This window comes from Periplaneta americana, chromosome 6 (genome assembly GCF_040183065.1).
Source record: "Periplaneta americana isolate PAMFEO1 chromosome 6, P.americana_PAMFEO1_priV1, whole genome shotgun sequence".
Taxonomy (NCBI): Eukaryota; Metazoa; Arthropoda; class Insecta; order Blattodea; family Blattidae; genus Periplaneta; species Periplaneta americana.
In genome coordinates, this window is record NC_091122.1 from 17,085,044 (window position 1) to 17,157,132 (window position 72,089).

At 35.1% G+C, this 72,089-nt stretch overlaps 1 protein-coding gene across 1 annotated transcript; it reads left to right on the forward strand.

The window, feature by feature from the left end:
* The first annotated feature begins 3,665 nt into the window (after positions 1-3,665).
* Positions 3,666-31,095, forward strand: LOC138701062 (uncharacterized). The gene is made up of 11 exons (XM_069827614.1): positions 3,666-3,881; positions 7,032-7,190; positions 7,298-7,539; positions 9,186-9,412; positions 12,872-13,039; positions 15,568-15,763; positions 16,283-16,511; positions 19,356-19,495; positions 24,811-25,023; positions 27,735-27,847; positions 29,663-31,095. The coding sequence occupies exons 1-11, from the start codon at positions 3,779-3,781 to the stop codon at positions 30,846-30,848; spliced, it is 2,976 nt and encodes a 991-aa protein (XP_069683715.1). The 5' UTR covers positions 3,666-3,778; the 3' UTR covers positions 30,849-31,095.
* Positions 31,096-72,089: the final 40,994 nt, after the last annotated feature.

Below are 72,089 nucleotides of genomic sequence, written 5' to 3' on the forward strand. Positions count from 1 at the left end.
GAAAAGAAAACATAGAGGAGGCTCTTACTTGCTGGAGCTATCACAAATGGCTAATGATTAATTACATCTACTTCCGCTTACAAATAATATCTTTACTCATCTACTTTACGTTTTTTTTTTTATTATCCAATTTAATAAACCCTATTTCACCCTGAGGTATGTTAGGGTTATAGTTGGCATCAAAATACATATTTTATAACCAATAAACAATAATTATAATATAAAATTGTGGTCACAGTTACAATTCACATTAATTATGTAGAAGAATGCACCTTAATGAAAGAATGGATCCTGTTAAAGATTAATGAGATTGTTTGAGGAATAATCAATGCAAAAGATATAGGTACAAGAATGTCTAACCGTTTCAGAGTAAATACACGACTTAAAAAGATAATCAACACTGTAGTAGATTAATATAACAAAGTTTGACTTTCACTTTCAAATTAATACTTAATTCATGAACAGTGGAACAGTTAAGAGTAATAAAAGGATATTACAAGCAATGATTTACGGTTACAAGTTACATTCGTGATTCAGGAACAAGTACAATAATTAAAATACAGTAATAACACAAGTAATGACTTATAACTAACGAATAACGAAATTCTTGAAGGGCGATATATAACTGTAGGAGCAATACAAAATATTTAAAAACAAATGTAAACAGTACTGTAAAATAATAGTAGAAAAATTGACTTAAAATTACAAATTAAACACATTCTTTTTAAAGCAATAGGTAACAACAAAGAGATACTAACATCAATACACTGACTGTAGTTACAGATTAAACACATTATTTTAAAAACACTCACGCAAAGGATCAATAGCTATTTTCAGGCATTATATACATGGACCATGTCTTTAATTCACATCCTCTTGACGTTACTTCGTATATTATTTTGTGTTTCAATCTGTACTTTACGTTTTATACCAGCCACCATATGCATAATCTAAAAATTTTGTTTACTTCAAAGTTTCTTGTTTCACACACTCATTAATTTTGCAGTATGCTGTTATTGTTCTCAATAGTCGGCCAGTTAAGTGGATTTAGCCATTTGTAACAGTTTCTCAACAAGTGAGATACTGCCCCCCATTTCTTCACCTGAAGAGGAGAGTAGATACAACCTCTGATACTTGAGACAATATTGGATCATTAAACTGTATTTAGCCATTTCTAACGACCCCCAAAAAATACGATACCTCTTACCCCACACTTTTTCTTCACCTGAATATGAAGGTGGATCAAGCCTTTGATTGATCATGAACCCCAATATTTCACAAGTAATGCAAACCCTTCTTGAAGTATAGAGTACATTTAATAATGATATTGCCATTATATCTGAAACATAGGTGCCGACTTTGGTGGGGAGGGGGCAAAGGGCTTTTTATCCACTCAACTTATAAATGCAGGGACATTGCCTGTTCTATAAAAATTATAGAGGGATAATTCGAAGAGCTATTCCTCATTAAAAAAAAAAATTAATTTGTTTGAAAGATGATGGCATTTTCTTTTGTAAATGATAAGTATGACTCGACTGGAATCCAAGGATGTAAATACATTTGTACTGTACCTTAACGTGATAACACAATAGTACAGAAATATCTTTTCTTCATAAACAATTAAATGTGTTACGAAGTTTTAAAATAACCATGATCAGCATTCAGTTTTATCAATTGTTTCTTGTGATGATAGTTGTTTTGGTGTGTGCTTATTAAGTTATATCAGTAATTGCAATGTAACTATTCATAAATTGATAAATCCTTGGTAAAGAAAACTGTCCGAAATAAAACTGCAATGAATGGGAACAGAATGATAAATTGGATTGTAGTAGTGGTAGTGAAACTAATAGCTCGTGTTTAGGATCAACGGAGCATGAAAAAAGCAGAGAAAAAGAAAATGTAGTACATAAGGGCCGTAGTTTTCAACCATCATAACTTACATAACAAATTTGATTTGATTTTGGTGCATATTATCAATTTAATATTATACCTTTCTACATGCAACTATACAAACTGTTAACGGTATTGCATTTCTTAAGTTATGAAATTTCCGATACTGATTTTAAGAGCACTGCTCTAAACTCTGTATTTTAAGGGAGGCAGCTGATAACTGTGATACCCTTAAGATTCTTAAAATTGGTTTATCATAATTCTAAATTGAAGTAAAGTGATAATTATCATTTGTATTGTAGTACTAAGCTTCATTATTGTTCATCTGTTCTGGCAATCAGAAAGCAAGACTGAATTTATGACATTAATCTTAGTGACAAATTAATAAAGCTTCCTAGCATAATTCTATTGAAATTTGATGCTTGTTTTTTATAATACTGACTTCATTATATCCTTAGCTAAAATCTCATTATCTGGTGCTGAAGGATATTTTGAAAATGAATTCCTCTTGCAACAATGCAGCATTTAGATTTGTATTCTACTAGTTCAACAGTGCAAGAAACCTTTCTGATAGTAATAAGAAAACCTGAAATAATGTCTATTTTGTATTCTGCCTTTTCCAATATTTAATCCTCATAAGCCTGTTGTACATATTTTAAGCATGGTATAATATTTATATCTTCCTTTTGTTACAAGTCTTCATTAATAAATACATCACCGAAAACGGATCTCAAATGTTTCATTTTTATGCACTCATTACAACCTCCTGTTTCTCCTTTGCCAGTGAAGTCCATTTGATACTAGGTAAGTAAAAAAATAGGAGAACATTTCTTACAGCTTTTCTATACGTATACAGAAATTAATTGTAAGGGGTAGCCTAAAAAGGTTTTCAAAAACTATGTTTTTCATTTACAAAAGATGAATCAAGGAGGAGGAGATTGAGAATGAAGGCACTGACATGGACCACCCCTGATTGAAACCCATTGTAAACCCTCATTAAAATCTGTAGTTTTCCCTTAAAACATTCATTTTGTTGCTAGTTCTTTTCCTTTTCTTTTTAACCAAATTCCAGGAAGTTGCCTCCTCGCTCCGAGATTTGCAGGGCAGTCATTGAAACAAGGTGACTAATTTTTAAGAAGTTGTGATGCGAGTACGGTAAATAATATTTAAATGTCATTTTCTTTTAATTTCATGTCATTTTTCCATTAGTTTAAGGGCATTTTAATGATCATTTTAAGTAGATTTTTAGGTCATCAACATCCGCCCCCTAATTATCAGCAAAAATCAAGTTTGAAATTACCGCTAATAGAACAGTAAAGTCAATGTGCGCATGCTCTTGGTAGAAACGGATACCAAAGAGCACAAAGAGTAAAAACAAACACATAGCTGTCGCGGCAACCCTGTTGGAAGTGAAACGTTCCGCGGCAAAACTTCCGCAAATTCCTACTATTTCTTTTATATATCGCATTTTACAAACATTGACGTTATCTGAAGAAAAATTGTTTGAACATGAATTGTTATAATAATTTAAATATGATTTTCTTTCGAGCAATGTCTAAAGAAGTATATTAAGAAGGCTGTGGAATAATTGTACTCAGTTTAGCCAACGTTATAAATCTTTGCCTTGTATTTATTTTAACTTTAATACGTGATATTATTTCACTAATATTTATAAAATATAATTTAAATAATATGAATATGTTCTTACTTACGTAATGAAATATTGAAATTCAAGCAATGGGGGGATATATATCAAGACATAAGATTTCATGTGTTGTTAGACCTGATTATTGTATCCGCATGGAAGTTACTTATAATGTGTTACACGTGTTTGATTTAGCGTAACAAATATTTTTATACATTATTTTGAATTTAGTATTTCTAAACGATGGGAAGAAAAGCTAAGTTTACAGAAGGTATTGTAGTAAAGAAAGGTCCCGGGAGAAAGGCGAAGAAACAAGGCGACCCAAATATTCCCAAACACCTAACCGGTAAGGACACATAAAAATACTGATAATTACATATTTCACTTTTATAAAGTAAACTATTTAGAGTATCTAACAGTTCTCAGGTGAATTAATTATACTTCTAAATCCATGAACGTCATTCAACATTTTCAGTGTACGTATCTATGTTCGTTATGTATTATTTTGGTTTTTGACGGTTTAGACTATGGCGAAGGTATAAGAGGGATTAGCAATTGCCCACCGCTGTAAGCCCCTGACTGTATTGTATATGCGATGGATATTGTCTTTACAGTACTCCAGTATCTATTGTTTTGCGTTATAACATGGCCATGTAAGTAAAATCATGCTTCATCTGTGAAAATAATTACTATAGGATCCACAACGCCATTGGCAACACTTTGTAAAACCTAGTTACAAAAATTCGCATGACTCACGTTGTCTCTATGCTGTAATTCATGCACTATGTATTTTCACTCTGTAAGGCTTAAATTTAAGAATTTTAGTGGCTCTAAATGCAGTGGTTTTCGAAACACCCTTTCTTGTGAGAGACGGGCAGAGAGATTTTCGAGGAGAATGTTCTAACCTTTCTGCAATCTCATCGAGTTTTTCCTCAGTTAGTACACTTGGGTTTCTCTTTCCACGTTTATTCATAACTGACCCCGTTTCTCTAAACTTTTTTTACGATGTTTAATATAGTCCTATGTGGAACGGGAACACCGGAAATTGCGTTGCAAAAGTTGTTGCACTGTTCCACAATTCTTTGTTATCAAGTAACACTCGACAAGATAAATCCTTTGTTGTAATGTAAACTTTTGTCGTGCCATATTAAGCCACAATCTTCAGTTAACACGTACGTACTTTAATGCAAAAGTTAACAGAGCTCACAGACAACTGAACAGCAGCTATCAGTTGCAATGTGACCATGTGCTGTGTCCTTGAAGGCAGAGGGCAGAGAGAGGAAGACTGTACCATGTGACTGTAGCGGACTCTGTTCACCGGGAATGACAAGTGTTGACACTGTACCCTCTTGCCGCCGAGTGCCATAGAGAATGTCATAGACTGCTGTGTACTTTCAAAAATTGAAACATGAGAATAAGTAGTTGTCACTACATCTCGCCAAAGTATTGTAAAAAATTGTAGAAAACTGCAAAATTGTAAAAATTGTAATTGTAATTGTAATCTTGTAAAATTTTGACTTGTCCCACATCTTAAAGTGGGATTCTTTTATTGTAGGATATCGCTTAATTTTCGTCAAGTTTGACAAACGATTCTGACGTCACAACATGGCCGACGTAAACCAACACGACGAGTGAATAAAACTTACTGAGATATCACCTCAACTAACCCACTAACCTTTTCACATACGTCGACCTCATATCACTGAGATATCACCTCAACTAACCCACTAGCCTTCTCACATAAGTTGACCTCATGTCACTGAGATATCACCTCAACTAACCCACTAACCTTCTCACATACGTCGACCTCATGTCACTGAGATATCACCTCAACCCACTAACCTTCTCACATACGTCGACCTCATGTCACTGAGATATCACCTCAACTAACCCTCTAACCTTCTCACATACGTCGACCTCATGTCACTGAGATATCACCTCAACTAACCCACTAACCATCTCACATAAGTTGACCTCACATCACTGAGATATCACCTCAACTAACCCTCTAACCTTCTCACATACGTCGACCTCATGTCACTGAGATATCACCTCAACTAACCCACTAACCTTCTCACATAAGTTGACCTCACATCACTGAGATATCACCTCAACTAACCCTCTAACCTTCTCACATACGTCGACCTCATGTCACTGTGAGATCACCTCAACTAACCCTCTAACCTTCTCACATACGTCGACCTCATGTCACTGAGATATCACCTCAACTAACCCACTAACCTTCTCACATACGTCGACCTCATGTCACTGAGATATCACCTCAACTAACCCACTAACCGTCTCACATACGTCGACCTCATGTCACTGAGATATCACCTCAACTAACCCACTAACCTTCTCACATAAGTTGACCTCACATCACTGAGATATCACCTCAACTAACCCCCTAACTTTCTCACATATGTCGACCACATGACATCACCCCATTCTCCAATTTAGCCAACATGTATTCTCATAAACACACTACCGATATCCTATAGTCATATAGACCCTTAAAGCTTCATTGCTAATGTAAGATCTATGGAATATAATAAATGAAATGAAAAAAAAAAAAAACTCTTGTTGTTGTTAACGACAATAATAATTATGGTTATGTTATTGAATATCAGTTTATATTGTATCATTATATACTGTACACAAATGTGAATTAATTTGCACTGTATTACATACCTCTCATGGGAATGAAATTAAGTTTGTATCTCTGTGTATATAAATATGATAGTGGGTAATGCTACTAAGATTTCAAATCATCCGTCCTCAAGTGAGGTTGACCACTGGGATCCGGAATTAACAAAATATAAAAGATAAAGGGAAATGAAACGAGCAAAATACTGATTCGATTTGTACATTAAAACGAAAATTTACGTGTTAACATATAGATGATAGTGTAAAATTTGAAGAGAGGCCTTCAGAATTTCCATTACAATATTCTGAACCTCATAAAAGGGAATTTAAAAGGATTTAAGGATATTACATGTAAATTTTGGTAAACAACCCCTCGCTCCAAATAGTAAGCCTGCAACATCCCAGTTGTAAAGCGAAATGCCATATTTTTGACTGAGGTATGGAAGACAAGGTACATATTTAGCTCGCTTGTCATCATTTATCTGCAATGCTTGATTTGTGTCTCGTTCAAAGAAAATTGTAGGGTCTAAGACCATCGCTTTCTGGGTTCTTCTATTGATGGCAATTATATCGACTCTTCTGTGGGAATCATCTTCAGACACACAATGAATCTCCTCATGTACTTCCCATCCTCTGTTTCTTAGCAGGTTGGCAATTGCTGTAGGGCACGATGGTGTCTGTTGTTACGCAGTAGCTCTCCCTTCTTACAGAACCCCAGTACGTGGCCAAGAGTTTCAGTCTCGCTGCAGCTGGGATGGCGACATTACTGTCTAGGCTTCTACTGCATTATTAGGAAAGATACTCGTCCAATTTTGTACATTTCTCTAAATTATATATTCCATATTTCTAGGAAAGGTATCGAAGCCACTAACACATAGACAGAAACAGCGTGCAATCAAGAGAGCAAAGAAACGTGAAGAATTAATACAGAAGAGGAAACAGGCAAAGAAAACTGTTAAACAACCGCCATCTCCTGCCACAAAAGAGCAGCCTTCAAGTGAAGATGCAGGTAAGAATTATGTTAAAACTGCATTCCATCTTTCTGATTATAAAAGATATAGTGGATCCCTTGTGCTCAAGATTGATCTAATCTGCCTCATATTCTTTTGCATTTAGTTTCAGAAGATTCTGGGGAGGAGTCTGATGGTGAGGTTCCTGGGTTCACGGATGATAACCAAGCCTGGTTGAAGCCAGTCTCCAAGAAGAAAAGCAAGCAACAGTTACTGGGTTCGGATGGAGAAGATGAGACTGATGAAGAAGAGGGTGGGGGAGCTTCGTCTGAAGAAGAGGAGCAGTCTGGAGAAGAAGCAGAGGAGATGAGTGACAACGAAGATAACAAAGAAGACGAGGAATACAAGGTCAGATTTAAGAACGACTTTTTTTTCGTCAGGCTTTTTATTTATTACGGTTTTTCCATAAAATGACTGGATCGCTGGTCACACGAGTCTTTCCTTAATGCCATCTTGAAAACAAAATTCTTATCTCCGTGTAATAAACAAAATTAGAAAAAAGAATATTATTGTCATGTTACATTTCGATTTCATGATCATTTTATGGTATTGTTTTCAAATAAAGAACCACTGACATTGTAGCCCAGATCACATACAGATTGCTCATTCCTATGTTAAAATCGGTTGCATTTTGAAGAGAACAACTGCCAGGATCGCCACCCGTCTGCCGTAAACGAACACGAGATGGCAGTACAGTCGTTAATGTAATTCAAATGGGAGTTATGACGTGACTCCTTATGTAACAGCTACTGCGTGTTCAATTCAAAGTGTCTCATGGCTTGCTGGATGTCGTCATGTGGCTAGTCGATGAGCCTAGAGAATTCAATCTTCCTACACTTCTGCAAAGGCGTATTACCTATGTACCAGAGAAGTTTCCTAGCAAGTACGGCGTTTATTCTGAAGAGTACTTACCAATATGTACGGTAACGCCTGTAGTGGCAGGATTGTGAACTGTTTGAAAACACGTGCTGAGGTGAGTTTTTTTCTTACTGTCGGGATATGGGGAGAGGGTCAAGACGATTACTTACGTAGCCTATTTGTTGACATTAACTTCGACAGTCAACATGGACACGGAGCATTTGATTTGTGCTGTGGAATGTTGCCATATGCAACCGATGATAACAAATGAAGAGTCCACTGCAAGAATGATGGATGTCATTTGGAATACATTTTTCAGGAGAAGCAATTGAAAGTTTGAAATGCTTAGCGCTCAAAGCTTAACTGTGATTTTCCGATCATTACTGGACAATGACTATCAGTGTTAATGCCATGTAACTCTCTATGTACATTCTATATGTCTTAAGCTATACATTGACAGTCTTGGTTCATTTTCGACAAGAAAGTGACATCCATCATTCTTGCAGTGGGCTCTTCAAATACCCTGCGTACGATTTGCCCACGCAAAACACAGTTCGAAAGAGGTTATGGTAGCACACAGACTTTACAGACAGCCATCTGTTGCTACGACGTTCAAGTTATACCATGCACGTTCTCAAGTTCAGATTGAATGCCTTGATTAATAGGCAACTTCTCTGACATAAAATCTGAAACTCGCTTCAAATCGCTGACTCACAACAGTGATGTCATGACACACTTTGAAATGAACACCCAGTAGATGGCAGCATAGTAAACCTGACAAAAGTTGTTACCGTCAAAGCCTATAATGCTGAGGAATCTGGGTATATATGATCTAGGATTGTAGTAACGTTACTATATTTCACTTGCATAATTCCCGGAGTAAGTTACTTGTAGATCTTAAATATGAACAAAATGCATGCCACTAGTTCAGGAAAACTCGATGTAGCTATATGGATAGACATACAGATAGACTGCATTCAGAAAATGAATTTTTCAACCTTAGGAATGCGGAAAACATGTAGTATTGCAGCGAAAATCTCGAAATAATTTTTTTCTTTATCATCATAGTCTTTTCTATGGAGAGAAAGTAAAAATCATCACACAGATAATTAGGTGAAATGTGTTGATGTGTGCAGGTTGGGACACTGGATGATCTGGAAGGCAGTGACGAAGCTGGAAGCAGTGATGATGAGTTTGGCGCTGCAGACAGTGATGAAGGAAGTGACAAGCAGGATAGTGATGTTGATGATGATGATGATGATGATGATGGTAGTGATAACAGTGAGAAAGATGAAGATGATGATGACCTGTTGCCTGTTGAGAAGGCAGCAAAGAAGCTTAAAAAGAAGCAGGAGCAGGACGAGTAAGTATAAGACATTTTATCACCTAGAGTTTATTTTAAATTGTATCGTTACTGCCTTATACAGAGTGATTAAGAACAGTAAAAAGTCAGGGATTCTATTGTGCTTTTGCTGTAATGTTTATAACACTGTTGGTTGGGATTGTCAGTTCTAACAGCTACTCTAATAGGGATATCTTATGCGAAGTTTTACCACTAGATGGCAGGAGCGTTCCATGCGGCGCAATATGTTGTAGGGCTATGTTATGTCATATGCTACAGTTGATTACGTTTTCCCGCTTTTTGGTTTTCTGTGCGTGTCAAAATTATATTTACAATTATTTTGTATAACCTAATATAATTTAATATAATTCAGTATTTTCTTACCTCATAATTTAATTTAACTTACAATAAATAATAACGTAAACCTGTATAATATTGAGCAATTCCCCTTAAGAGATGGATGAGGAAATCTGCAGTATGCAGGTTATAGATACGAGTAAATTGAATGTTCATGAACCTAAACGAGAATTTTTAGAATGAGGTGCACGAATAAAAAAATAAGAACTATGTCGAAGGTGAATATCATCTTTAATCATTAGTATTTATGAACCGTACGCTAAAAACAGGATATGCACCCACTAATGTGGTTTTTTTATATAGGGAAGGGACTATCGAGATTGAATTCCTTGTATTTTTTTCTGTAGTTGCAGAAAGATCAAATGCAATTTTGAATAGGATGATATAATATGATCGCAGTAGTATCACGATTAGTCGTGTGTTTTGTAGTTTAAGGGTATGCAGTTTTGAATACTATGTAGGATGATTTTGAAAATTTGAAGTTAAAACATGATTTTAATAATAATGGATTTCACTACGGATCGTCCTGGATAATAAACATCCCAGTTTATCGAGAGTTTACTGCAGGCGGAGACTCCTACAACTACTGCATATAATCTAAGCTGACATAGCTCGCTATCGAGGTTGCATATGTCTTTATTAATTTTTCTTTTTATTCTTCCAAAATGAAACTGTAGTGAACAATTCCTTACTTGAAGTAGTTACTTTTATTTAATAGCTAGCACTTTCGAGGCGCAATTTAATTACTTATATTTTTAAGGTTTAAAGCATATATTCAGAATATTTCGGGACCTGATTGAAGACAAAAAGCTTTCCCTGGTTTTTACATAACAAAATTTGCCATTTTTAGTTGTTTTTAAGAGTATTTAATATACTAATACACTACGTATATCCTCAGTGTTTATATACCGAAAGACAAATGCACATGCAAAGCGCATCCCTCAAAGTACACGTGCGCTATCTGTTGGTGCTAGTTCAGGATATCCCTATTGTCTTCATGCTGTGATGAAGACATAAAACATATTGATGGGCCAGTCTAAAAGGGGATAGTACATTATGCTATGAGCCTATAATGGTAGTAATTAAGACGCGAGTATGTTTGTTTATGAAACGAGCGCAAGCGAGTTTCATAATTTTCATACGAGCGTCTTAATTACCATTATAGGCAAGTTTCATACGACTTTTTATGCTCGACCATATTTCTAACTTGAAATTATTGATAAGTATTCATGTTATGGTTATGTAAGTGAGGAGTGGAACTGACCTGAATTGTGAGATGTGCGCAGACGCGAAAGTATTGATTTTTTCCGAGGAACAATAATGTCATTGACCTTGATATAATTTAGAGAATAACATGAACTAATTTTGATATAACCTGGAAATTGATTTAGAATTGAAAAACGAGATGACAAATTGAATTTATTTGAATATTATTTACAATTAACGCTAATTATTATAGTAACAGAACATAACCTTCTGCGATAGTATTGGATTTCCAGCCTCCATGACTTTTCGCTAATTGTCTTTCGATTGCATATCTGAGAATAATTGATACTTGAGGTTTTATAATGGTGATTTCTCATTGGCTGAACAACTGAATTATAATGAATAGGTGTACTTTAATGAGGTGCATTAAAGGGCTACTACCAGGTGTATAATTACTACATTTCGGCATGGTCGAGCATAAACAAAATTAAAAGTTTTGAGATACCTGCCTTTTAAAGTTTCATGGTTCTGTGGAAAATCCAAGGATCACTGAAATTACTCGAAATTCTATTAATGATGTTTTATGTTTACTATAAGTTTCAAATTAGAGTATGTTAATTCATTTTTTCACTGTAACTTGATGGTTTAAAAAGTAGTTTCCTCAAAATTTTAAATTTTAAGTTGTTTCCATTTTGAACTGGCCTGTCAATAAGTTTTAATGTTAAAATCTGCTGACAAGTTTGGTCTTCCTGTTTACATATTATTACATTAAAAATTAGCTACAAAATACTATCACTACCTGGCTTCCTAACAGTATAAATACAATTAATCAAAATGAATGTTAAAGCATACAACGTGTTGCATGTATCTTCCAGATGTAGGCCTATTTATTTATTTTTATGTAAAACAATTATGTTAGAGGTAGAAAGAGAAATGTTGTAATATTGTGACATAAAAAGTTTACCCTAATGCTACTCATGGTAGGTACCATGGAAACAGAAGTGTAAGTGGTTTTCCAAATGGTCTATCTGACTCCATTCTCTGTTTAATGTGCCTCGAGGTTTTCCACGCAATAGTCGTGGAAATATTGAGTATATGGGTTACGTATATACACGAAGATCAAATAAAACACACTACAATAGTGTTAAAAAAGTACATAATCTTGTATTTTATTATCTTCGAGTATAGATGTCCCAAACAATAACGAGATTTCTTCAAATCCCGTGTCAATTTTATTTTTTATTTTTCGACAAAACAGAGTACATGTTAGTTTTGTTTGTACATGGCAGTGTAATTTTTAGATAGCTTCAAATTATAACACTTTGTGCTACTGTTGATTTTTTTTCTGTAGACAGGTCTTCATGCTATTAAAAAAATCTCCAGAATTTTTAATTTCGGGAAAAAATTAAATCTAAAGTGGCAAGAGAAAAAATTGTAAATTAACATTGCTACTGCTGTACAACTTCTTTTTTTCCCCCCAATTGTTTCTAGGAACAATGAAAGAGTAATGGAACGGAGAAAAATTCTCTCCGGCGCCGGGATTTGAACCCGGGTTTTCAGCTCTACATGCTGACGCTTTATCCACTAAGCCACATCGAATTCCACCCCGGTGTCGGATAGAATCGTCTCAGTTTTAAGTTCCAACTTTTGGGTTCCCTCTAGTGGTCACCCTCTGCACTACACTGGAACTTAAAACTGAGACGATTCTGTCCGACGCCGGGGTGGACTTCGGTGTGGCTTAGTGTTTAAAGTGTCAGCACGTAGAGCTGAAAACCCGGGTTCAAATCCCGGCGCCGGAGAGAATTTTTCTCCATTCCATTACTCTTTCATCGTATGATGACGCAGAATATCTGCATGGAAATATCATATATACTTCGGTACATTAAAATAATAATAATAATATATATATGTTTCTAGGAAGCTAGCAGAGGAGGAACTGAAGATGAATATAGCTGATCGAGATATGTTTACATTTCCATCAGAGAGTGAATTGAAAGAACCACTTGGACTCCAAGATGTTCAGAGAAGAATCAAGGATGTGATAGCAGTGCTGTCAGACTTCAACAATCTTCGAGGGGAGGGCAGGTACTCACTGATGTTATATTCTCTTTGTGCCTAGATTTAAAACATTTCTAATTTGTAAAAATGAGAAAATGCTTTGTAACACATCACTGTGTAACTGAACAAACTATGAAACAGTTATGACAGTTTGAAGAAATGAAGCAAGCAGTCTAAAATAACAGACTTTTTGTAAGAATAATCACACAGTAAAAACAATGTAAGTCAGTTTCTTAAAATTTTCTGGATTGGAGTTTGAAATATATATCAGCCAAAGCCCAAAGCAGCTAAGATTTCCTACAAATAATCTTATACAGTTCAAGAAAAACTTTACATTTCACATTTTAACATTCTATTTTTTAACTCTCTGTTAGGACCAGAGATTCTAGAGTTTAACCATAACCTATAACCAAGTATAGGCTGAATTCTGTTTTCTGAACTCTGACAATTGCGAGTCTCGCTTGTTTCCGTTGTTTGATTCAGAGAGGATAGAAGTCTTTCTATTCTCTCAGGGTTGATTTATGCTTCTTTCATCGTCTGTACCACAGAAGCGTAGAGCGGTGTATTGGTGTTGCTGTTGTGAAATGAGAAACACTGGAACAAAACAAAATCGTGGGACTAATTTCTCTTTGTTTGAGAGAAGCCTTCTGCTGGAAATTATTTTGCAGTATAAACCAAACAAACGGATCTACATTCAAACCGAAAAGTTAGGCTTGGCAGAAAATTGCCTATACCTTTGTATGAACTTCTGGTCTGTCAAATCACAGAAATCATCCCCTCTGTTTATGTATTCATGGATATCATTTTCTAAATAATCAAGATATAAAAGTTCAGCATCTAATGCACAGCCATATTGGTTACTTCTATGCTAACTGAGAATTAAATGATTTAAATGCATGAAATTGGGCAGTTAAATTAACTTCGGTTTTAACAGCCTGTTAGTACTAACAGTAGTTGAAGAAATGCTTCAACTGTTAAATTTACAGTTAAAATGGAATAACACAATGTTATAATTTAACAAAGGTTGTAGAAACCGGGCCTATGTGTTATAAACTTGATTATTGTATTATAGACTCAAAGCTGGCGTAATTATGAAGTTCTTAATTTCTCTTTGAAAATTTTACTAAATTGATTTAATTCGTTCTTCCCTTACAGTCTTCAAATGCTATTTCAGATGTTATTAAATGTCATTTCAGTTGTTGTTTAGTCAACTTTCTGAAGACATGTCTGAACCTCATAAGTGATACCAACTTGGCACCAGGAGATATGTGGTAGGGTGGCCTGTTTCTCTCCCCCCTCCATTCCATACATCACCAATCAGCTACATATTACACTAATCAGACTTCAGATCTATACACACAATTGTTCTTCCTCTGACACATATCGTCAAGTGAGATGTACTGCCTGATAATAGATGTACATATCAGCCAGAACCTCAATCAGAGGTATCATTTCAGTTCTTATGTGTTTTTTTCCTTCAGATCCCCGTAAAAAACGTATAAAATGAAATTTACTGTACATGTGCAAAAATAGTCGAGTTTTCAATTATCACAACCTCAGAAGAATAAAAAGAAAAATCCAGGAGCGATTTCTCAGGGCATGCTATGCTTGCTGCGCAAGCCCAATATTTTCGTAGAATGCGTATTTCTCAAAATGAGATTACGTACATTAAAATTTATTTTGATTTTTGGAATATTGTATAGGCGTAATACTATCTGCAGGTTGCACACCGCAAGTATCGCAACGCTTGCTCGTTTCTCAGAGCTACAGGAAAGACGTAGAAATAGCGAGAATATGATGCGCGCGCAAGTGCCTTCCTCCTTACTCCGTCCTAGGAGCACATGCTTCTGTTATGTATTGTATGAAGCTCTGGTCCGAGAGCTACACCAACGACTATTTAATGTTACATAGAGCAGTATTGGCAGCAGCTTTTACCAGTGAATGTACTGTGATCTGCGAGTGCAATGTAATTGTATGAGCGGAATGCATATGTTAGCTGCTGTATGTATTATTAATTCTTAAACATTACATAATTTGAAGTGTTGCAATGAGTTCGGAATTGTGTATTATTGAAACCTTATTATTAAATCCATTTTCCCGAAGGACTATTCAAGAGAAGACAGACATTATAGAGAATATGTGTGCTCGTTCAGTGCAGCTCAATACAACAATGTGCATTGGTTGGCAGGGTCGAAAAAACTAAATAAGCTGTTTTGTTGGCCATGTTTGTTATATTATATCGAACTTCTACATCTGATAAGCGAATATGATACATGACTCATAATGATTTCATAATTATAAAATAAATTATATATGTCGGTATGATTATTTTTATTAATTATGAATTATTATATCCTCCCATTTTCCCCTATGAATAAAAGAGCAAGCCTAACTTTCGTGACTAGCATTCGCCCCTGGAAAAATCTAATCACAAAATTCTGTAAGAGTATTTATTGTGAAACTAGCTGTCATGATTGAAGAACTTGCAGTGTAATACATTACATTTTGAGTTTGCGTCTTGTACTGCAGGTAGCAGATATGTCTGTGCATTGCAGGTCCCGCCCTGAGTACATGGAGCTGCTGCAGAAAGATTTGTGCACATATTACAGCTACAACGAGTTCCTCATAGAGCGGCTGATGCAGCTGTTCCCACTGTCAGAGCTCTTGGAGTTCCTAGAAGCAAGTGAAGTGCAGCGTCCCCTCACCATTCGAGCAAACAGTCTCAAGACTCGAAGAAGAGACCTTGCACAGGTGTGATATACTTTGCTTATACTGGATTACAAGAATGTATTTATTGTTTGTATAACTTTTTTTTTTTTTAACGGGGAAGGGACCCAAAGGTTTGCACTGAGCCTGAGGCTTATTGTGGCTGGTGCCAAGATCCATGGATCATATGCAGGGTTATGAACTTGAGTACCAGGGGCCTATTTCACGAAACTACAAATTTACAGGGAAGCAGATCCTATAACTACAAACTACAATAAAATGTGTTTTGCACAACATTGGAAAATATTTCTGTAATTGTAACAGTGATATGTAAAATGTGGGCCATGAATGATTTGTGTAATAGACTTTGATTAACATAAAACATACTGTGACAGCGACGTGAGATTCGAACTCACGACCAGCGTCCCGCAAGAGAGCAGGTCGCTCGTGAGTCGACACGGGCTCCACGGAGCACTGGGGGTTTAAAAAAGTATTCTATTCAGCAAAATTTTGAATTGTTTACAATGCATTACAGCGTTAGTTAATAATGAAATTATTTTGCAGGCTCTTATAAACAGAGGAGTCAATTTGGATCCTGTTGGTAAGTGGACGAAAGTGGGCTTGGTTGTCTACTCGTCAACTGTCCCTATTGGAGCCACTCCTGAGTACCTTGCAGGTCACTATATCATCCAAGGTGCTTCAAGTTTACTCCCAGTGATGGCTCTCGCACCACAAGAGAACGAGAGGATCCTGGACATGTGTGCAGCCCCTGGAGGGAAGTCATCACACATTGGTTAGTGCTGAGCTAGACATTTGTAAAATTTAGATGTTAAGAGTGTCATTATTTTTTTTTTATGCTCTCTGACTTCTACTAGTGCTTGAGTAGTTGGGCTCAAAGAAAGGGTACCTGTTAGGCAACTGTGTTGATCAGAGAGTGCAAGATGTTAGAGAACACTTCGTGTACAACATTATTTTATAAACAGAGTAGGAACCAAAAGAAGATTAACAGCAGTTTTTGTCTGAGCTGAACATTAACTTTTGTGAAGGATTAAAAGCATTTAACTAATAACTCAAGGTAGCCTGTACATAAGAAAGTGAGGCAAAGAAAGTCAGTTTTAGGTAGGCTACCTAAAATACGCTTCAGAGGCATTAAAGCCTGGTTCAGACTGTGCTAGTTTCTGTGATGGATTCCAAGGTGACTGCGCTGATGGGTGCCCTGCGTGCTCACTTGCTGGCTCCCGTGTTGCCTACGGTGATGGTAGTTGTTCACGCGGAGCTGGCTCTTTTCACAGTTCAAATTGGAAAATCATCTGTTGTTTCATCTGTTGCCAACACTCATGGTCAAAAAGAAACTAAACCGTGAGTGGAAAACAACTAAAGTCCTACATTAACAGTAGTAAATGTCGTAATAAAGTAATTAAGCCATAAGTGCAAAACAACTAAAGTCCGATATTTAATTGTTGTTTCTTAGAAACTAAAGAATATAGAAAAAACAGGTTTAGTTGGAAAACAACGAACATGGCGACATGGTTTCAGTGGTGATATTATATGATCATCTTTGGTTTCCAACCTGCAAACCATCACGAAAAATAGCAAGGAACCTACCCTCGAAATCCAGCAAGCTAGCCATCCAAGGAGCCACCAGAGTGCATTACTTCCGGCAAGTGAGCACGCAGGCTACCCATCCGCACAGCCACCTTGGAATCCATCAGAGAAACACACACCATCTGAACCGGGCTTAAGTTAGGCACTAAAAATAACAATAAATCTCAAAGTAAACTTGTTAAGAACTTGAAGTATGCTATTTTGGTACTTTTGTGTATTCCAATATTGGTTCCATTTCAAGTTGATGTAAAATGTTTTCTTTTCTTTCATGATTCCACATACAGGGTGATTCAGAAAGAATAGTAAATGTTGAAGGGGATGATAGTATGGAAAGTTCAAATAAACATACGTGCAATTTTCAGTGGTTGTGGAAATACAGCTGTTTGAATGTTATGCATAACAAACCTTACAAATATGAAGGAATGACAAATGACTACATACAAGGAAATAGTGTGTGTCACTTTTCTCAGATCATAATGTTTATAGTTACAGTAGTCTGTAGAGATTTGATACACGCACAAGTATGGAACAGATGACAAGCACGCAACACTCTGAATTACATGGTGAAATTTACTTATATCTTGTAAATAAGTATTAAATGTAATCATTAAGTACTATACAATAAACCTAAAGCTGCAGTGCTTGTCTTTGGGCTCACCTGGGGGGGGGGAGATCTTTAAGGGGTTAGGTACAGCTTACAGCAGTAAAATTTTTGGAAATTTCAACATTTTTTTTCCTCCATTACTATATCTTGTACAATAATGAAAATTGGTATGTGTAAAACACTGTCCTTCTGCTATATGAAAAAAAAAAAATATTTTTACGATTTAAAATATATATATATATATATATATATATATTTCTTTTTTCAAAATTCGAAATGGTGACAGTTCACTATGCAGTGATGAAGTGTTTCCCCTCATAACTCATGAACTTGTTAACTTGTTCATGTTCTCTCTCTTTTATTTTATTGCTGAAACTGTTTACAATATCAAGCTCTTTCAACTACATTCTTTAATAAACAATATTTTTTTTTTTATTTTGTGTTAAAAGAAAATACTGATATTTGACCCTTTTTTAAATGAATTTATTTTTTATCAGACAATCTATCAAAGATAGAGAAGTGATCTTGCATCATATTTTAGATATGATAGGCATAAATACACACAAAAAATTTCATCACAGATAGTTTTTGAGTTATGTGGAAAATGCTTCATCACTGCACAGTGAAAAGAATTAAAAAAAAAAAAAGTAAACAATTTTTTTTAAATCGTAGAAATATTTTTTTTATATAGCAGAAGGACAGTGTTTTACATATACTAATTTTCATTATTGTACAAGATACAGTAATGGAGGAAAAAAATGTTGAATATTTCCAAAAATTTTACTGCTGTAAACTGTACCTAACCCTTAAGTAATTTGGCTTTCCTTCTTACTACTAGTAATGCTAGTTATGCGTAAAATTCAGACAGCAATATTCCCGCACCCATTAAAAATTGGACACATATTTATATGAACTTTTTTACTCAGAATAGTCATACTACCACCTTCTAAAATATTTACTGTTTCTCTTGAATCATCCTGTATTTACACAGCTGTTCAGCACAATCTTAAGTTTTAAGACAGAAAAGCAAGAGTGCATGAAAGTGTTGGAAAATAATAAGCGATTAAATTCGGCAGTGTGAAATTTCCATGTCTGTCTATGACCTGTGTATGGTTTACATTCATATGTTCAACAAACATTGAGCTAACTGTCGACATGGGTGGCACAGTCGGTACAGTGCTGACCTCTGTCCGAGGTCGTGGGTTCGATCCCGGCCCAGGTCGATAGCGTTTAAGTGTGCTTAAATGCGACAGGGTCATGTCAGTAGATATACTGGCATGTAAAAGAAGTTCTGCAGGACAAAATTCTGGCACATCAGTGACACTCGTATAATCTCGGCAATTGCAAGTGTTGTTAAATAAAACATGATTTAAAATAAAAATGTTTGAGCTAGCCACACTTTAATAGATGGCTTTTTTGTATTTTCAGCTGCTGTGATGAAGAATACCGGTGTTCTTTTTGCCAATGATGCAAATGAAGAGCGGATAAAAGCAATTGTTGGCAATTTTCATCGTATGGGTGTTATCAATTCAGTAATATGCTCAGTTGATGGTCGTAAATTCACAAAGGTGAGATTTTAAAAATATGTCTTGGTCTTGAGCAACTTCTTAGTTGTAAATGGGCTTCTATTTCTATTTCTTGCAAGTCATTAGGTTTTCCACTTGCTTTCTTTTTTAGCTTTTACTGCGTACATATTTAATCAGTCATTTGTTCTCTGACAAAGTCATTATGCTCTTGGTTTTCCATCAGTTAAATTGCCTGCAGTCAGTTTTTCTTCCTGTGTTTTGAATTTTTTGCATTCATATTACAGCATGCCTTCATTATTGCCGTATCATTATGTCCCCTTCTCTGAATGTCATTTACAATGATTAGTAAATTAACTTAATCACTAGATCTCCATATGTGGTAAGTCATGGTAATGTACTGGTTGACACCTTCTTTCAAGAACATCCTCTATAAAGGTCACTGATCTAAACATTCACCACTCGACCACAAAGATTACCGCCCACATACATCTCATTTTAATCTCATCCCAACAGTCACTCCAACTCATCCTAACTTACTCCACCCTACCTCACCTCACTTAACCTAACCTTACTTATCGCCAAAGTTCGGGTTTTGATGACATAAGAATACTTTACAGATGGCCATGGAACCACTGCTATAATGTTTACCATACTTATCTACTGATGATTTGTTTTCTACCTGTTATAACATGCAATACCTCTCTAGACCAGCGTTTTTCAACCTCCTTTTTCAACATATGGCACACTAAAGGTGTAATTTAAAATCCTGCAACACACTTATATAATCTAAACTAGTGTTTAATTTGTAATCGTAAGTCATTTTTTCTACTATTCCTTTACTGTACTGTTTACATTTGTTTTTAAATCTTTTGTATTGCCCCTACCATTATATATTGCCCTTCAAGAATTTCGGTATTCGTTGTAAGTCATTACTTGTGTTATACTTTAATTATTGTAATTGTTCCTGAATCATGTATGTAACTTCTAACCGTAAATCATTGCTTGTAATATCTCTTTATTACTCTTAACTGTTTCATTGTTCATGAATTAAGTATTAATTTGAAAGTGAAAGTGAAACTTTGTTTTATTAATACTATTGATTATTTTTTAAGATCGTGATTTACTCTGAAACGGTAGACATTCTTGTATACCTTTTACATTGATTATTCCTCAAACATCTCATTAATCTTTAACAGGAGCCATTCTTTCACTAATGTGCATGCTTCTACATAATTCATGTGAATTGTAACTGTGACCACTATTTTATGTCATCACTTTACTATTGGTTATAAAATATGTATTTTGATGCCAACTATAACCCTAATATACCTCAGGGTGAAATAGGGTTAAATTGGATAATAAAAAAAAACAGTGATTTCAAACCATGGGTGAATTCATTGATTAAAGTTCTCGTTAACACTTTGTTAAAAACATAAAATTTACTTTGTCATACGTTAAAAGTGTTAAAATTGTTAAAAAAAGGTATATACCTTCGACGGTATGTGTCGTCGTCTTCAGTGTCTCTTGAGCCACTCAAGAGAGAGTTGCAGACGACACATAGCGTCGAAACGGACCGTCTGTCGAAGGTATATATCTTTTTTTAACAATTTTAACACTTTTAACGTATGGCAAAGTAAATTTTATGGGTGAATTTTCCCTAGGGGGATTTTTTAGGAGGAAATGAGGACGAAAAGATACAAATAAGTATCACCTATCATCACAGAAAATCGGTATATTTAGATTCTTCAGACAAAACCAAAAATTAAAAGTTCTTTCAGTTCATAAAACCTTGACAATACGCGATCATGAGATAACCACCTAACTTCTCTGTAAATAAGCAGCTGAGTGTATTTAGAATTCATTGCAGAGAGAAGATATGAAAATAATGTTGTTTTAGTGGCCTTTTTTTTATTATAATTAACCATTTTCATCACTTGCTACAATACTGCAAACTCAGAAACTAGTGACTTTGAAACAACTGCTTGTCTATGGAGAAAACAAGTGCAAATATTATTTCAGAGTTAATTTGCTTTGCTAGGGCCAAAAATTCTTTCACTTTTACTTTTCAAATTTTTGTTACGACAACCGATAGTCTATTATTTTCACTTTCTCACGGAACACCAGTGGATCATTCTTGGGGTTGAAAATGGCTACTCTAGACAGTATATCTTCTATGATATAGGAAAAAAAAAGACATTCTTTTGGAAAGTTTCGTTTTAGACATGGTCACTTAAGTCAAAATTAGTTAAATGAGATAAAAGTCTGATCTTTAAATTCAAGCCAAAATGAATGTCTTTTATTGAAAATATGTCGGTGTTTGATCATTGTTGATGTTGTTAACCTTAGATAAATACAAATCTGGTGCCAACAATGGTATGCAAGCTAGGAGGTAAATCATAAACCCGTCCACACCTGTGGAGTAACGGTCAGCGCGTCTGGCCGTGAAACCAGGTGGCCCGGGTTCGAATCCCGGTCGGGGCAGGTTACCTGGTTGAGGTTTTTTCCGGGTTTTCCCTCAACCCAATATGAGCAAATGCTGGGTAACTTTCGATGCTGGACCCCGGACTCATTTCACCGGCATTATCACTTTCATTTCATTCAGACACTAAATAACCTAGATGTTGATACAGCGTCGTAAAATAACCCAAAAAAAAATCATAAACCCTAATGACTTTATTTCATTGATAACATGAAATCACATTTGTTTATGTTTGTGTACTTACTGATCAGAACATTATTCATTTTAATATAAGACACAAATCAGATCTTCTCCGTTAGCCTCAGCTGTTATAAGAAAGGAGTTCACTATTCATGTATTGCAGTCTTCATTGTACTGCCTAATTATCCTAAATCTTTGAAGTGTCAAGAGAAAAGATTCAAAACAGACTTGACAACATTTCTCCATCTCATACCTTCTACTCAACTGAAAAATTGTGTATACTCGACCATGCCGAAATGTAGTAATTATACACCTGGTAGTAGCCCTTTAATGCACCTCATTAAAGTACACCTATTCATTATAGTTCAGTTGTTCAGCCAATGAGAAATGACATTGTAGCATTATAAAAGCGCAAGTATCGATTATTCTCGCATATGCAATCGAAAGACAACTAGCAAAAAGTCATGGAGGCTGGAAATCCAATACTGTCGCAGAAAGTTATGTTCTGTTACTATAATAATTAGCGTTAATTGTAAATAATATTCAAATAAATTCAATTTGTCATCTCGTTTTTCAATTCTAAATCAATTTCCAGGTTATATCAAGACTAATGTTCATGTTATTCTCTAGATTATATCAAGGTCAATGACATTCGTCCCTCGGAAAAAAATCAATACTTTCGCGTCTGCGCACATCTCACAATTTAGAAGGTCAGTTCCGCTCCTCAGTCAGATAAGAATAACATGAATACATATGAATAATTTCAAGTTAGAAATATGGTCGAGCATAAATGTCGTATGAAACTTGCGCTCGTTTCATAAACAAACATACTCGCGTCTTAATTACTACCATTATAGGCTCGTTGCATAATGTAGTATTATGCTTGTAAATTGAATAAATCTGCTTGCTATTTATTGTAATATTTTTGTATAACTTTTGACTTGTTCCACATCTCAAAACTACATTGATGAACTGAATGTGTTAATAGATGCAGAATATGACTGAATAAACATAAACTAAATATATACACTGAAACCTCTCATTTACGAACATCAAAGGGACGTAACAATCTGTCCGCATCTGGGAGGTGTCCTTTATTGGGAGGGAGGCTCCCCAATCTAACAGTAAATTTATAATATGCATTATGTATCCCTTCACGCTTTAAATGAAATGTATTACTGTAGTTTAATTCTAAATATAGTCTACTGTACTACAGTAAATTCTTTGCAACTTTGAACTACAGTAGATAAGACCGAAAAAAGGAAAATACAGTATTGTGCCATGCAATTTTATTCTAGGTCTACAGTTATGCAGTACTGTAATTTACAGTTTTCAACTTAACCTTAATGTTCAGATGCCATGTCTCTCGAAACATAACAATTGATTGAAGTGAAGAGAATAATCCTACTAACCCTATCATGTGTCGAATACAATTTCACGATCGCGGAAACCTTGGACCCATCAGACAGGTTAAATTTAATGACTTTATACATCTTGATTACACAACTTTTAACACTGTATCACTTCGGAATATGTATGATAAGAACTTTCTTGTGTTAAATTTTAACGTACCTTGTTAACATGTTTCGACCTATTTTGGGTCATCTTCAGAACTGGTCGTTGTTGGTCTTGACACCTCTTGTTTCCTGTGAGGGTGCGTTCGAAGTATAGAGTCAAAGAGTGTATGTGTTTTGAAATTGAGTTGTGTATTGAGAATATCGTTGGGGTGTGTTTTCGTGTGTCTGTATATTTTATATTGTTCTAGTGTGTTTAGTTTCTGGCTTTTTGGTTGGATGTGCAGTATTTCCATGTCTGTGTTGATATCTCAGTAGGTGTGGTTGGCATTTGTGATGTGTTCTGCATATGTGGAGGTGTTTTGTAATTTTGTTATGGCTGTGATGTGTTCTTTGTAACATGTTTGAAATGATCTGCCTGTCTGTCCTATGTAGAAGTTGTTGCAGGTGTTACATTTGAGTTTGCATACGCCTGTGTGGTTGTGTGGTTTGTGTGTTGAGATGTTTTTGTAGAGTGTTATTTGTTCTGTATGCGATGTTGTAATTTAATTTCTTGAATGAGGTTGCAATTTTGTGTGTGTTTTTTTTTTTCGTATGTTAGTGTGATGTATTTTTTGTGTTCTTGTGTTTGTGTTGTATTCTTCTGTTTTTTGTGGTTTTGTTTTGTCTTACGTATTATGTTGTCTATGTTATGTTAATGACTTTGTTTATCCACCCGCTTCCAGCTAACAAGTGGTAGCCTACGAGACCCTTATTGTCTTCTTTCATGTTAAAGAATTTCTGTACAGTTTTCAAAACTAAATTTTCCATTTTTGTAACTCATTAAGTCTTGAAATCCAAGTTCTGTCCATAGTCAGGAGGTAAAGCAAGCTCTAGGACTGTGAAACAGCTGTCCGTGTCTGAGAGTGTCCGTAAACGAAAGTTAAATTTATCATTATTTCCATATTATTTCAGTTGCGACATAAAAATCTGTCTGTATATGAGGAGTGTCTGTAAGGAGAGGTTTCATTGTACCCAATTGTAGAAAAATAACATATAAATGATACATTTTTAGAATGTGAGAACCTTGAATAGAATTTTAAGTACAGAACAATGTCTTTGGCTGAAGAAAAGACAAGTGACATGTCCTCAAAATGCTGAGAATGTTATCACTGCGTTAGCTTTAAATTCTGTGTGATGTGCAGGTGATGAAGGGGTTTGACCGTGTGCTGCTGGATGCCCCCTGCACAGGCACTGGAGTGGTGGCCAAGGACCCCAGTGTGAAGACCAGCAAGGATGAGACCGACATCACACGCTGCTTCACTTTGCAGCGACAGCTGCTGCTGGAGGCCATAGACTGCCTGAAGCCAAACTCTCCGACTGGTGGCTATCTCGTCTACTCCACTTGCTCTGTGCTGGTGAGTCTTCTGCTACTTCTTATTCCTTCCTTGGCTTCCTTTTTATATTTATTTTCTTCTAGCTGTTGGGTCTAAGGGTCGTGGATAAGGTGATGGTTTGTGAAAGGCAGTGAAACCCTTAGCATACCTTTGTATGGGAGAAAAGCACATCTGGGAGGATCAAATATGTGTAGGTTTATTACAGTCAAATTACTTATCAATAGTACACACGTTGAACCATTACAATATTAAGGTGCGTACACACTTAGCGAACGAACAACGAACGAATGATGAAGCGAAATTTCGTTGTTCGTTCGCTGTTTGGAGCAATGTACAAATCATCAGCAAATGGTCAGAAAACATTCACGTTCGCTGATTATCTGCAATAATGGCAGACGAAAATATAATTATAGCAAATGCAGTCGTTGTTATTATAGGCAGTTTAATAAAAAGAAAGAAAAAACAAAAGGTGATGGTAGCAGACGCCACTCTATGAAAGCCGCAATCAATATAGAGGCACTGACTTGCTTCATGATTTACATCGAATGGAATCGGGACAGTTTCACAAATTCTGTCGCATTTGAGAAACAGACTTCGAAATATTACTGTGCAAAATAGGGCCCAAAATTTCCAAGAAAGACACAGGCTGACAAGAAGCAATACCTATTCAGGAAAAGCTAGCATTAACACTTCGATATCTCGCTACAGGGGATTCGTATACAAGTTTAATGTATTTATTCAAAGTGTCGAAACAGCTGATTACCAGGATTGTTCCAGAAGTATGTACAGCTATAATTGAGGAACTGGAAGATTTTATTAAGGTACGACTGCAAGACAGGGAAAGTTTCAATATACGGATACCTCATTGACAATAATTATCTTAAAATACTAAAAAGAGAGATTTGTCTGTGTTTGTCGAATGTGCATCATGTTTACGAAAAGGCACTTTTCAGTGCCAAGTGCCAATAATTTATTTTGTGTGCACAAGGTTGGAGCTTTGTTTTTTTCTGGGCATCAATTTGTCCAAAATGAACGACATACGTTTATACGCAAACCAAGTTGACTCATACACTTCATCACTCCCCATTCCAGATCTTTTTGTGAACTTTTGTCTTTCCCTCTGGAATGATGTCAGTAGGGACTCAGTTTTCTTTTTGACTTCTGCTCCCTACAATAAACAAAAAATATTTATCCACTGAAAATAAATAAACAACAATTTTTTTCAAATTTTGAATGTGTTTGACTCGCCTACTTTACAGCTGAACATCTTTCCAATAGCTTCCAAAACATCATGTTTTCTTACTTTATTGTGGTAAGTAGGATGCTTGGGATTCCATAAAGTTTCCTGCTCCCTATATGCATTAATAAGATTTATAACAGCGTCTTCCGTCCACTCCAGTTTCGACATCCTGTTGGTGAAATTGAACTAAGTGCTGCGTTCTGCTACGAACTACAAGCTAGTGGCAAATCCCGTCCACAACGAATACCAACTTCCTTTGATGTACCGACAAGCGACGGATCACTTCCGAAGGCAAACCAAACGATTGGTTTGCCTTTGCTGCGACGTACACACGTCCCGATTTCAATCAGCAAATGCATTCGTTTGTCGTTTGTTCGTTGTTCGTTTGCTAAGTGTGTACGCACCTTTACATGAAATGGTATATAAAAGTTTTTTACAAACGTTTTCGCCATAACCATGGCATCTTCAGGTCATATTAAAACAGAATACAGTAACACATGATGAACACTAAAAAAATATTCAGATTGAAACAATCGTTAAAAGTTTAAAAACTGGTGTGGTAGTCATACGCCCATAAAACAGCAGCACGAGCGACCTACATTCTGTAGCATGTTTCGTTATTTTGGGAACTGCATCTGCATGTATTTGAAGATTGTTATGCTTTTACTCTACTTCTTTGTACACTTATCAATTAGTACAGTGTTAATTGCCTGTGCTATGTTCTTGGTGATAATTTCATGCTACATGTAAATTTTTAATGGCATATGTTCTAACTGCCTACCACACCAGTTTTTAAACTTTTAACGATTGTTTTAATCTGAATATTTTTTAAGTGTTCATCATGTGTTATTGTGTTCTCTTTTAATATGACCTGAAGATGCCATGGTTATGGCGAAAACGTTTGTCAAAAACCTTTATATACCATTTTATGTAATATCATAATGGTTCAATGTGTGTACTATTGATAAGTAATTTGACTGTAATAAACCTACACATATTTGATACTTATATTATACTTATCGGACCAAACATGCCTTTAAAATTACATCTGGAAGGCCTAAGTTGTAGGCCCAATACTTGAACATAAGATTCACAAAAGTCTGAATAGATTCGCAATTTGCCAGGTTCTATGTCCATAACAAGCATATATGAGAAGTTAGTATATTTTATGAAGGTGTTTACTGAGGCAGTTGTGACCAGTAACCAATCTGAACATGAACATAGTGGATTTTCGAGATAGATCAATTTTAAATCTTTCATTGAATTTTTTTCCATTTTTAATTTTGGTGTCTTGCTATTAAATTGTGATGGTTAGATTTAGTTTTCCTTTTTATAACCTGGTCTTTTATAGCACGTGGTCTTATCCCATCTCCTACACCACCTATTCTTCTGTGTTATCAACCATTCCTTTGCTCTGATATGCCTTACTTGGTTGTGACTGAATGGTTTTGTAATACTACATTCTAATGTAAAATGTTTTTAATTTTTACAGCCAGAAGAAAATGAATGGGTAATTGATTTTGCTTTGAAGAAAAGAGACGTAAAGCTGGTACCAACTGGACTAGATTTTGGAACCGAGGGCTTCACAAATTATAGACATCACAGGCAAGTGTTTCTGCTTGAAGTGTGTAGTCGTCATGTGACATATATGACAATTTATAAATGTCAGCTATTTTTATTTTACTCTCTGATTATTGTATAAAATGTAGGGAGACTATACAGAGGTCCTCGAAATGAGTGCAGATTTTTTTTTGGTAGATGTAGTGGGGTGTTCATATGAGTATTTTGATATGATGAACATTGGGTCTCATACTCATTGTTATGGCCCTCAGCACCCCATCATCTTCCATGTTTAGCATTAAATATCAAATTGCTTTGAACTAATTTTGTAACAGTTAATATAAAAACTTGCTTTGAATGATTTGAATTTGGATTTTTATTGTCTAGTACTGTAAGACCTACAGTACATGTGTATGATTGTATTTTTAAATTACAACTCTAATTAAAGAGGTTCCATAACTAGATAATTTTTTTATTATGAAGGGAGAGGATGGTTAAATAAGGTGCAAAAGCAGTAAAAAAATCCTTTTAAAATAATCTTTGATATGTGAAAAATGCATTACATAAAATTTAATGCACATTTATGGTCTTGTCAGCTGCTGTAACTCCATTTTCAAAGCTCTGTTGCACAGAGTTTTTAAATTACACTAAATTTTGATTGCAATTTCCCGTAACTTTAATATTTTCCTTTATTTCGTACAAAAGTTATGTCTTCGGAACTACTAATCCTACATGCATGATATTTGATACATTTTTTAGACTATTAGGAAACATTTCTGGAATAGAAACTAGTTATTTTGTTGCATTTAAGAAATATGCCTTCATGTTTCTATAAAAGCATATATAATGAACACCAATCAAAATACCCCTCATTTCTCGTGAAAAACCACAACTGAATAGACTACAGTGGACTATAATGGACTTTATGTTGTCAGCAAATAGCTGGATACATTAAGAAGATTGATCTTTAAAATTCATTCTTAAAATGTAATTTATATTAATAATTTTGAATATCAAAATTGTGCTCCAGACATTTTAAATAACGTGCTTTTAGAAGTAAATTCTCATGCATATTTTGAATTTATCTTTAAAAATGGCCGAGATACATCCATTTTAGAGAATTACTGTTTCCTGATTTTTTTTTTTTTTTTTTAAATTTGGTCCCTACAATTTTTTTTCTAAAACTAATCTCGTGTAGCAATGATACACTATCTACCAAAAAGTAATTGGGCACTGTTTTTGCCCCTTTAGAACCTCGTGCTACCACCTCTTGTTGCTATAACAGCAGCCACTCTGTCAGGCATGCTCTCCACTAGTTTGTGTAAAATATCCACTGGAATGCGTTGCCATTACTCTTGCAACATGGCACTCAGTTGGACAATAGAAGTTGGCTGCATCTCCCGAGACTTCAATCGCCGGTCCAATTCGTCCCAAAGGTGCTCAGTGGGATTGAGATCAGGACTCCGTGCAGACCAGTCCAACCGATGAACATTATTGTCTGCATACCACTGCATAGTAGCCGCCGAAACATGGGGCCAACTTCCATTGTCCAACTGAGTGCCATTTTGGAAGATGAATGGCGACGCATTCCAGTGGATATCCTACACAAACTAGTGGAGAGCATGCCTGACAGGGTGGCTGCTGTTATAGCAACAAGAGGTGGTACCACGAGGTTCTAAAGGGGCAAAACAGTGCCCAATTACTTTTTGGTAGATAGTGTATTTCTACATTCTAAAAATAAAAATTGTGAATCAAATTAGGGAAATAATTCAAATTTTACCATCCTATTCAATTGAGTAAAATAAGATTAGATTATGTTTTTGTCTGATGTCATTTAGTAATAATCATTATCTATTTCAGATTTCACCCGTCACTGAAACTCACTCGAAGGTTCTACCCACACACCCACAACATGGATGGGTTCTTTGTTGCAAAGCTCAAGAAATTCTCGAATAACATTCCAAAATCCAATGTTGAGTCAGAAGAAGAGTTGGAGGAGAAGAATGAAACAAGGAAAAACAGTAAGAAACGCGAATTGGAAACAAGCAAAAAAACTAACGAAGTCTCTCCCAAGAAGCAGAAGACCAACGTTGACCATTCTGCAGTGTTATCTAACGGCGTTATTTCACCAGAAGGGTTCAATAAAAATACGTCACCACAAAATAAGATTGCCAGGAAGAGAGTATTCAGTGAAACGCAATCACAATCTGCCATTGAGACAGAAAAAAGTACAAAGAGATCAGAAGAAAAGAAAAAGATAGGAAAAAATAAACAAAATGAAAGTAATTTAAAGTTAGGGGAATCTGCTGCAAAGAAGCAGGAACAGAAAGTAGAGCAAGATTTACCTGCGGAGACAAATGCAGAGATGGTACCAAAAAAGAAGAAGAAGAGAAACAGGAGAAAGAAGAAGAGTAACGCAGAGGCAGGTCAAGGAGATGGTCAAGCGGAAGTTGCATCTGTAAGTAATGCAGAGACAATTCCCAAAAAGAAGAGACGTAAGAAGAAGAAAAAGAATCAGGTTAATAGAGGGGGCCAGGAGCAATCTGATATGCAGACCGGAAACAAACCTGGCTCCTCAGATGGGAAAACCATGTCTGTTTCAATGAAAAGACGTAAGAAGAGAGGGAAGAAAGGTAAGAAGAATGTGGGCAGGGAAGAAGAACCTAATTCAAATAAATTTATAAACATTAACTCGAGTGATGGGAAAGGTGAAGCAAAACTGAAGGGAGGAGACGGAGGTCAGGTGAAGAAAGTAAAGAAGGAAGTGAAACAGGGCATCAAAGAGGGGGGACTGATAAAGAAGATGAAGAACAAAGCGGAAAAGAAAGGTAGCAGTGAGGAAGTAAATAACAATGTGAAGAGACAGATGATGAAAGTAAAGACTGAGGAGCAACAAGTGAGACAAGGAGGAGGAAAAAGTAAGAAGAAAAATAAAAGTCCGTCATTCAAACCTGTTGAAGAAAAGAAGTTAAAGAAAAACAAGCTTATGAAAAAGAATAAAAAGAAGCTAAAGTCGTTAGAAAAGAGTGGTAGTGAAATTGCGTAAGATAGGAGGATTTAGTGAGTGAATAAAAAAATCTGTTATTTGTTTAAAAATGCTGTCATGCTTTTAGTCTGCGACTATGCTGGTGACTTGAGTAATCAATTCTTCATTAACTTCCATGTCCTATCTTTACATTATAAAACTATTCTCATTCACCTAATATAAATACAGAGTGGAAAAAAAGAAACAAGTCAGACATTTGAAAGCTGTAAATATTTTAGGACTGTACGGAGATTATAATGTGATGATGTTGAATTATCAACTGTGTTTTGATGTCTGAATTCCCCACTGTTTCGAAACTACGTTAAGATTCTGTCCTCATACATTTCAATCCAAAGTACAGTTTCTTCAGGGAGGGGAGGGGAGGGGGGGAAGTAAGTCTGTGTTTGCCCAACACAAGTTATAAATCGGGAGTATGCCAATAAAATCCTTCTTCCTTGTAAAAAGAAAATGTTCTTATTGTACTATTTAAAACTGCTTAAGGACGCTAATGTTACATTTGTTCAATGAGGACCAAATGCACCAAGTTATATTTAAATAATTTCAAGGGAAAAATTGTTCTGTGGCCGGGTATCAGTCCCAGGACCTCTGGTTGAACGTACCAGCGCTCTACCAACTGAGCTACCCAGTAACTCCACCCGACATCGTCTCAACTTTTCCCTTTATATCCACACAACTCGCGTGGGCTAACGAAATGCCAGAGACCCACATCGAGTGCACACAATCTCTGTGTGACTTGGAATTGTGGTTTTCTGTTAACGTACACAGTGACGTATATATTATGCAAATCTAGTCTTTCAAGTAAAGCTCCCTGTAAAGCAGATTTGAATAATTTCAAAGGAAAAATTGTTCCGGGGCCGGGTATCTATCCCAGGACCTCTGGTTGAACGTACCAGCGCTCTACCAACTGAGCTACCCGGGAACCCCACCCGACACCGTCTCAACTTTTCTCTTTATATCCACACAACACGCGTGGGCTGACGAAATGCCAGAGACCCACATCAAGTGCACACAATCTCTGTGTGACTTGGAATTGTGGTTTTCTGTTAACGTACACAGTGACGTATATATTATGCAAATCTAGTCTTTCAGGTAAAGCAGATTTGAATAATTTCAAGGGAAAAATTGTTCCGGGGTCGGGTATCGATCCCAGGACCTCTGGTTGAACGTACAAGCGCTCTACCAACTCAGCTACCCGGGAACCCCACCCGACACAGTCTCAACTTTTCCCTTTATATCCACACAACCCGCGTGGGCTGACGAAATGCCAGAGACCCACATCGAGTGCACACAATCTCTGTGTGACTTGAAATTGTGGTTTTCTGTTAACGTACACAGTGACGTATATATTATGCAAATCTAGTCTTTCAGGTAAAGTTCCCTGTAAAGCAGATTTGAATAATTTCTATTGAATATTTGTTACACTTAGCTTGGTCTCAAAGAAAAAAATCTCGGTATGATTATACCAAAAGAATAATTAATGCAAATTTTTTTATTGAGGAGAATGTGCACATTTTGGTACTGAAACTGCTGTCTCGTTTCAGGGTCTATTTGTCATGCAACTCTTATCACATGTAATGATGCTCTTGAGAAATTGTGGATGAATTTGCTTGAAAATTATAGATTTTGACCCGTCCTCTTTTCTCAGCTTTCACAAATACATCTCATTTTTAAATATTTTGTTAGAATATTATGACTACCTTTCTGTCCTGCTGCTCTTAAGGACACAAGCAATTCGTGCACTGACAATCTTGCGCTCTTCCATAGTTCTGTTTGTAACTACTGAAATAGGCCTTTTGGTATGAGACTAATTTTTCACATTCATTTTGTCATCATTATGATGTTTACACCGTTTTAAGAACTGCATATATTTTCAGTCATTTTTCACCATAAGAGCTTCTGAACAACAGAACACAAAATTCATTTATGCAGCATTGGTACTTCATTTTTTAAATATCTTATTGTTCTGCCATTTTGAAATGATTGTATTGCAATGACAATAGCTCAACCGCGGCCATTGTTAAGGGGACACGCTACTGAGATTTCGAATCTCCACAATTTTGATTGCAAGTTTTTTAAATGTTAAAATCGAATAGATGTTGATGAGTTACATGTGCACAATTATTTTCAAAATTTTATGTTGAAAAATGTACTCGAAAAAAAAATAAAATAAAAAATGTGTTTATAATTTTAGTAAACAAATATCTGGGTCTCATATAAAGATAATTTGTTTCTTAAACTTTTAAAACGATGCTAAGACTACCTACAATGAAATGGTGCATGGGTTTGTTCCTAGTCAATACAGTTCATCAGTAAAAAAAAATTAACTTTTAACATTGATGAAAACTCAGTAGCGTGTCCCCTTAAGTTATACAGGCTTCACACCAGCACCTGTGATGTCACAACAGACGTGCTATCCCTCACACTCGAATCCTATAACAATATGATTGTTTCTTTTAAATAATATGACAATGAAACAACAAAGCTCTAGTTACTAAAACTTTAAATACTTTCAAAACTAATTTTAATACAACATAATATGTACCTACTTCAAATTTAATAAAAAACTGAAATGAATTAGGTCTACACACCTGGGTTTTTTGGCAGCCGTGGAAGAATCATTGTGCTGTATATGTCGTTATTTTGCGTTCGAGTACACAGTGTTGTTATTAATTATGTTTGAACAATTATTTCCCAAAATGGGTGGTCCCCAAAATGTTTCCCATAATATAAAACACCATTCTAACAACAGTTACTAACTGAATACCACTACAGTCTAGTTACATTTGTCATATGATATGATATAATATGATACAATATGATATTTATTCCACCAGCTTACATCGGTCGTGATGGCCCTTCACATTTCTCCATACAGTACCATCACTCCCTTGGATTCATAATATTCTGCTTACGCTTTTTTAAACATCCGGCTATTAATATAAATGACTCTGATCATTTTTATATCACGTCAGTCACCTCTGTTTCCCTCCCTCCTTTTTCTACTTATCCCTTCCTTTCCTAGTTATCTATCTCATTCTTACTAATCTGATTTAACCAAACAATCGCTTCTCTCAGTCTCTTATTAATTGTTCCCAACATTGTTTACATTAGTTGGAATTTGACGTATAAATCAATGTCCATTTCTTCGACTTTCATTTCAGAAAGATTTATAAAATATAGACATAAGTATATTTACCAGGTCTCAAAATCTGTGCTTCAGTGGCTGGCCATGATAATATCTTTGAAAAATATTGGAGTGCAAGAAGTCAAATGACTTTATTGTCAAACGCCTGGCATTAGAAAACAACAACAACATATTTACCAGGTTCAAAATCTGCATGGTGTGCAGTACAAATCTACTTTTGTGCGAGATCGTGCGTATTTGCTTGGTTTCCACACAAAACCAATCAGCGGAAAGTCTTAAATTCCACATTCAGTATTCCCAACCTAACACACACAACAATTTCCCTCTTCTTACCGCTTAAGTGACATATTGATTTTACTGCTTTAGGCTTTTAACATATTATTTCTAGAGACGTTCAATATAGTAATAATTATAAATTGGAAACTTACCACTGAAATTTCACCTAAATTGCACTGTTAATTATTGTTTTTAAATATTTGCAAAAATTAAGTAAACCCTACAACTCCACTAAAGTTACTGCATTCTTGATGCAAGTAACATTAAGGAAGCCGTGAAAAAATCAACAAGATTTATAGACTGGGGGGAAAAAAAAGACATGTATATCACGGCCTGCTGGAGGATAGTAAACACAGAAAACATTTTAAAGCAACAATGTTGAAGATAGATATTTTTGTTTTGCAAATTTGCCGTCATTGAATGGAAACCAAGATGGAGATTTCATTGCAACTAATTAGATCTTCGATCTTCGCACAAAATAATGTACGATACACGAGCAGTATGTTTTTTTTTCAATTCTCGGAAATTAAAAAAGTTCAACTACGTTTCGCTTTTTCAAATTTTCCTCAAACGTGAAAACTTCAACATACTGCTCTTGTAACGCATATTACTATTCTCGCATTTGTGAAGTAGGAAAATAGTGGACATTTATCTTCAGCTCGATTTCCCCCCCCCCTCTCTAAATTTTGCCACTCTGTGTCTGGGCCCATGTGACCCATGCATAAATGTGGGTTGGATATATCTGTGCAGACTGTCATTTCTGGAACCAACCCATCACTCTGAATGACAGCATTTGGTCGTCATAGAAACACTGTTGGCATCCTCCTCAGAAAAGTGTGGTCTTCTATCAAATGACTTCCCACAGTACTACCAGAGTCAAAATTTTTCCAAACAGCCCACCTAATTCTGAAATGAAAAAATAAATTTTCAGTACATAATTGAGAATCTCAACTCCAGAAAACAGAGAAGAAAAAGTCTCTCTTTTTATTTGTAGATGTTTGATTTTCATGTCATTTCTCATCTTGCCTCCCAGTACAAACTTAAGAATTAGAATCTTTACATAACAGTTACTAGTGTTCAGGAGTTTTATACAGTATGAAATTGTACTAGATAATCATGTTCTATATAAATTCTGAATTGACAAATTTACTTATTTCATTTGTATAGTTGAAAACAGTTTTAATATTTATATAAATCTACTGTTTGTTACTGTTTTTGTTCAGTAAGAACTTTTGGTCAAAACTGTACTGTTTCGTAATAATTATTGGTGCCATAGATGTTCTTAATTACGTAACATTTTGTGGTTTTATACTTATATTTATTTGAAATATGATAAAAAAAAAACTTTGAAACTTCATAGTGTTAAATTGTATTAAAAAAAGGTAATGTACGGCCATTTTGCCTTCATCATCATCAGCAGTCTTACTATTGCTTCATGCTTGCATGGTCGAAATTGTTGTCTTCTAATGGTGGGGGGTATACAAGTGTGGTGGTGAGAGGTGATGAGGATGCCTTGGTGTTTCTTTTGATATCGAAGAATAGGTGAGAGTTGAAATTTAGTTGTGTATTGAATATATGTTGTTTGTTAAGTTTTGAGTGTTTGTATATTTCATTTTGTTGTAGTATATTTAATTACCTGCTTTTGGGTGCAATATGAAATATACTAACACATAAAACTACACAAGCAATATGTACTCAGTATATAACTAAATTTCACATACTCCTAGATATCCTAATAAACACAAGAGGCATCCCCACTACCTCCTATCACCACACTTATATACCTTCATCCTTAGAAGACAGCAATCCAGAAGCCATAAGCATGAAATAATAGACTGCTCATGATGAAGACAAAACTCTTCAAAACGACCGTATGGCATATTTAAAGTAAAGCATCTTCTTTAATATATTTTAATACTGTGAAGTTTCAGAGTTTTTAAGTTTCAAACTTTCTATCATATTTTAAATATTAAATTTTATAAAGTGAATTGAAATCAAGAAAAATTAATTCCTTCTAATCTTCACAAAAAAAATACAATTGAAATACAGTACAGAGAACAACATGTCTGATGCAGGTTCATAGTCTAAAAATTGCAGTGTTTAACTGGTAAGTGAAAACAAGGGATAGCAGGAAGGTCACAGTTGCAAAAGGCTGAAATTTTTCCTTAAATGTGTTAAAACTTATTCCAAAGTTTGGTCTGCTTTTTTTCTTCCACTTTGTATGTGTTGCTGTTTGATTTTCTTTTCTTTTCCAATCTTTCCATAAGTCTCCATCCTTGTTCCCAATTACACAATGCAGTAGGCATTATTTTCTTTTGCAATCTTTCCATAAGTCTCCATCCTTGTTCCCAATTATACATTGCAGTAGGCATTATTTTCTTTTGCAATCTTTCCATAAGTCTCCATCCTTGTTCCCAATTATACATTGCAGTAGGCATTATTTTCTTTTGCAATCTTTCCATAAGCCTCCATCCTTGTTCCCAATTATAAGGTGCAGTAGGCATTATTTTCTTTTGCAATCTTTCCATAAGTCTCCATCCTTGTTCCCAATTATAAGGTGCAGTAGGCATTATTTTCTTTTGCAATCTTTCCATAAGTCTCCATCCTTGTTCCCAATTATACAATGCAGTAGGCATTATTTTCTGAAGCATCATTTAAGATTTTCTTATTGTTTAATGTGGTTCTAGATGTTTAGGTTTTTGCACCATTTCATAGCTGCAGAGAGAGATTATGTTGTCAGCAAACAGCTGGATACATTAAGAAGATTGATTGATAGCTGCAGAGACATCAAATACTTCGGAGCTGTAGTACATCCAGTAGCAGCCGGTGACCAAAATCCTCAGTGAGGCCAGATGCAACTAGTTTAAATGCCTCCAATAGGAAATGTTTATTCATGATATTAATTAGTATTGTTATTATATTATTAATATCATTATTATTGTATTATTATGCCTATTATTGTTATTATTAATGAAAAATAATGTCACTCACCAAATAAGTTGTTATGCTGTGAGTTTGTTTCAGTGATTATTTGAGTGTGATGAAGCAACCCATATTATGCTCAGCTGAAGAAGTGTATATTGAAAATATTTTTCAGATCGCTGAAGCTCTCAGTAGACATACTGTTCTTCCTTTCTTTTTTTCCTTTTTATTTTTTTCCTTTGACAGCAATAAACAAGGTTTATTTTTATTTAAGATTGTTTTGCACCACATTACTTCTTAACCATTTATGTTGCCTATATCAGGATGCAATAGAACTTGCGTTTAAAGATCATTTGCCAGAAAAATTGTCAGCGATGTCGTAGGTATCTCAGTAGGCTATATCTTTATTTAAAACTTCCTTTCTTTCAATATCATTTCTTCTCGAAAAAGGACACTCTAACAATGGATTAACTACATCATCATTATTTCTCGCGTCTATTTCTGTTTATATTTTACCGAAACACACAAAATTGAATCACACTCACTACTGTACTACGAAGTACAATAGTACAACACCCTCGCTTAAGCCATAAGGGGAGGGAACAGTGTGGGTCTCTGCCTGTTAAACAGCGGGAATTTTTATGTTATTTATGGCCTATTTTTTTTAGTTGGTTATTTAACGACGCTGTATCAACTACAAAGTTATTTAGCGTCGATGAGATTGGTAATAGCGAGATGGTATTTGGCGAGATGAGTCCAAGGATTCGCCGTAGATTACCTGGCATTCACCTTACGATTGGGAAAAACCTCGGAAAAAACCCAACCAGGTAATCAGCCCAAGCAGGGATCGAACCCGCGCCCGAGTGCAACTTCAGACCGGTAGGCAAGCGCCTTAACCGACTGAGCCACACCGGTGTGGCCTATTTAGGAAGACAAGTTACCACTACTATACCCACCCCAATCCACCCTTGAGGCCGGCCCATGGATGGGAGGAGTGAAAGCTGACCAGGCCATGAGACCAGATGAATTGTGCCTCAGTTACACCGTTTCAAGTGCAACCTCAAAGCCCGTGAAAACATGAAATGCAGAAGCCAGACCCTGCACGAGCAATTCTGGCCTCAGGTACAAATTTTACTGCAAAACAGGCCTATATACATCACAAAGTTTTCAAATACTCTACAGCGATATATGCTTCATTCAGTTTTCTAATATACTATATAAAAACAAAATTTGATTTCAGTTAAGCCAAGTGACTGAGATCTGGTCTCACTTGCCTCATTTAATCAGCCACCACTGAGTACATCTCAGTTCTATCTCAGGGAAGATAGAGAAAGCGGAAACATAGAAAGTAGCTCTTGGTAATGAATCCAACAGATAATGTACATTTGAAATGTTGGCTATGTCTATATTTGTGATTGTGCAAATACCCAAAAAATCTCCTTTTTCCTTATGTCCTCGTATGTTTTAAGTGAAGGATGTGTATACCGTATTTACTCGCGTAATTCACGCCATCGCATTTAATATTCGTGAAATCCTGTAACAAGTACATACTGAAACTTGAAGTAACGAGGTGTGTTATGTCGAGGAGCCCTGAATGTACGGTATCTTAAATGCCGTAACGAGAGAGTGCATAGCGGTATTTGGGACCGGACAGCTACCTGTTACAGGCGCACCCTTCTCGTCTATGAAAGTCCTTTAAAAATACCGGTATAGGGTATTGACCTCCCCCTACCATTTGAATGGTGGTTTGAAAGCTTTGTGTTGGATCGCATCAGTTGAGTTTGAGACTCGAAAAGGGAAACCTGTCAAAAGGCGTCTGTTAAAAGTTTTAACAATGAATGGTAAATCCCGATATTCGAGTCATACTGCGTCCTTCAAATTAAAAGTCATTGCGTATGCAGAAACATATGGCAACAGAGCAGCTGGGCGTGAATTCACAGTTCCAGAATTTAATATTCGCTACTGGAGGAAACAAAAACAAGCTCTTCAAGAAACAAATGCATCAAGGAAAGCATTTCGTGGGCCAAAAAGTGGAAAATTCCCTGATCTTGAAGACAAGTTACTGGGATATGTAAGGGAACTGCGTAGTTTTGTCATTTTTACCCTTAAAAATACCAGCTTGTGAAATTCCTCGACTAATTCACGCACCCTTAATTTATAGATCGAAATTGCGGGAAAAAAGTGCGTGAAATATTCGAGTAAATACGGTAATATAGTAACCTAGATGTTGATACAACATCGTAAAATAACCAAATAAAATTTAAAAAAAAATCTATAATATAGTCACTTAGGTTAGTTAGGTTATGTTTTAATAACTTGTATTTGTATAGAGATTTTTTTTATATAATATATACTAATTGTGAGTGAAAGGTAAATATAAAGCTTTATTTAGATGTTAATTAAAGTGATTGCTCTTTGAAGTAATCACCAGCGAGATGAATCTTTTATTCCAGACTCATAGAAAGTGGTAAGTGCAGTTAGCAGATTTGCTTCCTTTCACATTTGAAATGAAAGTATAGTGTGAGGTACTGAAGTCGCGACGCTGTTATTCCCGGCGTGACTCCTCCTCTTTGCTTAGGTCTTAGGAAGTGAAGGCTCTATAAAGTCTAGGTAGGTAGTATCGTGCGCCATTTTTGTTCTTTCGTTGCGAGCTACCATACGAGGAATCTATTTGCCACACAGTTAAACATTATCATGTTGTAGCTCCTATGATAATAAATCAAACTCACTGTAATTCAGCAAATAATTTAGGTTTTTTTTTTTTTTTTTCAATTCATTTTGCGTAATTTTCAGAAAAGTCTATAAGTATGTTGAAGGTTTATTTTCAGTCGTTGACTTTACTATTTTATATAATGTTACTAGGTGTTAACCTTTACATAATAAATTATATGACGTATGAACGTTTTCGTTGAGCCCACCATCTAATTAACTATAAACAATCAAACCCAATATATTGGCGTAAAGAACAACACCAAGATCTGCACAGCATAGGCAGTTACGACAGACTAGGAATCATATACTATAATATGGAAATATGAATAACTTGTAACAAAACATTGTAATTTGCAAATCCTCACATGCATAGCATAACATGGAAGGGAGTTAGCTCATCTTTTATTTTATATTTTAATCTCACGTTAAGCCTTATATCACTATATCGTTTATAATATTGTCTTCATGTGATGACTTGCAAAAATACTATAAGTATATTTTAAATGTTGACATTTGGGGTATCCACAATTGAACATTAGAAAGCTAATTCATATAATTTTAATTAGATTTCATCCCCATATGATAATAAACATGTATTGTATGTAGATTGTGTAGATAATACTGAGAATATTGATATTGTAAAATGACAGTTTGTATCTGATGATGTTGACAGGCTCAACGAAAACGTTCATACGTCATTTAATTTATTATGTAAAGGTTAACAACTAGTAACATTATATAAAATAGTAAAGTCAACGACTGAAAATAAACCTTCAACAAAATAACTGAGGGGCAAATAACGTCTTCGTGTGCTTTCTGCGAATGCCAACGAAAGAGCGAAAAGCGGGCGATTATAATAAGTATTTATCGAGCCTTAAGAAATGAATAACGTCTTCATAAGCGAATCACAAGACTCACATGTTTAAATGTAGCCAAACTGCAACGCGATTGGCTGCCGTAAATTAGAGCGACGGGACTATAAAGTAAACTAAACAAGAGTTGGCAAGCTAATTTACTCAGTACGGGTTTTTATGTAAATGACATGATTTACTACGTAAAAAACAGTATTTTGTGCAGACTTGTAAATTAGGAAGAATTCTTGGAATTACATGTAATATCCATGTTACTTGCATTTTTATTAATGTATTCAGAAGGGACAAAATTGTTATAACTTCCAATATCGAGTGTGAATGAATAAAAATACTTTCAAATAAAGTCATAATGTTTTGTATTTAAGTCTATTACACCATTTATCCTAGTATTGCCTGGCTACTGTTTGCCATTACACCACAAGTTTACATGTTCGAATGTGATCAAGCACGATGGACTTTTAAGAGTGATACAAATTTTCAAACATGGTTTTCTTCATATGGGAAATAAAACTAGGGGTCTTGTGTCCTAAGTGTACTACATGTTAAGGAACCCAGTTCCAGAATGATCAGGTTCCAGGACAAATCTACCAACTGTTTCTCGCCTACACCTAAATTAAATTCTGCTGGTCATTTTTTTTTATCTTAGGTTTTATTTATAGCCTCTTTTTAAGAGTCCCATAGATATTGATTGTCCAGGGACATTTCGTTCATAGTATTTACATCCACCATAAATTTTCGTCCAGTTGAGATCTTAGGTCACAGTAATTTTATGTCCATAACAATTTTGTCCACCTATTTATGTTAACTTATAAAAATCGTCTACTGTATGACTTCGCCCACCATACTGAAATGTCGGACATTTTTGTCCATTTTATATATTTTAGTTCATATTTCTTAATCCACAATATTTCTGGTCCATTGTAGGACCACTATTCCACCGAAATTCTAGCCGCCATAACTCCGCAGTACGTGTACTGAGAACAAAGCCGATGAGTGCGTTGAATAGAGCTCCTCGAACTCTCTCTTTAGTGTAAAGGACAACTCTCTATCCCCGTGCGTTTGAACGGGAGAGGCCGGCAAAATATAAAAAAAATAGTAATTTTGACCGTCCAAAACTGAAGTTTCTCTACACAAGGAGAACGGAGTGGCTCAGAGGCCCGTCCTTTTAACTGTAGCATCCCCGCATGTTCCCTAATAATCACCGCTAAAATACAGTAAATCCGTAGCACTTTTTTCTAGCCTTATTTTTTTGGGTACCTAAAATATTTCGGTCTCTAATTCCGGAAATAATGGCCATACCGAGAAACGGGATGCGGCCCTGTATTCCCCTTTGACTTACTTCTTACACGATAGCATCAAAATTGGAATCGCGAGCACAAACTGATTTTCGAGAAAACAAGGGGAACACTATTACGCCAAAATTCTAGCCCCATAACTCCGCAGTACGTGTACTGAGAACAAAGCCGATGAGTGCGTTGAATAGAGCTCCTCGAACTCTATCTTTACTGTAAAGGACAACTCTCTATCCCCGTGCGTTTGGACGGGAGAGGTCGGCAAATTAAAAAAAAAAACGGTCATTTTCACCTTCCAAAACAGAATTTTCTCTACACAAGGAGAATGGAGCGGCTCAGAGGCCCGCCCTTTTAACTGTAGCATCCCCGCATGTTCACTAATAATCGCCGCTAAAATCCAGCGAATCCTTCGCACTTTTTTCTAGCCTTATTTTTTTGGGTAGCCTACCTAAAATATTTCGGTCTCTAATTCCGGAAGTAATGGCCATACAGAGGAACGGGATGCGGCCCTGTATTCCCCCCTTGACTTACTTCTTACACTATAGCAACAAAATGGGAATTGCGAGCACAAATTGATTTTCGAGAAAAAAAGGGGAACACTATTGCGCCAACATTCTAGCCGCCATAACTCCGCAGTACGTGTACTGAGAACAAAGCAGATGAGTGCGTTGAATAGAGCTCCTCGAAGCCTACCTTTAGTGTAAAGGATAACTTTCTATCCCCGTGAGTTTGGACGGGAGAGGCCGGAAAAAAAAATGGTCATTTTGACTTTCCAAAACAGAATTTTCTCTACACAAGGAGAACGGAGCGGATCAGAGGCACGCCCTTATAACTGTAGCATCCCCGCATATTCACTAATAATCACCGATAAAATCTAGCAAATCCGTCGCACTTTTTCTAGCCCTATTTTTTTGGGTACCTAAAATATTTCGGTCTCTAAGTCCGGAAATAATGGCCATACCGAGGAATGGGATGCGGCCCTGTATTCCCCTTTGACTTACTTCTTACAGATAGCATAAAAATTGGAATCACGAGCACAAACTGATTTTCGAGAAAAATAGGGGACATTCTAGCCGCCATAACTCCGCAGTGCGTGTACTGAGAACGAAGTCGATGAGTGCGTTGAATAGAGCTCCTCGAACTCTATCCTTAGTGTAAAGGACAACTCTCTATCCCTGTGCGTATGGACGGGAGAGACCGGCAAAATTAAAAAAAAAATTGTCATTTTGACTTTCCAAAACAGAATTTTCTCTACACAAGGAGAACGGAGCGGCTCAGAGGCCCGCCCTTTTAACTGTAGCATCCCCGGATGTTCACTAATAATCACCGCTAAAATCCAGCAAATCCGTCGCACTTTTTTCTAGCATTATTTTTTTTGGGGGGTACCGAAAATATTTCGGTCTCTAATTCCGGAAATAATGGCCATACCGAGAAACGGGATGCGGTCCTTTATTCCCCCTTCACTTACTTCTCACGCGATAGCATAAAAATTGGAATTGCGAGCACAAACTGATTTTCGAGAAAAAAAAAAAAAGGGGGGAACACTATTCCGCCAACATTCTGGCCGCCATAACTCCGCAGTATGTGTACTGAGAACAAAGCCGATGAGTGCGTTGAATAGAGCTCCTCGAACCCTATCTTTAGTGTAAAGGACAACTCTCTATCCCCGTGCGTTTGGACGGGAGAGGCCGGAAAATTGTTCAAAAACGGTCATTTTGACGTTCCAAAACAGAATTTTCTCCTCAGAAGGGGAACGGAGCTGGTCAGAGGCCCGCCCTTTTAACTGTAGCATCCCCGCATGTTCACTAATAATCACCGCTAAAATCCAGCAAATCAGTCGCACTTTTTCTAGCCCTATTTGTGTACCTAAAATATTTCGGTGTTTAATTCCGGAAATAATGGCCATACCGAGGAACGGGATGCGGCCCTGTATTCCCCCTTGTCTTCTTACACGATAGCATCAAAATGGGAATCGCGAGCACAAACTGATTATCGAGATAAATAGGGGAAGGGTTTAAACCAACGAGTTAGAAAGAGAAGATTATAGAGTGGCCTTGTTGTCCTGTGCAGCGCTCTTTGTGGTGCCACCGCGAAACACGGCAGATATAAACTTGGCAACATGTGGGTCAGGCATTAGCGGGTTCGTAGGAAACTCGAAGGAACGGGGTGTATGAGTTGTAAGTCCTGCTTTCTCAGATTTAAAATTTATCATGAGTTCTTCTTTTATAAGTTTAGGGAAGAAAACAACCAAATATGGAATTATATAATATAAGTTATCAGAAAAAATTACAGTAGAATCAGTAGATTATATAGAATGAAAAAGGAACGAAATAGTAGATGTAGCCTACTGATAGCTCCATTTGTTAGGGAAATTCTATACGCTGGTAATTTTTGGTTTGAAACTGATACGTCCAACATTCTGAACATATCAATTTATGCCTCTTTCAAGGTATTTTAAAGGATATAGGCCTATAGCTCACTATGTATTGATTACTTGGTACGGGAAAAAACCAACAATCAATATATTTATTTTGACATTTTGATTCAAGAAAGGATTACATCGTTTGCCAAGTTAAGATCACTACACAAGATTAACCTTAATAAATTTTTATGTTTTCCACATTTAACAAAGTTCACTTCATTAACATTGTTTGAAATCAATGCATTTACAATGCAGTAGACATTTTCTTGCAATGAAAAGTACAAAATCTAACAATTTCATACGAAATATATAAAATTTTTAACTACGTAAATACGTGTCTACAATACACTCATGTGTATAAAATTTGGTGACAAGAGAGGCTGATAGTTTGAAATGATATATTAAAAAATTTATATTAAAAGGCTGCTTGCGACGGTGTTCTGAAATTGTGAAATCATATTTGAGGGTGTCCGTCATAAAAAATGGTAAATGACATTTTATTCAAAAATGAGATATACTTTGCATGTGGAATCTTACATTTTGCGTATAATAATAATAATAATAATAATAATAATAATAATAATAATAATAATAATAATATTAATAATAATTGCAATAATAATAATAGAAAATGTATTGCTAGAACAAATATACATTTTGCTCTTTGTATAAAAGCAGTTTCTTGAGCCCACAAAAAGTTTTAAGTTGCGTACTCTTGCTCAGAATGTATTCAACATAATGTTATGAGATTTTATTAGATAACAAAGTAAAAATTAAAAAGAGTGAAAGAGAAACAAATGTGTCACAATTATTGAACTTAAATGTTTTCTCTAAACAGCAATTTTTATTTATTTTTTTTTAAAGTGAGGTTCATTAGGATATTGTGCCATTCGGAATTCATCTATTACGTTGTTATAGACCCTTGGGCCGAAGTTGTTACCGTGGTTATTTACTACAGTTGTGGTACATTTAGATTCTGTCAATGTTGTCTGATCTATTGTTTTTATATTTATCTTGATATAAATTAAATATATTTCGAATTTTTATGCTCTAAAATTAATAAGTCATTGATACAAATTTCATGGAAAGCAAAAATTTTAATTTCTGAATGCAGCAGTTCTAAGAGCAATGCAGTAGTCAGCTTTCCAACATGTCAACAGATGGCAGGAGCATACAGATTTTAATTTACTGCTAACTTACTTGGTTTTCTTATAACGGCAGTTTACTTTCCGTTGTCTTAGGTGTTGTTTTATATAAATTATTTAAATTCCGACCGTACCGCAGTTATTTTAACCCTCATTCCAAGGGAAGCATGCACATAAATATTTAGGGAACAGGACATTACTGATTGGCAAAATTATTTAAAAAATGTTACCAAATATTCTCGGAAACCCAAGATGAAAAGCAAAAAATTATATAGACATATTATAAGCATGTTCACCGGCACTTTACAACAGCTATTCACTACCTGTATCCAGTACAAAAATCAGGAACTAGCAGGGCCGCCGACAGAATTTATGGGCTCCTATGCAGTACTGTACTCGGACCCCCGTTGAAAAAAGTAACAATTACAAGTTACCAGTTATTCTAACCATAATAATTATTTGCAAAATAAAATAAAAGATAACCCCATACACAGATACGAACTTAAAAATATACACTTTTATTACATTGAAAACTTTCAGCAAAACTTCATATGAGCAGAATATGCCTATATTATATTCATAAAACATTATTCTTAAACACCTGTATTTTCTAACTTGCAGTCCAACATCAACAAACAACTTTCCTTGACTTCATTGATGCAAAATCATCAATTATGTCATCAAAATTTAAATTCCCAGCAAGATCGCTCTCCAAACTAAGGAGCCAAGGTTACTCAGTCGTTCTTGACACATTGTTTATCTGAATACATTTTTTATTTCCTTCATTTTGCTGAAGGATCTTTCAGCATCAGCAACTGTCACAAGAATTGTATAGAATGTTCTAATGGCTATGCAAATATTTGGAAATAAAGTGTCCAGTTTTAATTCCCTCAGACTATTTAGAAGATTCATAGGTTTCAGTGGGGTTGGCCCTAAATTAGAGGCATGAATTGATTTTAAATATTTCGGCTCATCACTGATCTCTTTATTAATATTTTCATAATATTTTTCACGCAGTCTTGCACCCATATTAATATCTTCCAACTTTTTCTGTCTCTCCTTGTGCTTCTCAGCTCCCGGCTTTTGCCTGTACTTATCCATTGTGCAGTTAAACAATAACCAATAACACTAATGAACAGAATTTACCAGACAAACGGCAACGGAAAGACGAAAGTTTCGACACGAAGCATACAATGTACTGAAAGAGAAACGTATCCTGCGACTTTGGTTTGAGAGAGTCCACTAGCATATTGTGGTGGGCCAACGGGGGTTCGGTACTTAAGAAGGACAAGCCAATAAATAATAGAACGTGTTTAGTACAAGCGAAGGGAACATAGTTCAGGCTAATGCCGGTGCCCTCAATTGTCGTGTCGGTGAACGTTAATGCGGGAAACCGATATCTATTATATAAAAATCAAATATTTACATATGAAGTGGTAATTTGTATTAATTATACTGTTGTTGAGTTAATATGTCAAATTTATGTAACAAAATAATATTCTTACAAAATTTTATAGTACCCGTATGTATCTACGAATAATTATTCGTAATAAAAAGTAATCAGACTCACGTAATCTGACGGGCCCTTATTGCTCACGGGCCCATATGCACTCGCCCCCTTTGCCCCCCCTTCTCGGCGGCCCAGGGAACTAGAACAACCCTTTCATCGTAAAATATCTCTGAGACACAGATGACAGAAATATGAATTTAAAGACATTAAAACGAACCTAAATCGTATGAAAAAAGTAGTTAAAATGTATTATCAGATTCAGATAAGATTCTTTCAAAGCAAATATACTAATTAAACAATGAGTTCCGTCTAAGCTATGGAAAATCTGTCGTCTTCTCACTGGGAAAAAATGTTAGGTAGCAAATCATGCTCTAAAGCAGGGGTCCCGAGCTGATAATGAAGGGCACCGCCTTCAATAACACTTCGCTTTCTGTTCGTACACAGCATTAACAAGGGGACCGTCCCATGTCGTGTTGCTTGAGGTTAATGAAAATGTATTTAGATAAGCTAATTTTCGTTCGTTCAAATAATCTGTAAGTTAGACTTTATAAAACAGTTATATTACCAGTTGTTCTATATGGTTGTGAAACTTGGACTCTCACTTTGAGAGAGGAACAGAGATTAAGGGTGTTTGAGAATAAGGTTCTTAGGAAATTATTTGGGGCTAAGAGGGATGAAGTTACAGGCGAATGGAGAAAGTTACACAACGCAGAGCTGCACGGTTTGTACTCTTCACCTGACATAATTAGGAACATTAAATCCAGACGCTTGATATGGGCAGGGCATGTAGCACGTATGGGCGAATCCAGAAATGCATGTAGTGTTAGTTGGGAGACCGGAGGGAAAAAGACCTTTGGGGAGGCCGAGACGTAGATGGGAAGATAATATTAAAATAAATTTGAGGGAGGTGGGATATGTTGGTAGAGACTGGATTAATCTTGCTCAGGTTAGGGATCAATGGCGGGATTATGTGAGGGCGGCAATGAACCTCCGGGTTCCTTAAAAGCCAATAAGTAAGTAAGTAAGTAATTAAGTAAGTAATTTTCGTTCGTTACTAATTTTATGTTTAGAAACATGTTAAATATATGTGTAGTTTTTTAATTCTCCTATGCAATTGGAAATTATATACAAAATACGAAATGTATGTCTTTCTTCTATTTTCCTTGTTTTTATAGTATTCAGTGACAGATGGATTGGCTAAATAATAATTTATGTGATAAGAGACTTATGTAAGCCAACTGTTGTCCGAGGTTAGCGCAAATAAATATTATGTACACTTGGCTATGATTTAACGAATTGTAATAAACACAACTTTATTACTCACTTTGGATACAGAATAAATAAATTAAAAAATATCGTTCTCCACATGCAAAATGTGTAAAGAAAATCTTTTGCCGATGAAATGCTTAATGTCATCAAATTGTCTGTGTCCACGTTAGTTCCGCAGAAATGTACATCTATTTTGCTATGGCCTCTGTATTTTAATTTCAGTTTTTATAGTAAAGTTTACTTTAATATCAGGACTATTATGTTCATAGAGTTTTTTTTTTTATTTTGTGCTTTGTCTAGCAATATTTACATTTTAAATGCATTTCTAGGAGTGAACAAAATACCAGCTGTGAATAAGACAAATTTTACTCGCTCTTGCATTAAAGTAATTGTTTAGGTTGCTATGAATAAATTAACTAGCCGTCTTTATATATAACAGTGGTAAAAGTAATTTCATTGAAAGGCCCACTATTGTAATTATCGTATTCGGACACGTGACATTACAGTTTACGGTAACAAGGAATACGTTATGGCAGAAACAGACTCATGTTACGAGCCCGAATACGTAAAGTACAATAGCGGGACTTGTCAAAAAATACTTTTTGCACTTCCATCTATCGCCGAATGCAATAAAGACAAGGACTAAGGAAGAAGAGCATACATTTCGCACTTTGTAGTCGATTTCGCATTTTATCGTGGATTAAAGGCTATCCTAAAATACTTAACATCCTTATCAACATAAAATTACTTTCTTTCGCAGTATTTGGCCACAGTTCTGAATTATCGTGATTCCGAAAGTATACAATGTCAGATACATATTGTGACTGTTTATTCATGTCATACTTATATTACATCTCATTTACATAATGTAACAAGATAAGATACGATTGACTGCGTGAAGCTCAGAAAGCGAAACTTGGCAACATGTGAGTCATGCATGAGCGGGTTCGTAGCAAACTCGACGGGACGCGGCGTATGAGTTTTAAGTCTTGCTTTCTAAGATTTACAATTTATGCTGAGATTTATCTTTTCAAGTTTAGGGAAGAAATCAGCTAAATATTAATTTCTATAATAGTTCTCAGAAACAATTAGAATCAACAGATTATATAGAATGAAAAGGAACGAAATGTTAGCTCCATCTGTTAGAGAAAGTCTACACGCTGATAATTTTTGGTTTGAAACTGATACGTACAACATTCTGAACATATCAATTCACGCCTTTTTCAAGGTATCTTCAAGAATATATAGCTCACTGTGTATTCATTACTTCGTAGAGGAAAAAGCCAATAATCAAAATATTAATTTTGGCATTTTGATTCAGAAAGTATTACATCGTTTACCAAGTTAGGATCACTACACAAGATTTTTTTCGGAGAATAACCTTAAAATAATTTTATATTTTCCTCATTTAACAAAGTTCTCTTCATTAAAATTGTTTGAAATCAATGCATTTACAATGGAGTAGGCAATTTCTTGCATTGCAAATTACAAAGTCTTCAAATTTCTTAAGAAACATATGAATTTTGAACTACGTAAATAGGTGTCTACAATACACTCATCTGTACAAAATTTGGTGACAAGAGAGGCTGATAATTTCAAATGATATATTAAAACATTAATTTCATATTGACGTCACTTAAAAGGCTGCTTGGGACAGTGTTCTGAAAATTGTGAATTCATATTTGAGGGTGTCGGTCATAAAAAATGGTAAATGACATTTAATTAAAAATGAGAAATACATTGCATATGGTATCTTACGTTATGCGTATATTAGTAATAATAATAATAATAATAATAATAATAATAATAATAACAATAGACTAATAATAATATTTGTAATAAGAGTAATAGAAAATGTATTGCTAGAACAAAAATACATTTTGCTCTTTGTATAAAAGCAGTTTCTTGAGCCCACAGGAAGTTTTATGTTGTGTACTCTTGCTCAGGATGTATTCAACATGTTATGAGATTTTATTGGATAACAGAGTAAAAATTAAAAAGAGTCATAGAGAACCAAATGTGTCACAATTATTGAACTTAAGTGTTTTCTCTAAACAGCATTTTTTTTTTAAACTGGGGTGCATAATCATATTCATCTTTTCGAAATTCATCTTTTACGTTGTTGTAAGACCCTTGGGCCCATGTTGTTACCGTGATTATATACTACAGCTGTGGTACATTTAGGTTCTGTGAATTTTGTCTGATCTGTTGTTGTTATATTCATCTGAATATAAATTAAATATGTTTCGATTTTTATGCGCTAAAATTAATAAGTCATTGAAGCAAATTTGATGGAAAGCAAAAATTTGAAATTCTGAATGTAACAGTTCTAAGAGCAATTAAGCAGTCTGCTTTCCAAGGTCTCAACAGATGGCAGGAGTATATAGATTTTCATTTCTTGCTAACTTACTTGGTTTTCTTACAGCGGCAATTTACATTGCAATGTCATAGGTGTTAGCTTTATATAAATTACTTAAGCTCCGACCATACCGCAGTTATTTTAACCCTCAGTCCACGGGAAGCGTGCACATAAATATTTAGGGAACAGGACATTACTGATTCGCAAAATTATTAAAAAATTTTGCTAAGTATTCTCGGAAACTCAAGATGAAAAGAAGAAAAATTATATATATATATATATATATATATATATATATATATATATATATATATATATGTACATGTATATACAGGGTGTTTAAAAATACGGGGCATAATTTCAGGTATGTATTTCCCACGTGTAGACAATCTAAATAGTTCATTACAACATGTGTCCGGAAATGCTTAATTTCCGAGTTATGGCCTTCACAACATTGAAATTCACCGGAACGTTTTTCTTTCCGCAGGTCATTGTCATTACAGAAGATGTTCAAAATGTCCACCTCCTGCTTGAATACAGACCTCACATCGATGTCTCATTGACCTGTGAACACGATCCCAAACTCCAGGAGTATTGCGTATGTCCTCAGAACATGCCACAATTCGATTCAGAAGGGATTCCAAATCAGGCACCGGAGACGAATAAACCAATGATTTTAAATGGTCCCACAAGTAGAAATCGAGAGGGTTCAGATCAGGTGAGCGTGAAGGCCAAGCAATTGGGCCATCTCTACCTATCCATCGATCAGGAAACCTTCGATCCAAGTACCGGCGAGCCGTACGACTGAAATGTGCAGGAGTGCCATCATGCAAGAAGTGAATGTGTTGACGATTGATCAGTGGAGTGTCTTCTAAAATATGAGGTATGGTGTAGGTATGGTGTTTTCCAGGAAGTTTGTGTACGCCTGCCCCGTAAGTCTGTTTACAAGCACATGGGGTCCAACTAATCGATCACCAATGATACCGGCCCACATGTTGAGGGAGAACCGCACCTGGTGATGAGATGGAACAGTTGCACGTGGGTTTTCATACGCCCATACATGCTGATTGTGGAAATTTGTTATGCCATCTCGTGTGAACTGTGCTTCATCTGTAAATAATACTAAGGCAGGAAAGTTCGGATTTACACCACACTGCTGCAACAACCACTGACAGAACCTAACTCGTGCAGGGTAATCTGCTGGTGACAGGGCCTGTACACGTTGCAAATGATAAGGATACAATTGATACTCTTTCAACAGTCTCCAGACAGTCGTATGAGGAACATTGACTTGCAACGCTATCCTTCGTGTGCTGATAGAAGGAGTCATGTTCACAGCCTCCAGAATCTCCTCCTGTACTTCTGGAGTTGTAGATCTTGGTCGTCCCCTTCCCAAACCAGGAGAGTTAAATTTTCCATACTCGCACAGACGGTAATGGACACGTATGTACAAATGTCTTCCGATCTGGACATTGTCGCTGTGGGTACCTCTCCTGGTACAAACGACGAGCCAGCGCAGCATTGCCGTCCGCCTTACCGTACATGAAGCGTATCTCTGCCAGCTTTTGATTTGAATACATGTCGCACAGTCTAACGCCTACACAATACTGAATGTAACCTTCGCCTCGGAATGAACTGTCAGAGTGCCCTCTTAATGTCTCCTTTAACGGCAACGACCTGCGGAAAGAAAAACGTTCCGGTGAATTTCAATGTTGTGAAGGCCATAACGTGGAAATAAAGCATTTCCGGACACATGTTGTAATGAACTATTTTGATTGTCTACATGTGGGAAATACATACCTGAAATTATGCCCAGTATTTTTAAAACACCCTGTATATATATATATATATATATATATATATATATATATATATTATTAGCATCTTCACCGACACTTAGAACACGCTTTTAGAACAGCTACTCTCTACCTGTATGCAGTACAAAAATCAAGAACTAGAACAACCCATTCTTCGTAAAAGAGCTCTGAGACACAGATGACAGAAATATATATTTAAAGAAGTTAAAACCAACCTAAATCGTATGAAAAAAGTAGTAAAAATTTATTATCAGCATCAGATAAGATTCTTTTGAAGGAAAAATACTAATTAAACAATGAGATCCTTCTAAACTGTGGCAAATCTGTCGTCTTCTCACTGGGAAAAAATTTTAGGCAGCAAATCATGCTCGAAAGCAGGGGTCGCGAGCTGATAATGAAGTGCACCGCCTTCAATAATAATAATAATAATAATAATAATAATAATTATTATTATTATTATTATTATTATTATTATTATTATTATTATTATTATTATTATTATTGATTTATTTATTTATTTAGAATATTAATGTGCGAAACAACAGCACAAGGCCAATTACAGTTTAGCATACAACAACAACAACAATAATAATAATAATATTATTATTATTATTATTATTATTGTTATTATCATTATTATTATTATTATTATTATTATTATTAAAATATTAATGATACTAATAATTTTAATAACAATAACAATAATAATATTTGTAATCATAGTAATAAAGTATGTAGGCCTATTGCTAGAACAAAAATACATTTTGCGCTTTGTATTAAAGCAGTTTCTTGAGCCCACAGGAAGTTTTAAGTATCGTACTCTTCCTCAGGATGTATTTAACATGTTATGAGATTTTATTAGATAACAGAGTAAAAATTAAAGAGAGTAAAGTACAATAGCGGGAATTGTAAAAAAAAATACTTTTTGCAATTCCATCTATCACCGAATGCAATAAAGACAAGAACTAAGGAAGAAGAGCATACATTTCGCACTTTGTAGTCAATTTCACATTTTATCGTGGATTAAAGGCTATCCTAAAATACTTAACATCCTTATCAACATAAAATTACTTTCTTTCGCAGTATTTGGGCACAGTTCTGAATTATCGTAATTCCGAAAGTGTAAAATCTCAAATACATATTGTGACTGTTTATTCATATCATACTTATATTACATCTCATGTACATAATGTAACAAGATAAGACACGATTGTCTGTATGAAGATCAGAAAGGGAAACTTGGCAACATGTGAGTCATGCATGAGCGGGTTCGTAGTAAACGCGACGGGACGCAGCGTATGAGTTTTAAGTCTTGATTTCAAAGATTTACAGTTTATACTGAGATTTTCTTTTCAAGTTTAGGGAAAAAATCGGCTAAATATGAATTTCTGTAATAGTTCTCAGAAACAATTAGAATCAGCAGATTATATAGAATGAAAAAGGAACGAAATGATAGATGTAGCCAACTGATAGCTCCATTTGTTAGAGAAATTCTATACGCTGATAATTTTTGGTTTGAAACTGATACGTACAACATTCTGAACATATCAACTTATGCCTCTTTCAAGGTATCTTCAAGGATATATAGCTCACTATGTATTGATTACTTGGTGGGGAAAAAACCAATAATCAAAATATTTATTTTGGGATTTTGATTCCAGAAAAGATTACATCGTTTACCAAGTTAGGATCACTACACAAGACATTTTCGGAGAATGACCTTAACAAATTTTCACATTTAACAAAGTTCTCTTCATTAAAATTCTTTAAATCAATGCATTTACAATGCAGTAGGCAATTTCTTGCAATGTAAATTACAAAATCTTCAAATTTCATACGAAACATATGAATTTTGAACTACGTAAATACGTGTCTACAATACACTCATCTGTACAAAATTTGGTGGCAAGAGAGGCTGATAATTTCAAATGATATATTAAAACATTAATTTCATATTTACGTCACTTAAAAGGCTGCTTGAACATTCTTCTGAAAATTGTGAATTCATATTTGAGGGTGTCTGTCATGAAAAATAGTAAATGACATTTTATTCCAAAATGACATATGCATTGTATGTGGTATCTTACATTTTGCGTATACTATTAATAATAATAATAATAATAATAATAATAATAATAATAATAATAATAATAATAATAACAATAATAAGAATATTTGTAATAAGAGTAATAGAAAATGTATTGCTGGAACAAAAATACATTTTGCTCTTTATATAAAAGCAGTTTCTTGAGCCCACAGGAAGTTTTAAGTTGCGTACTCTTGCTCAGGATATATTCAATATGTTATGAGATTTTGTTACATAACAGAGTAAAAATTAAAAAGAGTGAAAGAGAAACAAATGTGTCACAAATATTGAACTTAAACGTTTTCCCTAAACAGCAATTTTTAATGTTTATTTTTCTTAAGTGAGGTGCATAATCATATTGTACTTTTCGAAATTCATCTATTACGTTGTTGTAGACCCTTGGGCCGAAGTTGCTACCGTGATTATATACTACAGTTGTGGTATATTTAGGTTCTATCAATGTTGTCTGATCTGCTGTTTTTATATTTATCTGAATATAAATTAAATATATTTAAATTTTTATGCGCTAAAATTAATAAGTCATTGATATAAACTTAATGGAAAGCAAAATTTTGAAATTCTGAATGCAACAGTTGTAAGAGCAATGCAGCAGTCAGCTTTCCAAAGTCTCAACAGATGGCAGGAGTATACAGATTTTCATTTCTTGCTCACTTACTTGGATTTATTACAACGGCAGATTATATTCCAATGTCTTATGTGTTTGCTTTATATAAATTACTTAAGCTCCGACCATACCGCAGTTATTTTAACCCTCAGTCCAAGGGAAGCATGCACATAAATATTTAGGGAACAGGACATTACTGATTGGCAAAACTATTAAAAAATTTTACCAAGTACCGGTATTCTCGGAAACCCAAGATGAAAAGCAAAAAAATGATATTGTTGTTTATTGTTGTTTGTTGTTAATAAAATAACATTGACAGAAATACAATCTTAGTTCTTCCCTGAAGGAGTAAAAACTCGATATAGATATATCGATAAAATAAAGTATATTATAAGCATGTTCACCGACAGTTTACAACACCTTTTTACAACAGCTACTCACTACCTGTATTCAGTCAAAAATCAAGGACAAGAACAACCCTTTCATTGTAAAAGAGCTCTGAGTCACAGATGACAGAAATATAAATTTAAGGAATTTAAAACGAACCTAAATCGTATGAAAAAAGTAGTTAAAATGTATTATCAGATTCAGATAAGATTCTTTTGAAGGAAAAATACTAATTAAACAATGAGATCCTTCTAAACTATGGAAAATCTGTCGTCTTCTCACTGGGAAAAAATGTTAGGCAGCAAATCATGCTCTAAAGCAGGGGTCGCGAGCTGATAATGAAGTGCACCGCCTTCAATCTCACTCCACTTTCTTTTCGTACACAACATTAACAAGGGAACCGTCCCAAGTCGTGTTGTTTGAGGTTAATGAAAATGTATTTAGATAAGTTAATTTTCGTTCGTTACTAATTTTATGTTTAGAAACATGTTAAATATATATTATTGTAGTTTTTTATTCCCCTATGCAATTCGAAATAATATATAAAATACGAAATGTATGTCTTTCTTCTATTTTCCTTGTTTTTATCGTATTCAGTGACAGATGGATTGGCTAAATAATAATAATTTATGTGACAAGAGACTTATGTAAGCCAACTGTTGTCCGCGGTTAGCTCAACTAAATATTATGTACACTTGGCTAGGATTTAACGAATTGTAATGAAGACAACAATATTACTCACGTTGGATACAGAATAAATAAATAAAAAATTATTTATTATTTATTTATTTATTTATTTATTTATTTAACCTGGTAGAAATAAGGCCATCAGGCCTTTTCTTCCCCTCTACCAGGGGATTACAACTACAATATAAAGAATTCAATTACAATTATAATTACAATTAATATTACATTTACAAATGCAATAAAAATCAAAGTACTAAAAGATTAACTGATTAATAAAAGCTAGACAGTTTATTGTAAAATTAAGAAGAGAGAAGCATTTCTTTTATTGATTAAATAAAAATTAAACCTACTCTACGCAGTAAGAAAATGCTTAATAAGCTTGCTTTTGAACGCTGCTAAATTCCGACAGTCTCTGATGTCACTGGGTAGGGTATTCCACAAGCGCGAGAGCGAGATTGTGTATGATGATGAATACGATGATGTCTTATGTGTTTTTATGGCTAGTATGCGGCTATTTTGCGTGCGTGTGAAGAGATTATGATATGATGACAGGTAACTGAAACGGGAGGCAAGGTAGGTAGGTGTAGAAGTGTGAAGGACTTGGAAAAGGAGAACAAGACAATGAAAATTTCTACGTTCGTTCAGCCGTAGCCAAAATTATTGTTCTTCAGATGCAAAATGTGTAAAGAAAAAGTTTTCTCCCGATGAAATGCTTAATGTCACCAAATATTCTGTGTCCATATTAGTTCCGCAGAAATGTACATCTATTTTTGCTATGGTCTCTTTATTTTAATTTCAGCTTTTATAGTAAAAGTTACTTTAATTTCAGGACTATTATCTTCATAGTGTTGGTTTTATTAGTTGTGTTTTGTCTAGTAATATTTACATTTTAAATGCATTTCTACGAGTGAATAAAATATCAGCTGTGAATAAGACAAATTTTACTCGCTCTTGCACTAAAGTAATTGTTTAGGTTGCTATGAATAGATTAACAAGCCGTCTTTATTTATAAGAGTGGAAAAACTAATTTTATGGAAAGGCCCACTATTGTAATTATCGTATTCGGACACGTGACATTACAGTTTACGGTAAAGGCTGGTTCACAATAAACCGGGAAAGGAAACGGCAACGAGAATGAGAACGGAAATAATGTTAAAATAAATGTATTTAAATGTGAACGTTCATAATAGTTAATTGTGAATCCTCACATTTAAATACATTTATTTTAACATTATTTCCGTTCTCATTCTCGTTGCCGTTTCCGTTCCCGGTTTATTGTGAACCAGCCTTAATAAGGAATACGTTAAGGCAGAAACACTCTAATGTTACGTGTCCGAATACGTAAAGTACAATAGCGGGACATGTCAAAAAATACTTTTTGCTCTTTCATCTATCACCGAATGCAATAAAGACAAGAAACAAGGAAGAAAAGCATACATTTCGCACTTTGTAGTCAATTTCGCATTTTATCGTGGATTAAAAGCTATCCTAAAATACTTAACATGCTTATCAACATAAAATTACTTTCTTCCGCTGTATTTGGGCACAGTTCTGAATTATCGTGATTCCGAAAGTATACAATCTCAAATACATATTTTGTCTGTTTATTCATGTCATACTTATATTACATCTCATGTACATAATGTAACAAGATAAGACATGATTGACTCTATGTTATCAAAAAGGGAAGCTTGGCAACATGTGAGTCATGCATGAGCGGCTTCGTAGCAAACGCGACGGGACGCGGCGTATGAGTTTTAATTCTTGCTTTCTAAGATTTACAATTTATGCTGAGATTTATTACATATTACATATGTTTATATTATTAATACCATTATGTAATTGTTAAAGAGTTGTGCATATAGCCCAGCCGTGGCGAGAACGTGACTCGCGAGGCATTGTGGCTCGCAGTGATAGTTACTTCTAACCTCCGCCAACCCCCACCCTCACTGGAGTCAAACTCCGTTCCATTTGTATTTGTCTCTGACCTGCGAGTGGCATACTGTATGTCTCTCTCTCGAAACCATGTACGAATGTTCCAAGTAGCATGAGAGGACGCATTTTTTTGCTGTCAATATGAGGAGAATATTAAATGTATGATTTGTTCACAAGTATTACGAGGAAAACGGTTGTATAACATAAAACGGCATTATTCTACATGTTACTGATGAAACATTAAAACGTTAAGTGTCATCATCATCATCATCATCATCGTCATCATCTCTGTACGTCGATCCTTTTTCAGCAGATGTACGAATAATGCGGTTAGCTCTTCAATTTAAACTCACTGATTTACTAGACTAGGTGATGTCAAATGAGAGCTAGATGTAAGGACTTGACAATTGTTGAACTTTCAAACCTTTGCCAAAAAATAAATATCCGAAACTTCGTTCTTTCGCTTGCTCTGTTGAAGCCATGTTCGCTATATACAACTTACGTTTGTGAAAAATTATTTTCAACAATTAAATTAGTAAAAACCAAATTTAGATCACGACTGACAGACAAATACATCCGTGATCAACTACGACTGGCAGTACGTGACATAATTCCTGATTTTGAAACTTTGTCGCAGAGACATTCTGAAGACAGTTAATTTTAGGTTGTGATATTGTTCATTTATTGTTCATTTCTTTCTTCGTTACACGTACTGAACATTAGTTTGTAGCCTTGTACTGTATAAAATTATAGTTAAGTGCTTGACGTAAGGAAAATGAAAATCCGTTAATAAGTCAGAGAGTTGCTTCACTTCCCTTTCGGATGTCCGCCTCCCTCCATAGGTGCTATGCACGTTGCGGGTTACACAGTGGCTCGGCGCACGATTACATTTTCGCCACCGCTAGCCTAATGATTTGTGTGTATATTTATTTTATTTATTTATTATTTTGCTAATAATTGTAACATAAAATATAATATACTGTATACAGAAAAACTTTAGCTCGCCCCAGAAAGAGTAGAACTCGTGCTCAGTGGCGGATTCCTGAATTGAAATTAATAATAATACAATACAATTTGTCTCATGTCTACTATGCAAATGTAGATGTGTGTATATGTGTGTAGAGCGAAGTTTATTTCATTAAATTAATAAGAATGTTCAAAAGTCTGCACTGTACAATGGATTGGTATAATATCCTTATAAACTATTATGTACTGACAGACTGAATGAATAGGACAACCGTGGCTCTTGTTATATTAATGCAGGGAAGTTAGCTGTAATGTGAGTCCGCCACTGCGTGAGCGTTCTGCTCCGGCTTGAAATTAAAGTGCCTTGCGGAGCGAGAGCAGCTCTGGCCGTTTACACGGAGCCGCTCTCATACCCGGTGCTGATTCAAACAAGAGATGTAGGAGCAGAAAACACTTCAACACGCAGGCCACACTGAAGAAATACAACTTACAGATACATCACACAGTACAACTCACAGTAACGAATATGGCAGATACGAAGATGAAGAGCATGCAGCATTAATTCAACAATTGAAGGAAAATGTGCTAGAAGTTGTTTAAGATAACAATACTATAGTCCCGTCGCTCTAATGTCCGGCAGCCAATCGCGTTCCAGGTCGGCTACATTTAAACGTGTGCGTCTTGTGATTCGCTGATGAGGACGTTATTCATTTCTTAGGGCTCGATAAATACTTAATATAATCGCCCGCCATTTTGGCTCTTTCGTTGGCGTTCGCAGAAAGCACACGAAGATGTTATTTTCCGCTCAATTATTTGCTGAATTACAGTGCGTTTGATTTAATATCATAGGAGCTACGACATGATAATGTTTAACGGTGTAGCAAATAGATTCCTCGTATTGTAGCTCGGCAACGAAAGAACAAAAATGGCGAACGATACTACCTACCTAGACTTTATAGAGCCTTCACTTCCTAAGACGTAAGCAAAGAGGAGGAGTCACGCCGGGAATAACAGCGTCACGACTATAGTGAATCGGCTGTGCTACTCAGTTACAAAATTTCACTTTTAATAGTAAGATATTAGAAAAATTTTAAAGATTGAAAATTTGAAGAATGTTTAATTACAACTGAAGAACTTCTCACAACAAGTGTAGAAGTTTGAATCTATCAGCTTGTCTCCTTCCATCGTGATGCGTCCCATCTGAGGTCTAGCCGAGGACGTTCGGGTGCAACTAGTAATTACAGTATTTGTCAGTCTTTCATTTGTTATTCTTTGGTAATAGATGAAAATACATTATGTAAGCGATAATCCCCAACTGGTGATTTTTGTAACAGGCGTTATTGAAAACCTTCAGATTAAGGAGAGTTCTTACACATTGTTCTCATAAAGGATACTACTACTGGTTCTGATTTTTCATGTAGAGGTTGTAGAAATTATTTTGGACTTCCTTGGAATAAACTTATATCCTTGGCAACTTGGCATTGTTCACGGAAAAAAAAGAAAAGTCTGTATCGTAAGTGGGAGGGGGGGAAAGAAAAAAAAAGAAAAAAAAAGTTTTGTGAATTTGCCTTCTTAATGGAATTATCTGAATTCTTTAAATTGTTTTCGACAAGGTAACAACAAGATTATTATACAGTTTATATGACAGAGTGAAGGCGTTTAATATGAAACCATTTCTAATTATGGAACGTTAGCTTAACTAAAAGGATAAGTTACAGCACATTTTTCAAAATTAACAACGATATAGACCTACTAGTTTCTTAAGACTTTGAATTTCGAAGAATATATTCACACATCATGCGATCTGCGCCAGGAATTTGATTCTAGATTTAAAGACTAGGAAAATTTTCAATTTGATTTTTGATTATTATTTGTAATTGAAACTTATTGATTTACTTTACGATAGTGAATTGAAGGGCAAATATCAAAGTAAAAGAAGTTATCTGACTTCTATATGAACTTTCCATGTGTTAGATTTCCCCGACTGTACAGACATGCATTTTCGGATTCACATATCTGTGTGAACAGTAATTTTTTTCGTATGATGAAGATAAACAAGCTATGTCATGGAAGCCAAGTATCGGATCACAACTTAAAATGTGCTTCACATGATGCACTATACAAACAATAGTTCCAAACGTTCAGAAATTGCTGAGGGAAAAGAGAATTAAACAAATCCTGAAAAATCAGTGCTAATGCCAGTGTTGAGTAAACTGAGTGGAGTTAATTTCTGCATTACTATTCCTAGGGTTTATATATGTTTTGTTCAACATTTTCTTTAACAGAAGCAGTTTATATATTTACAGTAATTGTCATGCATTGTCCGAATAATTAACATGAAATGTGTATTACATTTCTGAAAGTAATAATAATTATTATAAATTCATTAACTTCTAACTTTGTTGAAAATAGGCTACAATACTTTTTTTTCAAATTGCATAAAATAGTTTATGCTCGACCATGCCGAAATGTAGTAATTATACACCTGGTAGCAGACTTTTAATGCATGCCATTAAAGTACACCTACTCATTAAAGGTCAGGTCTTTCAGCCAATGACGACTCAGGTTACAACTTGTTCAGCCAATGACAGGTCAGCTTTCTACCGTTATAAAACCGCAAGTATCGATTATTCTCGGATATGCAATCGAAAGAGAATTAGCGAAAAGTCACGGAGGCTGGAAATCCAATACTGTCGCAGAAGGTTATGTTCTGTTACTATAATAATTAGCGTTAATTGTAAATAATATTCAAATAAATTCAATTTGTCATCTCGTTTTTCAATGTCTAATTTAATTTCAATGTTATCTCTGTAGGTTCTTATGGCCTAGCAAGGTCAATGTGAACATCTGTTCCTCGTAAAAAATCAATACTTTCGCGTCTGCCAACATCTCACAACATACGGGACATTGGTCAAGGTCAGATACAAAGAAAATTAATAATATCAAGTTAGAAATATGGTCGAGCATAAAAAGTCGTATGAAACTCGCCTATAATGGTAATTAAGAAGCTCGTATGAAAATTATGAAACTCGCTTGCGCTCGTTTCATAAATATCCACACTCGCTTCTTAATTACCTTCATTATAGGCTCATTGCTTAATGTACTGTTATTTAGTTATGATATTATATAGTCATTGCGAAAATGATACGCACAAATCTGGACTACATGAGAGATAGTGAGTGGTTTCTATGGCTGCGAGGTGCGCGATCTGCGGACGTTCGCAGAGAGGTCTCGCTGCATCGCTTCGGACAGATTCGTCCGGCCGAATTTGTGCGAGACGCGCACCGCGAGGCTTCAGCAAGTTTCTTTGCATCTAGAGGGAAAAAAATATACTTGTGCAGATATGAACATATCATACTCGTGGGCTTTAGTCCGAACTTAGGTTTAAGATAGAAATTAGATTGACTTTAAATGTTATTTTAAGTGATCGTGCTTCATTTAATTTAGGATGTTCCCTGTTATTATTATTATTATTATTATTATTATTATTATTATTATTATTATTATTGTTAGTATTAATTATTATTATTAGTTGTATTTGTAATTAATAAGTTTGTTATTGTTATTATTGAGTGTAATTAGTTCCCACTGCCACCGGGTATATACCCATTGCAGTGTGAATAAATACATACATACACATACACTTTTAGCAACGTGAATGTAGCATTATTGAATTTAATATTGAAAAGTGATGAAGTGAAACATGTCCTGTGGCAATAAAGGTATATTTTACAGAAACTATTAGATTGTGATAATAATTGTGGACTGGATAAGGAAAACGGTATATGTGCCAAATGACAACGTGTGGGAAAACACACAAAACTGTATACCTGCAATTACTATTTAATTTTTTCAACATAAATTGTCTCAACATCCAATTAAGTTCCCGGCAAACATATTGAGCTGTGAAACAACCCATTACTGACAATATTATGTAGTGTAACTGGCTCCCACATTATGGAAGTCTGACAACGATGTAAGTGCCATGTATAATTTCCTTGAAAACGGTACAAACAGTCGAGTGATTTGTGAATATTAAAAGGTAGAACACTAACAATTTGTTTTGTAAGCATGAGAAACTGTTTCTTTTCTATAGGCCTACTGGTACAAGTCCTTATAAAAACCACGGTACTTACAAGGGAAGGGTTTCGGTTCGAACAGGAATTTCGTATCCAAGATTTGTATACAGGCCCACCTTTACATCTCTGTAAAGCTCCCAAAAGCATTCGTTTGTGTAATGTATGGTTTGTCTGTTAGAGCACTGTACAAGTTGAGGGGTGGGGAGAGTACTGCACAAGTTAAGGAGATGGGACACCTTAACTACCTTAGCCTAGAAACTATAATCTTTTCGCTGTAAGAAAAATCCTAATGTAAACAATAGCACGTGACTGAAGTGAGGCTTCATTGGCCGCTGTTTGGCGCCATAGATTCTCAGTACATGTTCCCGCCTACTGTTATACATTCTGTTTCATGTTAAACATTTCTCGTTACTTGTCAAGTAGACCTAACCTCACTACTATGCATTCGTTTGCTTAGGAAACATTTACTTTATAATTATTCTAATTAAAACTCACATAACTTATTATATACATTTAAGGCTATTTGTTTTTCTCCGCTTTTGAGAGGGTTTCTAATCTTATGATTAATAACCACACACGCCCAGGATGCTGAAGCCATACTTCAGTACCACGTGCTTACGTGAACAACTACAAGCTAAAGTGACGCCAGCTTGTTACAAGAACAGACTACCTCGGCATTACTGTCTGTATTCATCCGCGTTCATAGTACATAACAAAATATAAAAGTAGCTTTTCTTTTACATATCGTTTTACATATGAGTGAAGTTATATGTTTCATTGTATTTAACAATTATAATTCAATTTTTTATTTTCAAATAATACAAGATGATAGTTTCCAAATACGGACTATATTCTCCTGCATCGTGTGAGTGTTTCGACTGTGAGCCAATCACGGGTATGACAGCAATGTGCTTGTGTTTACATTAGGATTTTTCTTACAGCGAAAAGAGTATAGTGCAAGTGGTAAAATGTCTACAGCCCATTTAAGAACATTTTTCTCCAACGTTCTGTCTGAAAATATTGCAGCTAATAAAAAATGTACACTGTTGTGTGAGTCATTGAATACGCACAAGGACACAACCTTAATAAATGAATCATACCAAGCCTAGGACATGGAATGTATGATCATTCCACCTAAAAAAAAAAACTAAATATATCCAGCCTCTGGATATCTATTTCCTTAGACAATACAAAATATGTGCTCGGAGGATAACACATTACATAAGGACTCTTGCTGAGAATCCAGCACTTAACTTGGGAAATCGAGTGTCTATAATGAAAATGCACTCTGTTATTCATAACCAGTTGTCTGCTCCAGTATACCGCCCTATGCTTCAGTATTCCTGGCAGTCAGCTGGTTACGTGAATCCTGAACAATAATTACAAATGTAATTCAGGTAGCATTTGATTTTTCAGCACTGGAGTGTGGTTCAGAAGATTGTTCAGGCGTTGCTTCTGCGTGTTGTGCTTATTGCTCTGCTCCATGCCGTTTCATGCATTTTATAGAGAATCCTCATGTACATTTTTAAAGAAATGTATTGACCAATACCAACCAAACGGAGAGTTACACAAATGAATGCTTTCAGGGCCTTCATCACCATTGAGAGGTAAGTCTCTGTACAAATTTTTAACCAAAAATTTCTGTTCGAGCCGAAACCCTTCCCTTGTTAGTGTCCATGAAATCTAGCATTGCCAGAAGGTCTTTCTTCTTCTCTGCCTTTAGACAGTTCTTAGGAGTCAGTATAGCAAACTTCTTCAAATTTGTAATAGACTGCAGCGTTTTTTGCTCTTCTCAGAACCTGACATGTCCTCCACTGTTCAGAATCACTCAAGTTATTCCTAATAAGGACCAATGTTGGATGATCACAAGCAGTGGCGTCTCGTGGGTATTGAATTCAGGGGGGCTGCATACAAAAATAAACCGTGCAACTTACCTTATTTAAAGATTAGTTCCATGCGCCTTGTATTGTAGGTTGCAAACTTTTGAATTAGTATACTGTATAGATCAACTAATGAATTGTTTAAGCTTATAAATTGAATTAATCTACTTCATATGAATTGTACAATTTTGTATAGCTTAACGAAAATAAGTTTGTAAATTGAACTAATTTGATTGTATATGTTTGTATAGTTTGGCTGATGAATTGTATATGCTTTTAAAATGATTACTAGTCTGTGTAGCTCTACTGATGAATTGTTTATGATTATAAATTGAATTAATCTACTTGATATTAATTGCACAACTTTGTATAGCTTAATGAAAGTATGCTACTTTGTATTGTATATACAGTATTTGTATAGTTTTGGTCGATGAATTGTATATGCTTTAAATTGAATAGTAATCTATATAGCTCTATTGATAAATTGTTTGTGTTTGTAATTTGAAGTAGTTTGCATGATATGTATTATCAATTTCTGTATATCACATCTGGTTGAATTGTTTATGCCTTAAATTTAATTAACTTACTTGTTTTGTATTATACATATAGCTCAACTGATGAATGATCGTTTGCGTTTGTAAATTTAATAATCTGATTGGCTATGTAGTGTATACTTTTAGTAGAGCCATCGATGTAGCTCAGTCGGCAGACTCGCTGGGCTGCTGATCCGGAGCTGCGTTCGGGCTTGGGTTGGATCCCCCTTTGGTCTTTGGTTTCTTCCGAGGTTTTCCACAGCCGTGGGACTGAAGCCGGATGTCCTTGGCATCAACCCCTTTGGTTTGTTTACCTGGTTGGGTTTTTCCGAGGTTTTCCCCAACCAAAAGGTAAATGCCGGGTAATATTTTGGCGAATCCTCGGACCTCACCTCATCCCACTACATCTCGCCAATATATTGTAAAAAATTGCACAAAATTGTAAAAATTCTAGAAAATTACTAAATTGTAAAACTATAAAAATTTTTAAAAATTGTAATTGTAATATTGTAAACTGTTGACTTGTTTCACATCTTAAAGCTTCATTGCTCATATAAGATCTATGGAATAAAATGAATGAATGAATGAATGAATCATCTTATTAAAATCCGATATGTCGTTTAACATAGTCATTACAATGGAAAACATAGCTAATGCAGTCAGTCTCTCTTCTCTCATCATATTTCTGAGATAGGATTTTACTCTCTTCAAACACGAAAAGCAACGTTCTGGTTCGGAAGTTGTCATTGATATGGTGATAGCTATGCGTAGTAGTTCCACAACTTCTGAAAATGAGGCCTGCAAGTTCTCAGATAGAAGAAACTGCAAGAGTTTGACTGCGTCACTGATATTTCTGAATTCTTGCCTCTGATACAACACAGTGAGTTCCGCTTTTAGTCTGTCTTTATCGAACGTTGGAAAAAGCTTCACACATACATTTAGGTCATTTTCAGGAAATGAGCTTTTGTAGCATTCAAATTTTACTTGACACAGAAGAGAAGATAATGTCAGATGATCTATGAACTGGAATCGGATGTTAGCTTGTAATGAGGTGAAATGTTTTTAATGAACAGAACTAGACTCTTGCGGAAGTTTCTAAATAGTCTTAAGTGACCAATTTGTTATTTTTTCTCCTCTCTCTCTTCTTTTTTTTTCTCTCTTTTTTATTATCTTGATATATTACTTAATTGCATGTCATTTAGTACGACTTTGCTAATCAACATTTTATGTCTTGTAACCCACATGTATTCTCCTATTAGTATATTAACTGTATAATATGTATATCTGAAGTGATATTAATCGTCGAATTTATCTCGAGCATTTTAGGTCTTATAAATTGTGTGTGTGTGTGTGTGTGTGTGTGTGTGTGTGTGTGTGTGTATATATATATATATATATTTTTTTTTTTTTCCCTTATGTTATGTAACTGATTTTGATTATGTGTAATTTTCTACTTTATTTTATATATTATGTAACCGATCTTGACTATTTGTAATTTTATATTATGTAACTGATCTTGAATATTTTTAATTTTCTACTATATTTTATGTAATTTCTAAGGTATTTTCTTTTGTATTGTTTTGTAATCTAATGTTGTATTTCATGTATATTATTGTAACCTGGTTGAGTGGAAGAGAAGGCCTCATGGCCTTAACTCTGCCAGGCAAAATAAACCTACTACTACTACACATCCTTGGCTGCCGCAATCCTTGTCTGAATCCCTTCGACCTTACGACGCTTTTTATGGTTTTCATTTTCACATATCTCGCTGCTCAACTGTGCACTGTTCCGTATTGTCTGTATGGCATTAACAAAGCTTGATATGCAGAATCGGCCTCGGTAGCATAGTCGGTTGTGGGTTCGATCCCGGCCCAGGTCGATTGCATTTAAATGTGTTTAAATGAGACAGGCTCATGTCAGTAGATTTACTGGCATTTAGAAGAATCTTGCAGGACAAAATTCCGGCACACCGGCGACGCTGATATAACCCTTGCAGTTGCGAGTGTCGTGAAATAAACATAATTTAATTTTTTATATGCAGATTTGAATCTTAGAAATATCTAACTGGCGATGTTGTAGTTGGCTGTATAATATATCTACATGATACATCAATAAATGAAAAAAAAAAAAAAAAAAAAAAAAAAAAAACTAAGGCAGAAATTGAATTCAGGATCTTCAAGAGTACGCACCAGGGCGCTTGCCTCATTTATTGTGATGTTGTTAGATGTTTCAGATTCCATTATGGTTTGAAAACATTCTAGCAATGGCTCCTTCTTTTCATGGACAACATTTACTGTTCCTATTTTAAAACTCCATCTTGTTGCCCCAGCTGATGGAATTGTCTTTGAAACACATTAATCTAATACAGACTGTGTGGAGTTCGAGAGAAGAAAGCAGGGATACTGGATAAATTAGCAAAAAATATGCGGACTTTGTAGGCTATTTTGTTTAGCGGCTCTTTCCATTATGACATTAAACTGATAGGCACTTAATTTCACATTTCTCCTGAATTGTTAAGGTACTGAACTGAATAGACTGTAAATATTGTACAGAATTAAACATCGTTGCACTTGTTATACTCACAACATTGAAGAAAATGTATTTAAAACTGCACGCTACTGACAAACTGCTGCAAATTTTGCAGCGCTTGGAAACTCTGGATTTACGGCCAAGGGTAGCAGGGGGAGGGGTAAAACTACGCGCAAAGCATCCGAGACGAGACTGGCAGCTCCAGGGGAGGAAGTGGCTTCACCAATCCGTTCTTGTCTCTCGTTTCGCTCTGGCAGCATCAGGGGAGGAAGTGACTTCACTAACGATTGCGTGCATGTCAATGAGAGCGAAATTTTAAAAAAATTCGAGCCGCTAAACGAGACTGTATAATAAATGTATTTCACAACATAAAACGAGACAAGAGCCACAAATATCTGGGGGTGCTGCAGCTCCGCAGCCCCCCTTCGAAAGCCGCCCCTGATCACAAGCAACTCGAATCCATGATACTTGAGTAAGGGTAGGTACACGTTGGAGCAACGATAAACGATAAAAGAAATGACCTAGCGACGCTCTGGTATTATCAAAGAATCAAGTGTTCATATCGGAGCGACGAGGACGCGGGAAGCGAACATTTTGATTTATCAGTAGAAGATATTCTATACATCCACTTAATGAAAGGAGATATATAGGAAATATCAGCTGCTCGGTTCAAGGTTAATATAACTTAAATACGTACAAAATTGAACCCGTTTCTCATCCCAAAGATAGTATAAATTCGTTGTGCTGTGATTGGTTATTGTGATCACATAATGTATCACGAATAAATACACAACTGATCAATATGCTAATATCTACAACAATTAATTTAATATGCCGAAATAATAATAGATCGATTAATATTCGGATATATTGATAACCACCGGTCATTAATACAGATCAATATTATCTTAATCAGAGATTATATGAACGACAAGAGCGAAGAAAATGGAACTTATCTTTTTCGTCGCTTTTATCGTGTATCTTCGCTTTTATCGTTACTCCAATATGCACACCTCAATAACAATGCATGCTTCAATTCTCTCTGATATAGCATCGCTGCTTCTTTTATCGTTTATCGTCGCTCCAACTTGTACGTACCATAATGCGCAATGTTAACGTATTTAGAGCCTTATCAGCTTCTGAAGCAACATCCAAGAAGTCTTCAGATTTCATTGAAGTCACTTCGAATGGTTTTTTAATTCTGGCCGACCTTACAATGTCCTGCATCTCATCAGGAACCATGGCTTTACAAACTCTCTCACCGGGCAGTTGTGTATGGCTTCCCTTGCTGCCGTAGTTTCCTATTTTCTACACACTTCTTTGCCTTAGATACTTTTATGCTCGACCATGCCGAAAAGTAGTACTGTAATTATACACCTGGTAGCAGTCCTTTAATGCATGTCATTAAAGTACACCTATTCATTAAAGTTCAGGTTTTCGATTATTCTCGGATATGCAATCGAAAGACGAGGGTATCTCAGATATGCTTTGCAATTTACACTCTCAGGTCATCTGTGGATATAGATATATTTAGAATTTCATATTTTGCTTATTTTAATTCTTTATTGTCATACGGTATAACTTTTTGGGGAAAATCTAACCATTGTTCCAGAATATTCCAAATTCAAAAGAAAGTCATAAGAATTATGTTAAATCTTCCCAGCAACGCAAGCTGTAGATCTTATTTCAAAATTCTAAACATTCTCACTGTACCATGCATTTATATATACGAGATTTTGATTTGCGTCCATAAACAACTCCAAAAATTTACCAGAAATGAACAAATTCACAATCACTATACAAGAAGAAGGTCTAATTTGCACCTGTTTGGACACAAAAGTTCTCTTTTTGAAAAAAGTATTTTTACAACGGCAGACTTCTTTATAATAAATTACCCGGGTCAATTAAACACTTAAATGCTGATGGTAAATTCAAAAAAGAATTAAAGAAATTTCTTATGGATGGTTGTTTTTATTCAGTACAAGAATATCTTGAATGTTAGTATTTACAGTTATTAAATGTTAAGTTGTACGTATACAGTATATTTATTAATAGTAGATGATAAAGGTTTCATAGATAATTATTAATTCTAGGTTTTGTTGTGCGAAGATGCGACAATTTTAGTGGTAGTGCTCCATCATTTGTCAGTATTATACACCATGTTATATATACATATATGTATTAGCATTATTTTGTAAATGTGTATTAGATTTAGAACTGTTTTTAGTATTAATTTGACGTGTCCAACATCATCCTGTATGATCATTAGGACGAAGTGAAATACATACATACATACATACATACATACATACATACATACATACATACATACATACATACATACATACATACAGAGAACCGTCACAGAGGCTGGAAATCCAATACTGTCGCAGAAGGTTATGTTCTGTTACTATAATAATTAGCGTTAATTGTAAATAATATTGAAATAAATTCAATTTGTCATCTCGTTTTTCAATTCTAAATCAATTTCCAGGATATACATTCTCTGCATTACATCAAGGTCAATGACATTATTGTTCCTCGGAAAAAATCAATACTTTCGCGTCTGCGCACATCTCACAATTTCGAGCTATGAACAAGGTCACTTCCGATCTTCTGTCAGATACAAATAAAATGAATATTTCTGAATAATTTCAAGTTAGAAATATAGTCGAGCATAAAAAGTCGTATGAAACTTGCCTATAATGGTAATTAAGACGCTCGTATGAAAATTATGAAACTCGCTTGCGCTCGTTTCATAAACAAACATACTTGCGTCTTAATTACTATCATTATAGGCTCGTTGCATAATGTATTATTATAGTTAGTAGCCTATTATTATCCATCATAATTGCTACAAAACTGCTACATTCACTCCAGATCAACACAGCGAGTAACCCTCCACAGGACATACACTAGGTGGCACTTATATCTTTCATCAGGACTATACTACGGGACTTTAACAGATTTTTTATGAAACATTTATTTATTTATTTATTTATTTAAATTTAAATATACAGAATAAAGAATATAATTACAAACAAGAGAAATAGAAATAAAATAATACAATCAATATAAAAAAGGAGATACAGTAGTATTAACAAAATTTGAGGACCGAATGACCAGCGCTCGTGTTCGGTCGCAGTTCAGATATAATATTAATAGGCCTATAAGAGAATATGAAATAAAATAAAATAGGAAATAAAATTAAAATTACAGTTACAGAAATTATATAATACAATATTAATATAAGAGAAATATAGAAAATAAAAAATAAATAAATAAAATAAAATAGGAACTAACATTTAAATTAAAGCGGCAATGGAATTATATAATATAATATTAACACTAGAGAAGAATAATATCGCACGTGAAAAGTAGGACAATTTACATATATATTTCAAAATTATAGAATACAAATATAATATAGGTTGATTAATTCACATTAATACAGATAAGCTATAAATTTATTTAATCAAATTGAAGATATTAACACATTTCTAATTTTCTTGTTATATGTTAGTGGGTTACATGTTAGAAGTTCTGGGTGTAATTTAGTTAAAGCATTGTACAACCGAGGGCCAAAATTAATGCTATGCTTTAGACCAGCAGATGTGAGACATTTAGGTTCTACTAATGTTGAATTAATATTTCGTCTTGTGTCATAATTATGTGTCTGTAATATAAACTTATTACGATTTTTATGAAAAAATTTTAACAGCGTATACTTACAAATTTGTTCAATATTAAATACATTAAATTCAGAATAAATTAGTTTAGTTGGATAATCGAA

What these genes read in the sequence shown, in the direction of transcription:
- LOC138701062 (XM_069827614.1), top strand. Translation starts at nt 3,779, where the DNA reads ATGGGAAGAAAAGCTAAGTTTACAGAAGGTATTGTAGTAAAGAAAGGT. An exon ending in AATCTTCGAGGGGAGGGCAG is followed by an intron (nt 13,040 to 15,567) that starts GTACTCACTGAT and finishes TGTGCATTGCAG; the next exon opens with GTCCCGCCCTGAGTACATGG. An exon ending in ACAAATTATAGACATCACAG is followed by an intron (nt 27,848 to 29,662) that starts GCAAGTGTTTCT and finishes TATCTATTTCAG; the next exon opens with ATTTCACCCGTCACTGAAAC.